Source organism: Sarcophilus harrisii, chromosome 6, assembly GCF_902635505.1.
Source record: "Sarcophilus harrisii chromosome 6, mSarHar1.11, whole genome shotgun sequence".
Taxonomy (NCBI): domain Eukaryota; kingdom Metazoa; phylum Chordata; class Mammalia; order Dasyuromorphia; family Dasyuridae; genus Sarcophilus; species Sarcophilus harrisii.
In genome coordinates this window covers 248148968-248221056 of record NC_045431.1, presented here as the reverse complement: position 1 = coordinate 248221056, position 72089 = coordinate 248148968, and the positions used below count along the sequence as shown (strand labels likewise).

Sequence of the window (72089 nt, the reverse complement as noted above, 5' to 3'; positions counted from 1 at the left end):
TAACTGGATCTGACTAAAGGTAGAAAAATGTTTTAGTCAAGGCTGACAAAGGAAAGGTTAATGGGCACCTAAATCCTTGGGAGATTGATAAGTAGAGATTGGGCTAGTACCTGGGGAGCAGTAGGAATAAATAGATCACTCTTGTTCTTCATAGATCAGGGACTTAGATCATGTACCAGTAAATCTTAGCAGTGGAGAAATGGTTAAAATGAGTTGAAAATAATTCCTAATTCATGAAAGTTCTGCACAGATTCCTGGACTGAGAATGAAAAAACCTGGGTTTGAGCCCCAGCTTTGCCACTAATGACATAATGATCCTTTGCTGTTTGGGAGAGATTGGGGACATATAGTGCAGTGGACATATAGTGTAGGCATCTTCTTTGGCCATTTTTTAGCATAACCAATATTTTATTAACACGAATAAGCAAAGATGAGGAAGTTCCAAATCCTGCCCTATATATCAGTTTATGTTTCAGTAATTTCAGAAGTTCAAGACTTTTAAAATGATGTGTGTAGTAATAATAAAGCCTAGGTTGTACTGGTCAATGCATAGAGATATCTGTGGTACACACATTTATAATATGTGTGTTACAAATGCACATATATAATGTGTATATATGTGTATATATATATATATATATATATACACTCACAGAAATGCAAATGTGTATTAACAACAGCTAATCTTTAAATGGTGATTTAGATTTTACAAATATTAATTCATTTGATCCTTACAATGGCTCTGGGAAGTAGGTGCTATTATTATTCCCATTTTCCAATGAACAACCTGCGGTAAAGGGAAGTTAAATTATTTGTCCAGCATCATATATTTAGTAAATATTTGAGGTCGGCTTTGACCTCAAGTTTTCAATATTCTGTCCATTTAGCTGCTTTGTCTGGACTTGGAATCCGGAAGACTTGGGTTTGAGTTTAAAATTCCCCCTCAGATCCTTACTAACTGTGTGATCCTTGACAAGTAACTTAACTTGTTTGCTTCAGGTTCCACTTCTTAAAATGCAAATATAATAGCACTGATCTTTATGCCAAGGGTTGTTGTGAGGAGAAAGTGGAATCATATTTGTAAAGCTTTTTGCAATCCTCAAAATGTGTTTAAATTATATAGACATTAGAGGAGAACTTCCTAGGCAGTCCATTCCATTTCTGGAGATCTCCAGTTAGTCATTTAGCTACATTACACCCAACTTAAATGTCTGTGGCTGCAGTCTTTACTCATTTCTTCTTAGTCTTTCTTTTGGGACCAATAGAAAAATTCTAATCCTCATTCTATGTAACTGCCCTTCAAGACCCTGAAGATGGCATTTCTGCCTTTTCTCTCTGTAAGATATGAGTTTCAAGTTCCTTCCACTGATATCGCTATGACATGATCTTTGGGCTCTTCCTATGCTTGTCCTCTTGCATAGTCTCCTCTGGGATGGCTCTAATTTTAAATCCCCTTCCTGACGTTGAACAGAATTCTCTAAATGTTTCCTCATCAGAGTAGAATGCAGAAGTACTTTTACCTCCTTCAATTTCAATATTCTTTCTCTCTTAAGGTAGTCTAGGAATGAGTTCAGTTTTTTGGCCACAACATTCATCATTCAGTTTTTGCTTCACTATTCTTTTTATCTAGATCATTGTCACAGAAAACATAACTCTATAATCAAAATTACTTTGTTATAAGTAATGATTTCTAGTTCTTTGGAAACAAATTTTTTCCTCCTCCACAAATCTGAGAGATAAACTATCCTATGTTCTTCTAATTTGTTTATAATAACATTCTTTATGTCTAGATCATGAAACCCATTTTGACCTTTTCTTGGTATATAGTATTAGGTGTGGGTTAATGCCTACTTTCTGCTATACTAGTTTCTAATTTTCCCAGAAGTTTTTGTCAAATAGTGAATTATTATCCCCAAAGCTGGGGTCTTTGGGTTTGTCAAACACTAGATTGCTATAGTCATTGACTATTTTGTTCTATTCCACTGATCAACTGGTACTGGTTTCTTAGCCAGTACCAAATGGTTTTGATGACCACTGCTTTATAATATAGTTTTATATCTGGTACAGCTAGGCCACCTTCATTTGCTTTTTTAAAAATTAATTCCCTTGAAATTCTTTGCCTTTTGTTCTTCCAGATGAATTTTGTTGTTATTATTTTTAAGCCAGTAAAATAGTTTCTTGGAAGTTTGATCGGTATAGTACTAAATAAATAGATTAAGTAGTATTGTCATCTTTATTATATTCACTTGATTTATCCAAGACTTGATATTTTTCCAGTTGTTTAGATCTGACTTTATTCGTATAGAAAGTGTTTTGTAGTTTTGTTTATATAATTGCTGACTTTCCCTTGGGAGATAGATTCCCAAATATTTCATACTATCAACAGTTATTTTAAATGGAATTTCTCTTTGTATCTCTTGCTGTTCAATTTTGTTAGTGATGTGTAAAAATACTGATGATTTATATGGATTTATTTTGTATTCTGCAACTTTGCTAAAGTTGTGGATTATTTCTAATACTTTTTTAGTAGATTCTCTAGGGTTCTCTAAATATACCATCATATCATCTGCAAAGAGTGATAATTTGGTTTCCTCATTACCTACTCCAATTCCTTTAATTTCTTCTTCATCTCTTCCCCAAAGCTAGCATTTATAATACAATATTGAACAGTAATGGAGATAGTGGACAACCTTGTTTCATCCCTGATCATATTGGGAATGGTTCCAGTTTATCCCCATTACATATCATGCTTGCTTATGGTTTTAAATAGATGATACTGAGAATTTTAAGAAAGTCTATTTATTCCTATACTTTCTAATGTTTTTAAATAAACTTCTATATTTCCCCCTTTTAAGTCTGTGTCTACTGAATGTGAAATCCTCTGAAATTAGGCTAATCCTACCTGTACACCACTGTACTCCTTCCTCATACTCTACCATCTTTGTTAGTCTTTTGGATTAGTTTCACAATAAACTAAGGTGATATCCATATGTTTCAGAGAAATGTTAAAAGAATGGGACACTATCTATTATAATTATGTTGTTAAAATGATTGCATTGTTTAACAGCCATAAGGCTTCTACCCCAAATTTTCAGAGACTTTAAGAAGTGACTTTGCCACTCATGGCTTTTTTTCCCAGAATATATTTGACATCCTTATTTTATAGAGTGTCAATAAGGTAGATTTAGAAATAGTGTCATAGAAGTACAGTCCAAGTCGACTTCCTTCTTCATTCTCTGATATACTAGACTGGGAATACATGTAGAATAGACAACCACATCAACTTTGCATTCATGAACAAGATGACAAACCATGTCTGTACGGGAATAATCATTATCAGAGTACCATTTGTAGATAAAACAGTGTGGTGCACAGGTGGTCCAATAGGCCAGATATGGGAGAGATGGAGCATCACAGAGGAAACCAATAATCTCCATGTGGTGTCCTAGAAAGACAGAGTGCAAATCAATTCTCTGAGCAAAAGAATAAAAAAGAGAGCTAGACTTAGGTACTATTTGAGCATCTGTTCTGTCATGATAAGGGTGGAGTAGAGAGGTAAATGGTACATAGCAATCATATGCTATTAGAGCCAAAAGAAAATAGTAAAACAGTATCACTTCATGTGGCAAAAAAGAACATTTAGACTCCTCTCAAGTCCAATGAGATGGCCCTATGAGAGCCAAAGATGTTGGAAAGCATTAAAGGTACTTACTTTTGTGGTATAACAGATCTCATATAAGAACAGATTGGATGGGAAGAAATTCATGAGTGTGTGGAGGGAGCTATCAGTGCACACAAGATTATAATAGTAGTATTATTAGTTAATAGATTAGGACTCTGCTGAATTCACCCTCTAATGCCTCACAATAGCATGGACGTGGTCTGGAGTTCTCAAAGACTATGCCCGATGGAGGGTAAACTGTGAAGGATTTTAACATAGTTGAAAGAATTTAAGGACAGATCATGTACTTGCTTCTTTTTGAGTAATTGTAGAGTGGTTCCTAACCAATTGATGGGCTTTTCAGTCACAGCAAATGAAAGGCATAAAATTGAAATTTATCTTAGTAGCATCCAACAAAAAAACTATCTGACCATTCTGGAGAGCAATCTGGAACTATACTCAAAAGGCTATACAATTATCCATAACCTTTGGCCCAGTGGTGCCATTACTGGGTCTGTATCCCAAGGAAATCATAAAGGATAAAAAAGAATGCACATGTGCAAAAATGTTTGTATTAGCCTTTTCTGTGGAACAAAGAATTAGATAAGGAGTGAATGCCCATCAGTTGGGGAATGGCAGAACAAGCTGTGGCATATTAAGGTAATGGAATATTATTGTTCTATAAAAATGATGAGCAAACTGATTTTAGAAAGGCCTGGAAAGATTTATATGAATTGATGCTGAGCAAAACAAGCAGAACCAGGAGTACACCGTACATAATAATAGCAAGAATATGTGATGCTTAGCTAAGAAAGACTTGGTTCTTGTCAGTGGTTCAGTGATCTAAACCAATCCCAAGACACTTTGGACAGAAAATGTCATCTGCATCCAGAAAAAGACCTAAAGACACAATGTAAATCAGCACATCCTATGTTCACTTTTTTAATTATTATTTTTTTAAATCTTTCCTATGGTTTTCCCCCTTTGCTTTGATTTTTGTGATACTTTGCAGAGGTGATAGTGGAAGGAAACACATAGGTTTACCATACCAAAATATTGGGTATCCCTCAAAAATCATTAAAATCAGCAAGATTAAGCCCTGATTTTCCATGAACAATCTACTCATGTCAAGTAGTCTCATGTTATGGGAGGACTCTCTGAAGACTCTCAAGGACATGACTCCTAGGGATGGAGGGACTTCCCCAATGGCAACCTCAAACTGGATCTGAGGAGAGATTTAGAGAAAAATAAATCTGAGATGATGATACCCAAAAGATGGGAAATGGGGAATTAGATTGCCATAGGTTTGTAAGGTGTAGTTCATAGGTAGAAATCTGTGACTAGTAGGAGGCAACTATGTCCTCAGGTCTTTCTCCTTTCCTTCATTTGGGATTTAAATATGTTCTATTATTAGAAAAAATAACACTGAGAAATGAGTTTCATAGCAATACAACACTCTTAGAAGGCTTGTGATATAGTGGGAAGGGTGCTAGGGCCAAGAAAGTTAGGATACCTGGGTTACTCTGAGATTTAACGAGGTGTGTGATTATGGATAAATTACTCATTGGTATAGGGACGATTTGTCTGAACTGGGATACTTTTACAGCATCTTTAACTGAATTATCAGTATATATCATAAATACCATATGACCCAAATTGAATTAATTTTCTTTTCCCCAAACTGTGTTCCTTTTCTAATTTCCTTATTATTGTTGAAATATTATACAGGGCAATAGTATCCCTCCAGTCCCTCAGTCTCACAATCTGGGTATTATCCTCCCTTCTTGGTTTCTCTCATCCTCTCCTTTAGGCAAATTGCTTTCCTACTGTCAATTTCATCTTTGCAACACATATCAAATATGCCCTCTTCTCTGACACAGTGAACACTAGAGTACATCTTTTAGTTGGATTACTAAAATATCCAGCTCCCTCTCTCAATTCTCTCCTTATTCCAATCCATCCGTTTTGCAGTCACCATGGCGGTTTTCCAAAGGCACAGATCCATTTCACCTCCTTGCACCTGTAACTTCAAGAAGCTCCAGTGAATCCTTGTTACCTGTAGCAGAGTTTCTTAAACTTTTTCCATTTGTGACCCTAGTTTGCTCAAAAGATTTTTATGTGACCCCAGATATGTAGGTACATAAATCAGGTATACAAATCAAACATTTATGCTACAAATCATAATTTTATGACTTCTGCATATAGTTATGTGAACATGGGTCACATCTCACAGTTTAAGAAGCTTTGACCTATAGGATCAGATACATATAATTCCCTGTTTAGCATTGAAACCCCTTTATAATCAAGCCCCCTTCTATCTTTTTCATCTTCTTACTCATTAATCTCCTTCAGATGTTCTTTGATCTTATGATTCTGGACTTGATCAAGACATTCCATCTTTGAAGTCTAGGAACTCTGGCTATCCCCCTTGCTTGGAATGATCTCCCTCCTCATTTCTGCCTCCTGGTGTCCCTGGCTTCCTTTAAGTCCCAACTAAAATCTCATGATCTACAACGGTGGTGTTAAACTCAAATAGAAAAGGGAGCCACTAAACCATGCATAAGGATCCCTGTGATGACCACATATTTTAAAATCAGCCAGAGTCAGGAATTCAGGTTAGGGGAAAATCATCAATCTTTATTCTTAGCAGAGATGAAGAAAGATCAGATGTAGAAGGGAATCGGCAATAGCAATGTCAGCAGCTGAGTCAAGAAGCTAGCTAGAGCAGAAGCCACAAAACCAGCAGCCACCAGAGCAGAATCCAGCCAGCAGTCTCTCTCAGCCTCTCTTCCTATCTCTCTGCCTCCACCCACCAAAATCGTCATTTCCTATAGAACACATCAGGACTTGCACAGAGAGTGGGTGGGGCTATTCTTTATCCAAGCATGTATATTAATAGAGTATAGTCCAATTATTATTTAGCAGCATGTGCTTGGGACTTCAGTGCATCAACTCAAGCCTCAGCCCATTACAGATCCCTAAACTACAAATTAGCAGTATCTATGCTTTATTGTATTTTTTATTTATTTTGTTCACATTTCTCAATTACATTTTAATCTGGTTTCAAGTCACTTGGAAGTGTTCCCTTGTACCTGTCACTTTGACAGGAAATTTTCCTAACTCCTCTTAATTCCAGTGCTTTTCTTGTTTTATTTGCTATTTGTCCTGTATATAGATGGCTTATTCATATGTATTTACTTATTGTCTTCCCTTTAGATTGTGAACTTTCTGTAGTCAGGGAAGGTCTTTAGTATCTTCAGAACTCTCAGCACACTGCTTGACATGGATGTAGTAGATGTTGAAAAGAAGTTTAGCTCAGTGTTTGGTGTGTGAAAATGGAAAAGTGGTAAATTCAAGATACTCAATAGAACTCATGTACTTGGAGGAGGGTGTAGTATATTAGGACCAGGTCATGCAGATATTTGAGAGTAGATTCTAGAATCTCAGAAGTTGGAGAAAACTCAAAAAACATTTAATAGCAGTCCATACCTGAGCAGATATTTCATTTACAAGACCTCCAACAAGTGATCATTTGATCCCTTTATGTTTACCGTAGTAAATGATAAGAGTCAGACACATTGGATTTCAGAATAGAAAGTGCAGTTGTAGAATATTGTAATGTGTGGGAAGGTGCACGTTGAAATTAGTTACTTTTGCTGTCTTAATAACTCTCTACTCCAAATCTTCATGGAGTTTCAGAGGCTGCTGTGCAGCTCATGGATTTTTTCAGTGCTTCTTTGACATCCTTATTCCGTAGGGTGTAAATGAGGGGGTTGAGCAGAGGTGTGACAAAAGTATAAACCAAGGCAAGGTGCCTGTCCTCGTCCTCTGAGGTGCTGGACTTAGGACGCATATAGACCAGGGTGCAACAGCCATACTGCAGTAGGACCACAGAGAGATGGGAAGAGCAGGTGGAAAATGCCCTCCTGCCCCTCTGCAGAGCGAATTCGTAGAATGGTATTGGCAATAAAGATATAGGAAATGGAGATGAGCACAAAGGGGACAGTCAGAACAAAGACACCCACAACAAAAAGAACAGCTTGTTGCATTCGAGTGTCACCACAGGCCAGACGTAAGACAGGTGGGACATCACACAAGAAGTGGTTGATCTCCAGGCGGTGACCACAGAAGGGGAGGGTGAAGATCAATACTGTGAGCTGCAGTTCAAGGTAAAAAGCCAAGCTGAGGGAAGCAACTACTAGCTGAATACATCGCTTCTGGGTCATGATGAGTGTGTAGTGAAGGGGATGGCAGATGGCCACATAGCGGTCATATGCCATGACTGCCAATAAGAAACAGTCGGTACCACCAAGGGTGCAAAACACGAACATCTGAGCTGCACAGCCAGCCAATGGGATGGGTCTTTGAGCCCCAAAGATGTTGGAGAGCATCAGTGGTACCACAGTAGTGGTGTAACAGATCTCTAAGAGGGACAGATTGGACAGAAAAAAATACATGGGTGTGTGGAGGGATGTGTGGGTATACACAGCCCAGATTATCGCAGTGTTACCACAGAGAATCATTATGTAAAGAAGGAGGAAGAAGCAGAAAAGGAGGGCTTGGATCTTGGGGGAGGTGGTGAATACTCGGAACACAAACTCAGTAGTGCCAGACTGGTTCAGATGGAAAGTATTGAGAGAAGACATTTCATCTGCCAAAGAGAAGTACAAAGTTAAACTGAATTACCAGTAACTGCCTAGGCAAAATAAGAAACTGTTTTATTCTTAGTATGATAGAATCATAGAAATATGGAGATTTGAGGACCTTTAAAAGGTGATTTTTGGCAAATCTCTTCATCTTTTATTTTTTCATATTCTTATCTGCACAACAATGGGATTGAAACTATTTAATGTCTAAGATCTCCTGTAGGACAAACATTCTATATTCCACGTTCTGCTCTCTTTTCCAATTCAATATATTTTGTTCTAAAATCTGTCACCTGGAGTTTTTTGGCACCTATTATATATCAAGTCCTGTGCTAAATGTTGGGGATACAGAGAAAAGCAAAAAACTAATTCTATTTTCAGTGAGCTGACAGTCTAATGTGGAAGCAACTACATACAAAGAAGATATATGCAGGATAAATTGGTGGTAGGTTCAGAATGAAAACACAAAATTAAGGAGGATTAGAAAAGTATTCATGTAGACCAGGGGTCCTCAAACTTTTTAAATAGGGGGCCAGTTCACTGTCCCTCAGACTGTTACAGGGCTGGACTATAGTAAAAACAAAAACTTTGTTTTGTGGGCCTTTAAATAAAGAAATTTCATAGCCCTGGGTAAGGGGGATAAATATATTCAGCTGCTGCATCTGGCGCGCAGGCTGTAGTTTGAGGACCCCTGATGTAGACAGTTGGACTGTAGTTGATGTTTGAAGAAAGCCATGGAAGCTAGAGACAGGGGTGAGGAAGGAGGAAATTCCAGGCATTTGGCATAGCCAGTGAAAATATTTATGGATAAGAGATAGAATACAATATGTAAGAAGCATAAATAGGCCAGTTTTATTAGAGAGGAGTAAGATTTAAGATAAGAAAAGTAAGAAGAAAATAGGTTATAAAGGGTTTTAAAATCCTAACAGACGATTTTATATTTCATCTTGAGTTTTATAAGGAGCCCCCGGTGTTAATTGAATGGGTATGGAAAGGTTAGGGTCAGACATAAATTTTAGCACAATTATTTTGACAGCTGAGTACAGGGTGAAAGGAAATGATGAAAGACTCAAGTTGGGAAGATCAAGCATCAATCTTTTGCAATAATCTAGATATGAGTTAGTGAGAACCTGACTCAAAATGTGATAGTTTGTGATGAGAAGTGAGAGAATGTCCTAGAGATGCTATAAATTGTAACTATGATACCCCTGAATAACTGATTGAATATAAAATTTCCCTTGCAACTTTGACCTTCAATTTTTAAAGTTATTTTTGGCCCTGTTGTTCTTCATCCCGTGTTTGAAGATCCTTTCTAGTTCTTAATTCTATGTTCAACATTTTAGAGTTTCCTTCTACTTTGAGAGTCTAAAATGACATTTTAAGGTCTTTTTCAGCTCTGTTATGTTTTAATTATAACACCTACTCATTATTTTATAATCATCAATGAAATACATAAATGTTTTAGGATCATAGATTTAAGATATTCAAGAACTCAGAAGCCATTCATTCTAACTATCACATTTAACAGATAAGGAAGCTAGGATTGGGAGAGGTTACCTAGATTTACTCATTTAGTTTACTGAATCAAGATTTGAACTCACCTCTTGACTCCAACTCCAGTATGGTATCTATTGCATCACTCATCTCTGGTGTGGTAGATGGATCCTATAGAATTTTTTTCAAATATATATGGTAATCTATATGAGCTCTATATAATGGCTAAGAGGCATTAATTATATCCAAGTCTTCTGGTGTATAATCCTAACAAGTTTGTTTTTCCCCTCAATAGTATTTTATTTTTCCAAAATACATGTAAAGATATTTTTAACATTCACTTCTATAACATTTTGTTAAACCCAACATGTTATCTACTTTTCCTTGCTGCTTCTCTATTTAATATTTTAAAAATATAAGTCATTTTCTCATACCCTGATTTTCTTTCCTGGAGTATATTAAGTCTGCCCTATAATAATGCTTATTGATATTTTTCCGTGAGCAATCTTCTTTACTTTATTTCGTTTTGATGGAAAAGGCAGGTGAATGATCTATGTTCCAATTCCACTTCATCCCAGGTGACCCAAGTCAAACCCAAATCAAACCCAAGGAAACCCAAGTTTCCACTCTCAGCCTTGACTTCCTTATTTGTAAGAGGAGGATAATCATACTTGTAACTTGCTGGCTATTTCAGATGCATTTATGTGTTCAGTAGCTAGAGTTTGGAATTTATGTAGAACTGTGTTCCAATCCTGTCTCAGATACTTAGTAGCTAAGTGATCTTGGGCCTGTTACTTGACTAACCTCACTATGTCTGTTTCCTCATCTGCAAAAGGAAGGATGATAATGTTATTTATTTCTTTTATAACAGTGTTGTAATAAGGATCTTATAACATCTGTGAGCTTTGTAAACTTTAAAGAACTATATAATTATGACTTATGATTTTGTGCATTCCCTAGAAACGGTAAGATCTTTGGGATATTCCTCTAAGAGGCTGATATCCTGATAATAGTTTCATGACTCACAATACTCTATGGATTTTTCTGTGTGCCTCATAATTATTAAAAAGGAATAGCTTGATAGTCATAGGTCCAAAATGAATTAAAGCGCACATCTTCCTGACAATTTTTAGAGATAAAATAAAAATTTAAATAAATAATTACCCTGCTAAGGGTTACCTAGATAATGTGTATTGGAACTCACATTTAACCTAAGTCTCCTATCTCTTTGGCCAGTAATACTTCCATTGCAGCAAAATTTACTCAAGGGATTAAGTGGAGAGAATTCAAGTGAACAAAAAATCTTCTAGATATTACTTAGAGGTTTTACCAAAAACCAAAATGCTACTTTTTCTTAAAATTTATATCCTCCTTTGGGAGTGCAACATTATTTTTAGGAGACTGAGTAAATTAGCTCTTTACTGACATAAGCTCTTCTGAAGGACAGCAACAATTTTAGGACTAATTGAAATTGTAAGAAGAGGAAGAGGAGAATAAAAGGAAAAAGAAAACAGAAATTAGTAAAAATAATTACCTGGGATTATCATTTTGCTTAATAAATATAATGTTTGTATTAAAATTTTGATGACCATCATTAAACTGAAAATATTATAGAAGCTCAAAGCTTTTATAGGAGCTCAAAAGCTCAAATCAGGAAGAGAAGGCCTGTCCCTCCCTACAGACATTTTGAAAGTAGAATTCCATCTGCAACATTCTCCAGAAGGGGTCCTCAACCCTTTGTTTAAAATTCTCCAATGTTAGGGAACTTACTACTTCCTGAATCAGCTCCTTCAAGTTTGGCTTAGCTTCAGTAATGAGAAGGGTTTTGATTACATGGAAAAGAACTCAGTCTTTCATCAATTTTCACTCATTACTCCTTTTTTAACCTGAAGACATCTAGTTTTTCAAAGAATAGTTCGTTAAATACTTGGAGAGTTATTAGGTCTCCTCTAAGTTCTTTAAAAATATGTTAAAGCCACTTATCTACCATTATAAACTTCGCTTTTGGTAGGCACTCTACTATACTTACCCTGTCTATGACACTGGACAAGTGAATTCTCCTGCCTGAGATCCAGTAATCTCCTCAGTAAAATGAGGTTTCCCTCCATAAAATCTGCAAATAATCGATGGGAAGGTAGTCCTCATTTTTGAGACTCCACTGGAATGCATGGATTTGAGTTTCACAACTGGGTTGTGAATCAAAACTGCTGATAAACTGAAATTGTGACTCTACACTGGTCTCTTAAGTATAAGGTTGCTGGATCGATACAAAGAACTTTCAAGTATTTTTAGTGCGGTCACATGGAATATAGATTTGATTTATTCTAGATAATCTTAGAAGCAGAATTTAGATGTATGGGTTGAAATTGAAGAGAAACCAATTTGAATTTGGTGAACTTGTGTAATTGTGTTTGACTCTTGTGACCCTGTGTGAACCATAGTACACCAATATTGTCCATGGGATTTTCTTGGCCAAAATATTGTACATAATTTGCATTTCCTTCTCCAAGGTCTTATGGCAAATAGAGATTAAGAAAGTTGCTTGGGATCACATAGTTAGTAAATGTCTGAGGGTAAGTTTTAATGCAGTTCTTCCTGATCCTAGGGCATAAGCCTAAATTCGCTTTATCCACTGAGCTACCTAGACACCTCTGATTGTGCCTATTGTTAGTCTTCTTTAGAATGAGGCAAGGAAATTAAAAAAAAAAAGAAATTTGCACCTAAACTTTGGTATTATTTGAAGGAATAGCAAGGTGCACATGGTAGATTTTAATTTCCTATTCTATGATACTTTGTAATGGTCATCCTTATTTTGTTCTGTGAATTGGAAATTAAATAAAATTTTAAAATTAAATATGTATATGCATGCACATATATACAAAGACATATATGCATTTATATGTATAGATCTAAGTATATATATAGCTATATATGGGTGTGTGTGTGTGTGTGTGTGTGTATTTTAAAAAAAGAAGGCATGGGTGGCTAATGATATGGAATGAAAGAAGGAAGAATAATAATAAAAAATCTTGGATCCATTGATGAATGGCAACATAAGCATTGCTCTCATGATCAGTTTATATCTGATGATTTATTGTTGCTAAATTTTTAGTTGTTTCAAAGATGTAGACTCTTGGCTCAGCTAAACTCCTTAGTTTAATGAATCAAATGAATGAATTTTGTGAAGAATAAATAAATTAATATTGGAACATGCAAATAAAAAGAAAGGAGATGTAAAAACTTCCTGGAAATGAATAATTCCAAAGTCAAATTTTATATCAAAGATTTGGTGACCATTTTTGAGAGCTTCTTTTTTTTCAAGCAGATTTCTGCTCACATATGTGTTAATTAAGAATATCTCTCTATCTCTTTCTATCCAGAAGTCTACATGATTATATGAAGTAAATGTGTTCAAAGAAAAAAAAGTAATAGTATGATTATTCTTAATTTGAAGCAGCCTGGCAAATTCATAATACCATGCAACAATGGAAATCTCTTTAGCATTGAGATAAACTATTGGTGATGGCTGATAGAGAGAAATGAGGTCCAGATGATGTATTGCTTGTGCTTCTGAGTATCCTCATCAGAGCAGATATACAGTTCTTTCAAACCTTAGGTCACCTACGAATTGCCATCATCTTCTTCCTTCCTCCCTCTCCCTCCTTCCTTCTTCTTCCTTTCCTTCATCCTTCCTTTCTTTCTCTCCCAATCTTCATGGTTTCATTGAGAATTAATGTACTTATGCTGATCACTTAGCATGGTAGTGTTATCTTGAAACTGGATTTGCTTGGTGCTTCTTCATCTCTGTTGCCATTTTCCCTATTTAATACGCATTTATCAATGATGTTTTGCGTTGATCATGTCGTAATGCCTACTTTTGGAACAAGAGTCATTAACAGGAAACCAGGGTTATAATTCCAATTCTCTTATTAACTAGTGGTATGAATTTAAACAAAGGGTTATTCTCAGTTTCATTGCCTATAAAATAAAGGATATGGACTACATAATTCCCTCAGACAATATGATAAAATAGACTTTCTCTCATAAAATCCATGAGAAATAAAATGCAGGCATTTATTTCAATTAATCTGACTACTATTGTCTTTGGGAAAGAGGAAGGTATTCTCTCCTTTGGGATACAACTATATCTTTGTGGAAAGAGTCAGGAAGCCAGAATTATAATCCCAATTCTGTTCCTAATTAGGTGTATGAATTTAGACAAAGTGATTCTTCGGGTCCCAGGTTTTGCTAAATATTTGAGGGTATATAGATTACCAGTCAATATGTAAAATTCTGTAGTTTCATATCCATATTCCTTCTGTTCTGCCTACTATAAATATAACAGATATGTTCTCTGCATATGTGGCTTGAGTGGATTTTGAATGACTGTGCATTGAGGCTTGCAGCTGTGGCTTATGTCCTATGCAATAGAAGTAGTGACTTCCTTACAATAAACCTTGTGTGGAGCATAGAATTGTATCACCTCTCTACTAGTGGCTATGTTTTTATCATTGCTTAAACCCCATAGTGATTAATAATAGATAGTAGTTCTCGAATTTTCATGGTAGTACACAATGTAGGAAGTCATTCGTTTATGCTTCTTTGTGACTCAACGAATATTGGCATGGTTTTCTGTGAAAGAAGATACTGGAATGCTTTGCCATTCTTTGTAATGGACCTAGGATAGTTAGCTTTAATACATCGGTGGCTATTGAAATCTTTGAAGCTTTTTGAGCTGTACAGCCCATAGTCCTCTGAGCCACTAATTGTCCTAATTGGAAGACAGAACTTTAGTAAAGTCAAAATGTGTTTCTTTGACTGTCTTTGACATAGTTGATTCAGTCAGATTAGGTGAGAACTTTGAATGGGAATTTTTCGAGAAATCAGTTTTCAATTTGATAAAAACTGATGTTGATTAAGAAACATTGAGTAGTTCTCATGAGCTCACAGTTACCAAATATATATTTTAAAAGGTTACAAACCAGATGAAGAAGCCATTACATAATTAAATGTTGTTGTTGGGATTTCCTCTTCAAAGAATTTATGGGAAGACATGGAAAAGAAGGATATAGGATCAAAGGGTGTTAATGGGTTGTCATTTATAGCTGTTCTAGTAATGTCACTCATTTGAAAGATCAAGGAGTCATTAGAAGAATCTTTTGGTAGAAGATTTAATAATCTCCTACAGCAGATGGATTTTCTGCAAGTTAAAGTTATGGAAGTGTTCTAAACTCTAGTCTTAAGGGAAGTATTTTTTGAGACTTTAGATGTCTCATGAAAGAAAAACTTCAAGGCGGAAAATCTTAAGTTATATTTAGTTGGTAACTTGAATATTTATAAGACTGGAGGAGATTAACTATAGAAGGCAATGAGAAGGGATGATATATATTTTGCCCATTAACTCTTGCATCTGATGAAATTGTAGCCTGATGAATGAAAGTAGTCCAAAGCTTTCTCAAAAAGGTTTGTCTGGGTCTACCCTAGAACTTAAAAAAAATAGATTAATAGGTATATATTCAATATTGTATATGATTTGCCTGGACTCATTATTCCATGGGAGATAAAGGGAACAGGAAGATCTGAACTTTGTTCTTTTGGATTCAGAGTCATATAATATCTATGTTAGCTTACTTGCCACATTTCAATCTGTGATCTCATGATCTGTGTATCTCTATCATCATCATTCCTTTGAGAGGCAAACTTGAATAGCATCATAGACTACTAAATTCTGGGGTCCCAATTCATATAATTCCTATAAGAAATAGTCTTACCATCTTCCAGTGCATCTGACTTCATCAGCCACATAGAGAAAAGTTCTGATCTGAAGGCTCCCCTTTTTTCTGAGATTCTCCCTGGATAGTCTTGTTAGAGAACTCACCTCCTGTGTTCTTTCCTCTAGTTCTTTGGGACATATTATTGAATATGGTGCTTTCAGAAAGGCAGAGATTCTGACACAGGAGACACAATTTTATCTTGTTTAGTTGCTCCCATAATGCAAGTTAATTTCCTTGATATCTCTAACTACTTTAAAATCTTGGAAAGGAAACATTTTGAGGGTGTACATGAGGTATTGAGTTTCTAGCTTCTATGCTAACTCATAGGAACTGACAGAAGACTAGTTTATGAATCTCATTCAGTCTAATCATGTCTGTTTCAGTCAGTTTATTAGAGAACTCTATGAGATTTCTCTCAGTGGAATGAATCTCTAGAGTAAAGAGTTTTCCCAGTAGCTCACTCTAATTAGACTTGACTAGAAAATTGGTAAAATTTTTTGATTGAAAAACCAAGCTATGTTCCAGGTCTTTCAGCACAGAATTATCTCAAATTGCTAGTGAAAGATCAAGATTTATGGATAATGGTAAGATGAATATTTTTCTTTTGATCCATGGATATTAAACTATATCCAGATAATCTCTGTATGAAAATGTTAGTAGAGAATATCATGTGCATATGGCAACATAGCAAACTCTGTGAATTAGGAGTCAGGAGACCTGAGTTCTAGTCTCAGTTCTTCCATCAACAATTTGTGAGGCTCTGGGAAAATCACTTAATTGTTATTACTGGAATTAGGCTGAGATAACTTGGTTAGAAAAGGCTCAACTAAATGCAGTATTAGCTCTGATAATAAAGATGAAATAAGATACTGATTTTGACCTCAGGAAGCATACCATCTCAAATTGGTTATGAAAGGAGACATTACAGTATTTTATATGTTTTTAAAATGACTTTTAAAAATGACTGAGTTTCTCTATCATTTATAATCCCTTTTAAATTTTCTGTTGTTTTCAGCTTCTTTATGGTTTACTTATCCAGTTCTTCAATTTTCGAAGCAATCAGGTGGTCCAGTGGATAGAGACCTATATCTGAAATCAGGAAGAACTGAGTTCAAATTAACTTTAGACCCTTATTGGATGAACGTCTTGGACAAGTCATTTTAGCTCAGTTCCTTTATCTATAAAATGATAACAGTAGCATTTGCTTAACATGGTGCCTAGCATATAGCAAGCACTATATAAATGTTAGCCATTGTTGTTGTATAAGAAATTACAAAGGTGAAAGCCCCTTTTTGGGTATCAGTTTGAATTCCTATAATATTAAGGGGACAAATTGGTTGATTTCCAAAATTTCTTTAAAAATCCAAATTTTAAAAACAATAATAGTTTTTTATTTTCCAAAATATATGCAAAGATAATTTTCAACATTAATCCTTGCAAAACTTGTGTTCCATGTTTTTCTCTCTCCCTCCCTACTTCCCTCTTGCCCTAGACTGCAAGTAATCCTATATATATAATTTTTACATTATATATACATACAATTCTTCCAAACATTTTCCCATATTTATCATCTTGCTACAAATTAGTCAAATGTGAGTAAAATCGATAAGAAATAGCAAACATCATAACAAAAAGGTGAAAATATGTTGTGGTCCACAATTAGTCCCCCTAGTTCTCCCTCTGGATACAGTCTATTGGAATTTGCCTGAATTGCCTCATTTGAAATTAGAGCAAATCTATCATATTGATCAATACGCATAATTTGTTCATTGGATGTCAATGACACTTGTCTTCATATTCACACTGAGCAATAGTCCATATAAGTCTTTCCTGGATTTTCTGAAATAATCTTGCTCATCATTTCTTATAGAACTATAACAATACATTTTGACCACAACAGTCATCATCCAGTTTGTGTTTCACTATTCTTTCTATCTAGATCATTGTCACAGAAAACATAATTCCTTCATCCTAACTGTCAGTTGAATTTTTCTATAAATACTTCAACCAGAAGTGAGTTTTCCATCCAAAGTGGAAGAAAGATCACCAAAATTTTTTCATCACTTGATCTCTCATCTGTGAAATGGTAGACTTGAAATGATAGATCTTAGAGTTTCTTCCAGTTGTTAGATTCCTATAGTCCCATGGTTTTATAATCTATTTCATGGAAAAATTTAGCTTTATATAAAGTGTCTACTATAACAGATTTTGCAATATTATCTCATTTGGATATTTACAATAGTGGAAGTGGATGTTATTTATTCGTTAGAATCACTTGCAAAGAATAAGTGTTCAAAGTCTTCTGATTATAAAACCAGATGCTCTGTCCACTGTCATTATGCTTTATTCTCTATGCTGAAAATACATCCATCACAGTCCTACCAAAGGTTATTGTGACTAACTTTTAAAGACGCAATATCAGTATATTACAGAGAACTCACTTTTTGGGAGATACCAGTCCATGATTACCTTTTGGGTTAGATGGCTTTTCATCACTGAAGAATTTGAATTGTGTATTGAATCATACTCATTGTCTGAAGAGTAGCTATTCATCGACCTGATCATCTATAATGTGTGTCATGTGACATGATCTCGAGTTCTGCTCATTCCTACTTAGTATCAGTTATGCTCCTTCAGGTCTCTGAAATTTTCTGCTGGTATTTGTTACAAACAATATTCCAGTTATTCATATGATTTCCTAGAATATTCAGCATCTCAATTGTATTCCAATTTCTTAGAATGGTTGAATTCATTCTTCCACAACAATGTCAGTGTCCCAGTTTTCATATCCTCTCAACATTAATCATTATCTTTTCCTCACATTTTGTGAATCTGGAGTGTAGTTGATATCTCTAGAGTTGTCTTAATCTTGCATTTCACGATCAGTAGTGATTTGGAGCACCTTTTCATGTACTCACATCATGCTTAATTTCTTCATCTAAAATATTGTTCATACTTTAACCATTTACATGGAGAATGGTATGAATTCTTTTTGATCATATATAATAATAACCTACTCAACCCCATACACACAACAACACACACATATATTAGAAAAGAGGCTTATCAGAATCTTTGAATGTGCAATATTTCCCAGTTTATTGCTTCCTTTCTAATCTTGTCTGCATTATTGTTTGCTGAATTGTTAACTTATTGTAACAAATATCACTTGTGATCAGACATATTTCAGTTCTGTTGTGAAACAAATTTCTTCTCCTCCAAAACTGAGAATAACTATCCTATGTTCTTCTAATTTATTTAAATATCATTCTCTATGTCTAGAATCATGAAACATTTTGCCCTTACTTTATATAGTATTAGGTGGGTTAATCCACTTTCTGTATCTTCTAGATTTCAAATTGTTCCAGCAGGTCAAACAGTGAATTCTTATTCCAATCTTTGTCAAACCTAGTTGCATAGTCTTGACTATTTTGTTCTATTCACCGATCAAACTGCTCTGTTTCATCGGAAAATGGTTTATGTACATGCTTTATAATATAGTTTTATATCTGGTAACAGTAGAACTATTTGCTTTTTAAAATTAATTCCATGAAATTCTTGCCTTTTTCTTCCAGATGAATTTTGTTGTTATTATTTTTAAGCAGTAAAATAGTTTGAAGTTTGATTGGTATAGTACTAATAATAATTGTAGAATTTTTCTTATATTCACTTGATTTTCCAAGACTTGATATTTTTCCTGTTGAGATCTGACTTTATTTGTATAAAGTGTTTTGTAGTTTCGTTATAAATTGGACTTTCCCTTGGGAGATAAATTCAAATGTTTTTACTTCAACAGTTATTTAAAATGAATTTCTTGTATCTCTTTCTGTTCAGTTTTGTTAGTGATTTATAAAATACGTGATTTATGTGGATTTATTTGTATCCTGCACTTGCTGAATTTGATTTCTAATACTTTTTAGTAGATTCTCTGAGTTCTCAAATATACCATCATTATCCACAGAGTATAATTTGGTTTTCTCATTACCACTTCAATTCTTTAATTTTCTTCATCTCTTCCAAAGGTAGCTTTATATCAATATTGAACTACAGTATAGTGGGCAAACTTGTTTCATCCCTGATCATATTGGGAATGGTTCCAGTTTATCCCCATTACATATCATGCTTGCTTATGGTTTTAAATAGATGATACTGAGAATTTTAAGAAGTCCATTTATTCTTGTACTTTCTAATGTTTTTAAATAAACTTCTATATTACCCCCTTTTAAGTCTGTGTCTACTGAATGTGAAATCCTCTGAAATTAGGCTAATCCTACCTGTACACCTCTGTACTCCTTCCTCATACTCTACCATCTTTGTTAGTCTGGATTTTTTTCACAATAAACTAAGGTGATATGCATATGTTTCAGAGAAATGTTAAAAGAATGGCACACTATCTATTATAATGATGTTATTCAAATGATTCCATTGTTTAACAGCCATAAGGCTTCTACCCCACATTTTCAGAGACTTTGAGAAGCGACTTTGCCACTCGTGGCTTTTTTTCCCCAGAATATCTTTGACATCCTTATTTCATAGAGTATCATTTCGGTAGATTTAGAAATAGTGTCATAGAAGTACAATCCAAGTCAAGACTTCCTTCTTCATTCTCTGATATACTAGACTGTGAGTACATGTAGAATAGATTAACACATCAACTTTGCAGTGATGAACAAGATGATAAACCATGTCTGTACGGGAACAATAATCACTTCATGTGGCAAAAAAGAACATTTGGACTTCTCTCAAGTCCAATGAGATGGCTCTATGAACCAAAAATTAAAACATTAAAGGTAGTTAATTTTTGTTTATAAAGATCCAGATAAGAACAGATTTTTGGGAAGAAACATGGTGGGAGGAGCATCATACACAAGATTATAATGGCATATTATTAGTTAATGGTTGGTCTGCTATTCATTAATGCCCACAATAGATGGAGGGGTCTGGGTTCTCAAAGACTATGGATGGAGGGTAAACTGTGAAGGATTTTAAATAGTTGAAAAATTTAAGGACAGATTCTTTTTTTGAGTAATTTGGAATGGTTCCTAACCAATTGTGGGCTTTTCAGTCACAAAATAAAGGTTTAAAAAATTTATCTTAAAACCAACAAAAAACATGACCATTCTGGAAGAATCTGGAACTATACTCAAAGGCTATACAATTATCCATAACCTTTGGCCCGTGGCCATTACTGGTCTTATAAGGAAATCATAAAGGATAAAAAAGAAATCCAATTGCAAAATGTTTTATTCCTTTTCTGTGGAACGAATTAGATAAGGAGTGAATGCCCATCAGTTAATAAAACAAGCTGTGGATATTAAGGAATGGAAATTATTTTCATAAAAAATGATGAGCAAACTGATTTTTGAAAGGCCTGGAAAGATTTAAATGAACTGATGCTGGGAAAAACAAACAGAACCAAGAATACATCAAACATAAAATAGAAGAATATGTTTATAAGAAAGACGGGCCTCAGTGGTTCGTGATCAAACCAACCCAAACGTTTTGGACAGAAAAATGTCATCTGCATCCAGAAAAAAGACCTAAAGACACAATGTAAATCCAAACCCATTATTTACTTTTTTTAATTTTTTTTAATCTTCGGCCCCCTTTCTTTGGTTTTGTGATTTTGAGAGGTGATGGGGAAGGAAACAATGGTTTACCATACCAAAATATTGGGTATCCTCAAAATATTAAAATCAAAGAAGATTAAGCCCTGTTTCCATGAACAATCTATATTCCAAGTAGTCCCATGTTATGGGAGGATCTCTGAAGACTCCGGGACATGACTCCTAGGGATGGAGGGACTTCCCCAATGGCAACCTCAAACTGGATCTGAGGAGATATTTAGAGAAAAATAATTTAGATGATAACCAAAAGTGGGAAATGGGGAATTTGATTATAGGTTTGTAAGGTGTAGTTCATAGGTGAAATCTGTGACTAAGAAACCTAATTCCCCAGGTCTTTCCCTTTCCCTTCATTTGGGATTTAAATACATTATTAAAAAATAAATGAGAAAGAGTTTCAAGCTAAACACTCTTAGAACTTTGAATAGTGGGAAGAGGTGGGAAGGGAGGGATACCTGGGTTAACCCTTATTTGAGACTTAATGGGGATCATACAATTATGCATCGGTTAGGGAGGATTTGCTGAACTGGGAACACGATCTTTAACGGTTATAGTAGATACATAAATACCATTAAAATTAATTAATTTTCTTTTCCCAAACTGTGCCTTTTCAATTTTTTTATTGTTGAAATATTATACGGGAATGTATCCCTCAGTCCCCCAGTCTTACAATCTGGGTATTACCTCCCTTTCTTGGTATTTTCTCCCCTTTAGGCAAATTCCCTACTGTCAATTTATCTTTTGCCAAACATATCAAAAATCCCTTCTCTGACACAGTGAACACAGTGAACACTAGAGTATGTCTTTTAGTTGGATTACTAAAATATCCAGTTCTCTCAATTTCCCTTTTCAATCCATCCGCAGCCCCATGGTGGGTTTTTCCAAAGGCACAATCCATTTCACCCTCCCTTGCATCCCAACTTTTAAAAACTCTAATGATCCTTGTTCCTGTAAAGGGGTTTTCTTAAACTTTTCCATTTGTGACCCTAGTTTGCTAAAAGATTTTTATGTGAAATAGTAGGAAAATAAATTGGTATACAAATCAAAATTTTTATAAATCATAATTTTATCTTGTATAGTTATGTGAACATGGGCCATCTCAATTTAAAACTTTTTACATATCAGATACAAATTTGTTTAAATTCAAACCCCTTTATAATCAAGCCCCCTTCTATTTTTCTTTTTTTTACTCATTAATCTCCTTCAGGTGTTCTTTGATCTCATGATTCTGGACTTGTAGTTTTGTGATCAAGACATTCCATCTCTGAAATCTAGGAACTTTCTCTGGTTATCCTTGGCCTAATGATTTTCCCTATTTTGCCTCCGGGGCCTGGCTTCCTTTTAAGTCCCAACTAAGGGGTGTTAAATCAAATAAAGGGGCCCAGTAAACCATGATAAGGATCCCTGTATATGCGATTTTAAAATCAGCCAGATAGAATTCAGGTTAGGGAAAATCTCAATCTTTTTCTTAGCAGAGATGAAGAAGATGGGTAGAAGGGAATTGGCAATAAATGTCAGTAGCTGAGCAGAAGTAGCCAGACCAGAAGAATAAGACCACAGCCAAGAGCAGAATCCAAAACCCAGTCTCTCTCAGCCTCTTTCCCTATTCTCTTCCACCCACCAAAATCATCATTTCCTCAGAAACATCAGGATTGACAGAGGGGGTGGGGGCCATTCTTTATCCAAATTTAATGAGTATGTCCAATTACTTTTAACCTCAACTTGGGGCCCTCATCAACTAAGCCTCAGCCCATTAAGATCCTTAAACACAAATTAGAGTATCTTCATTGTTTTTTTTTTATTTTTTCATATTTCTCTTACATTTTTCTGGTTTCAAGTCCTTGGAAGTGTTCCTTGTACCTGTCCTTTGACGGACCCTAACTCTCTTAATTCCCAGTGCTTTTCTTGTTTTTTTGCTATTTGTCCTGTATAAGTATTTATTCATATGTATTTACTTATTGTCTTCCTTTAGATTGTGAACTTTTTGTAGTCAGGGAAGCCTTTTGTATCTTCAGAACTCTCAGCACCCGTTGACTGGATGGTAGATGTTGAAAAGGTTTAGCCATTTTGGTTGTGAAAATGGAAAAGTGGTAATTAAGATACTCTAAAACTCATGTACTTGGAGGAGGGTGTAGTAATTAGGACCAGGTCATGCAAATTTAGAGTAATTTAGAATGAAGTTGGCTCAAAAAATTTTTACAGTCCATACCTGAGAGATATTTCATTTTAAAGACCTCCAACAAGTGACATTTTATCCTTATTTTTGTATAAATGTAAAGTCGACACATTGTTTGAAAGAAATCAATTGTAGAAAAAATTTAACGTGGGGAAGGCATGTTGGAATTATTACTTTTGTTGTTTTAATCTCTACCCAAATCTTCATGGGTTTCAGAGGCTGCTGTGCGCTTGGATTTTCAGTGCTTCTTTGACATCCTTATTCCTAGGGGTGAAATGAGGGGTTGAGCAGAGGGTGACAAAAGTATAGATAGCAGCTGCCTGTCCCGTCCTCTGAGGTGCTGGACTGGGACGCAAGGAAGGGTGCAACAACCAACGCAGTAGGACCAAAGGTGGGAAGAGCAGGTGGAAAAACCCTCCCGGCCCTCTCGAGCAATTCGTAGAATGGATTGCAAAAAGAATAAGGAAATGGGAGATGACAAAAGGGGACAGTGAACAAAGCACCCACAAAAAAAGAACATTTTGATTGGGTAAAGGCCGAGGGGACAGGGGGGCTCACACGAAATGGTTTGATTCCAGGTGACCAAAGAAGGAGGGTGAAGATCAATACTGTGAGCCATTCAAGGTAAAAGCCGCCCGGGGCAACCCTAGCTGGAACATCCTTCGGGTCTGATGAGGGTGTGGTGGGGGATGGCGATGGCCCCTGGTCATATCCATGACAAATAAAAACGTCGGCCCCAAGGGTCAAAAAGAACATCATGCACAGCCAGAATGGGATGGGTTAAAGGCCCAAAGATTTGAACATCAGTGGTACCCAGTTTGGGTTAAAGATCTCTAAAGGGACAGTTGGACGAAAAATCTGGGGGTTGTGGAGGGATGTGGGAACGAATTATCCAGTGTTACCGAGGATCATTTTAAAAAGGAAGAAAAGAAAGGAGGGCTGGATCTTGGGGAGGTGGTGTACTGGAACCAAACCAATAGTGCCGACTGGTTCAAGAGGAAAGTATTGAAGAATTTATCCCAAAGAAAACAAAGTTCTGTCCGAACTGCCTAGGAAAATAAAAACTGTTTTATTTTGGTATGATAGAATCATAGAAATATGGAGATTTGAGGACCTTTTGGTTTTTGGAAATCTCTTCATCTTATATTTTTCTATTCTTATTCCCAAACAATGGGTTGAAACTATTTAATTCAAGATCTCCTGTAGGACAAAATTCTATATTCCGTTCCTCTCTTTTTCCAATTCAAAATATTTTTTTTTAAAATCTGCACCGGTTTTTTCCACTATTATATATCGGGCCTTGCTAAATATTAGGGATACAGAGAAAAGCAAAAAACTAGTTCTATTTTCAGTGAGCTCACAGTCTAATATGGAAGCAATTATATACTAAATATATGCAGGATAAATTGGTGGTAGGTTCAGAAAGAAAACACAAAATTAAGGAGAATCAGAAAAGTATTCATGTAGGCATTCCGGTTGTAGTTGAGATTTGAAGAAAGCCATGGAAGCTAGAGACAGAGGTGAGGAAGGAGGAAATTCCAGGCATTTGGGACAGCCAGTGAAAATATTTATGGACAAGAGATAGAGTACAGTATGTAAGAAGCATAAGTAGGCCAGTTTTATTAGAGAGGAGTAAGATTTAAGATAAGAAAGGTAAGAAGAATATAGGTTATAAAGGGTTTTAAAATTCTAACAGAAGATTTTATATTTCATCTTGATGTTTATAAGGAGAGCCATGAGTTAGTTGAATGGTATTGGAAAGGTTAGGGTCAGACATGAATTTTAGCACAATCATTTTGACATCTGAGTATAGGATGAAATGAAATGATGAAAGACTGGAGTTGGGAAGATCAAGCATCAACCTTTTGCATTAATCCAGATAAGAGGTAGTGAGAACTGACTCAAAATGTGATAGTATGTGATAAGAAGCGAGAGTATGTCTTAGAGATGCTATAAATTGTAGCTATGATAGCCTTGAAAGCTGCTTGAATATAAAATTTCCCTTGCAACTTTGACTTTCAGTGTTTTAAAGTTATTTTTTGCCCTGATGTTCTTCTTCCCATGTTTGAAGATCCTTTCTGGTTCTTAATTCTATGTTCAACATTTTAGAGTTTCCTTCCACTTTGAGAGTCTAAAATAACATTTTAAGGTCTTTTTCAGCTCTGATATGTTTTAAGTTTAACACTAACTCATTATTTCATAGTCACCAATGAAATACATAAAATGTTTTAGGATTATAGATTTAAGATATTCAAGAACTCAGAAGCCATTGATTCTAACTATCACATTTAACAGATAAGGAAGCTAGGATTGAGAGAGGTTACCTAGGTTTACTCAGTTAGTTTACTGAAGCAAGATTTGAACTCACCTCTTGACTCCAACTCCAGTATGGTATCTATTGCATCACTCATCTCTGGTGTGGTAGATGGATCCTATAGAATTTTTTTCAAATATATATGGTAATCTATATGAGCTCTATATAATGGCTAAGTGACATTAATTATATCCAAGTCTTCTGGTGTATAATCCTAACAAGTTTGTTTTTCCCCTTAATAGTATTTTATTTTTCCAAAATACATGTAAAGATATTTCATTTCTATAACATTTTGTTAAACTCAACATGTTATCTACTTTTCCTTGGTGCTTCTCTATTTAATATTTTAAAAATATCAGTCATTTTGTCATACCCTGATTTTCTTTCCTGGAGTTTATTTTGTCTGCCCTATAATAATGCTTATTAATATTTTTCTGTGAGCAATCTTCTTTACTTTATTTAGTTTTGATGGAAAAGGCAGGTGAATGATCTGTGTTCCAATTCCACTTCATCTCAGGTGACCCAAGTCAACCTGTTTCCACTCTCAGCCTTGACTTCCTTATTTGTAAGAGGAGGATGATGATCCTTGTAGCTTGCTGGCTATTTTAGATGCATTTATGTGTTCAGTAGCTAGAGTTTGGAATTTATGTAGAACTGTGTTCCAATCCGTCTCGATACTTGTGCTAATGATCTTGGGCCTGTTCGCTAACTCTTTTGTTTCTCATCTGCAAAAAGAAGGATAATAATGTTACCTACTTCTTTTATAACAGTGTTGTAATAAGGATCTTATAAAATAACATCTGTGAGCCCTGTAAACTTTAAAGAACTATATAATTGTGACTTATGATTTTGTGCATTCCCTAGAAATGGTAAATCTTTGGGATATTCCTCTAAGAGGCTGATATCCTGATAATAGTTTCATGACTCACAATACTCTATGGATTTTTCTGTGTGCCTCATAATTATTAAAAAGGAATAGCTATAGTCATGGTTAAAATGAATTAAAGCGCACATCTTCCTGACAATTTTTAGAGATAAAATAAAAATTTAAATAAATAATTACCCTGCTAAGGGTTACCTAGTTAATATGTATTGGAATTCACATTTAACCTAAGTCTTTTATCTCTTTGGCCAGTAATACTTCCATTGCAGCAAATATTTTCTCAAAGGATTGATTGGAGAGAATTTAAGTGAACAAGAAATCTTTTCTAGGTATTACTTAGAGGTTTTACCAAAAACCCAAATTCTACTTTTCTTTAAAATTTACATCCTCCTTTAGGAGTGAAACATTATTTTCAGGAGACTGAGTAAATTAGCTCTTAACTGGCATAAGGTCTTCTGAAGGACAGCAACAATTTTAGGAGTAATTGAAACTGAAGAATAAATAATTAGAGTAGAATTTTGGGCCTTTGCAGGTGCTGTGCACCCCCCCACATCTGAACTGTAAGAAAAGGAAGAGGAGAATAAAAGAGAAAAGAGAAGTTAGTAACAATAATTATCTGGGGTTATCATTTTGTTTAATCACTATGTTTGCATTAAAATTTTGATGACCATCATTAAGCTGAAAATATTATAGAAGCTCAAAGCTTTTATAGGAGCTCAAAAGCTCAAATCAGGAAGAGAAGGCCTTCCTCCCCTCCCCCATTTTGGAAATAGTCCGGAAATTTTCAAAACCCTTTGTTTAAATTCTTTTGGTTCCCTTTGAAGGTCTGGGCATTTTAAAATAGGGGTTTTTGTTAATGGAAAAGAACTCCCAAAATCTTTTTTTCCCAAATCTTTTTTTTTTTAAAACTTGGAAAGTTAGATGTTCTTTTATTTTTAAAAATATATTAAAACTTATTCCATTATAAATTGACTTTTTGGTAGGATTTATTACCCACCCTTTGGGACATTGGACAAAAATTTCATGTAAGATCAGTAAACCTCAAAAAATGAGGTTCCTTTTGGTCAAAATGAAATTTCTCCTTATGATCCTGTTTTGGTGCCCTTCCTCATAAAATTGCAAAAATTGAGGGAAAGTTTCTCCTCATTTTTGAGACTTCATCCACTGGAATACATGAACTTAAATTTCAGAATTCGGTTGTGAATCAAAACCTCTGGTGATTGACTCTACTGATTTTTTATAAGGTTTGGATATAAAAGAACAAAGAAAAACTTAAAAGGCTAAGATATACTTTCAATATTTTTGTGATTAATGGAATAAAGGGATTTATTCTGAATAATTTAAAAGAATTTAGATGTATGGGTTGAAATTGGAGAGAAACCGATTTGAATTTGTGAATTTTGGAGTTTTTTGACGTGATGTGTGTGAAATAGTAAAATATTTCCATGGGGTTTTTGGCCAAAAATATTTAATAATTCCATTTTTTCCAAGGTCTTTAAATGGATTGAAAGTTGCGGGAATCAATGTAAATTCGAGGGTAAATTTAATGGTTCTTCTGATTTGGTAATTTTTTCACTGAGCTACCTAGTCACCTCTGATTGATTGTGTTTTATTGTTTCTTTTAGAATGAGGGGAGGAAATTAAAAAAAATTTGCCTAAATTTGGTTTATTTTAAGGAAATAGAAGGTGCAATGGTTATTTTAATTTTTATTTTAATACTGTATTATGGTAATTTTTTTTCTGTGTTGGAAATTAAATGAAATTTTTAAAATTAAATATGTATATGCATAATATATAAAGACATATATGGTTATATGTTTTAGATTTGTATATATATATATATATATATATAATAATATATATGGGGTGTGTTTTAAAAAAAGAAGGATTTAATGATAGGAATGAAAGAAAAGAATAATATTAAAAAATTTATAATGGGGAAATAAGATTGTTATAATGTTTATATTGATGATTTTTGTTGCTAAATTTTCAGTTGTTTTTGATGTAGATTATGGTAAATAAATTTATTTAATGAATCAAATGAATGAATTTTTGGGAATAATAAATTTATTGGAAATAAATAAAAGAAAGAGTTAAAAATTCCTGGAAAGGAATAACAAAATAAATTTTTTCAAAGATTTGGTGAATTTTTGAGACCTTTTTTTTTCAAATTTTGCTTAATATGTTTATTAAGAAGATTTTATTTTTTTCAGAAGTTAAGATTATAATAAGTAAATGCAAAGAAAAAAAAATAATAGTATGATTTTTTAATTTGAAGAAGGTAAATTCTAATAAATAAAAATGGAAATTTTTGATTAAGATACTATTTTGATGTATAGATGAAGAAAATGAGGTCCAGATAAGTGTAATCATTGTCCCTGAGGCCAAGAAAGGTTTTTAAATTTTACAAAATGGGATTTTTTTCCTTCCTTCCTTCCTTCCCTTCCTTCTTCCCTTCCTTTTCCTTTTCCTTTTCCTTCCTTCCTTCCTTCCTTCCTTCCTTCCTTCCTTCCTTCCTTCCCTCCCTCCCTCCCTCCCTCCCTTCTTCCTCCCTTCCTTCCTTCCTTTTCCTTCTTCCCTTCCTTCCCCTTCTTTTTCTTTTTCCCTTCCTCCTTCCCTTCCCCTCCCTTTTCCTCCTTTTTTTTTTTTTTTTTTTCCTTCCTTTCCTTCTCTTTACACACACCAGGCTGTTTGGGTTAAATGACTTGCCTAGAGTCACATAGCTAGTAAGTGAGAAGTGTCTGAAACTGGATTTGTTGGTGCTCTATCTACCATGTATCCCCATCTTTAACCCATTTTAATTATGTTTGCATTGATCAAAGGTAAACTGTCTCTTTGAAAAAAACATTGAACAAAAAACAAGCTATAATCCCAACCTTTATTAACTAGTGGTATGAACTTAAATAAAGGGTTATTCTCAGTTTCATTGTCTATAAAATAAAGGATATAGACTACATAATTCCTTCAGGCAATATGGTAAAGTAGACTTCCTCTGGTAAAATACATGAGAAATAAAAGGTAGGCATTTATTTCCATTAATCTGACATCGTTATTTTCTTTGGGAAAGTGGAAGATATTCTCTCCTTTGGGATACAACTATATCTTTGTGGAAAGAGTCAAGAAACCAAAGTTATAATCCCAATCCTGTTCCTAATTAGGTGTATGAATTTAGACAAAGCATTTTTCTTTTCTGGTCTCCCGGGTTTTTGCATAATAGAGAGGGGATATACTAGATTACCACCAGTATTTCTTGCATAATTCTGTAGTTTCTTTACTCATATTGCTTCTGTTCTGCATACTTATAAGCAATATAAACAGAACATATGATCTCTGGCATATTGATGGGGCTTGTTGAGATTTTGAACTGAGCTGTATAGAGGCTTAGCTGTGGCTTCTATGTCCTCTCAATATTCCTTGCAATAAACTTTGTGCAGAGCATAGAATTCTATCCCCTCTCTACTAGTGGATGTGTTTTTATCATTGCTTAAACCCCATAGTGATTAATAATAGATAGCAAGTAAATTTCCGGGGTTCCCAATTGAAAGCTATTCGTTTTGAATTCTTTGACCCCAACCATTCGGTCCTGGGTTTTTGGCAAAGATCCTGGAATGGTTTGCCATTTCTTTCTCTAGTTGACTAAGGTCACACAGGTAGTAAATATCGGTGGCCAGATTTGAACTTGAGCTTTCTTGACTCTAGCACTCTATCCGCTAAGCCACCTAGTTGTCCCTTAATGTGAGAAGACACAACTATAAAGTCAAAGATGTGTTCTTTGATGTCTTGGACATATTGATCAGTCAATCTAGTGAATTTAATGAATTCTTTTTCAGAATATCATTTTCAAATGGATAAAAAACATGTATTAAATCATAAAAACAATTATGCTCTCATACAGTTACCAAAATATATTTTAAAAGTTTACAAACCAGGTTAAGAAGCCATGACATAATTAAATGTTGTTGTTGGGATTTCTTCTTCAAAGAATTTATGGGAAGACATGGAAAAGAATGATATGGGATCAAAGAGTGTTGATAGGTTGTTATTTATAGCTGTTCTGGTAATGTCACTCATTCAAAAGATCAAGGATTCATTAGAAGAATCTTTTGGGAGAAGATTAAATGACCTCCTACAGCAGATGGATTTTCTGCAAATTAAAATTTTGGAAGTGTTCTAAACTCTAGTCTTAAGGGAAGTATTTTTTGTGAACTTTTGACTTACATGAAAAGCAGAAAAACTCTCAAGGCAGAAAAAACTTAATGATATTTGCTGGTACTGTGTACTGTAAGGCTGCAGTTGATTAACTATAGCAGGGAATGAGAAGGGTTGATATATATTTTGCCCACTGACTCTTGCATCTGATGAAATTATAGCCTGATGAATGAAAGTAGTCCAAAGTTTTCTCAAAAATGTTTGTCTGGGTCTACCCTAGAACTTAAAAAAAATAGATTAATAGGTATATATTGCACATTGCTATATGATCTTCGGCACTATGCATTATTCCATGGGAGATAAAGGGAACAGGAAGATCTGAACTTTGTTCTTTTGGATTCAGAGTCATATAATATCTATGTTAGCTTACTTGCCACATTTCAATCTGTGATCTCATGATCTATGATCTTAAGATCATCATTCATTTCCTTGAGAGGCAATAACAGAATTTTATTATTATTTCAAATTTTAAAAAATTTATAAGAATGTTTAATTTCCATACCACTTACAGCCACATAGAGAAAAGTTCTGATCTGAAGGCTCCCCTTTTTTCTGAGATTCTCCCTGGATAGTCTTGTTAGAGAACTCACCTCCTGTGTTCTTCCTGTATACTTCGGGGTAATTATAAAGTATGGTGCTTCTCAGAAAGGAGAGACTCTGACCAGTAGACACACTCTTTATCTCTGCTTTCAAGTTGGCCCTTATGGAGATGCAAGTTGGAATTTCCTTTGATATCTCTAACTACTTTAAAATCTTGGAAAGGAAACATTTTGAGGGTGTGGTACATGGGGGTACCATTGGAGTTTCCTAAGTCTGGGTCATGGATATCTGCTAAGCAATGGGAAACCTAGCAAAGACAGTCTATGACATCTCCATTAACAGTCTAATCATGTCTGTTTCAGTCAGTTTTTGAAACTCATGATTTCTCTAGTGGAAAGCCTGGGTAAAGGGTTTTCCCCATGCCCCTCAATTAGACTTGACTAGAAAATTGGTAAAAATTTTTAGAGTTAAGAAAAACAGAGACAAACTAAATGGTTCAGCAGAGCTTTGAAAAGTGCCGAAATTATCTCAAGTGTGCTAGTAAAGATCAAGGTTTATGTCTGGGGTAAGTGGAAGGGAATATTTTTCTTTTGTCCCCATGGGAATTAAACTATATTCCAGAAAATCTCAGTAGTGGAAAATGTTGGAGACATAAATACATGGCAATATGGCATAGTAGGCAAACCTCTGAATTAGGAGTCAGGAGACCTGAGTTCTAATCTCAGTTCTTCCATCAACAATTTGTGATACTCTGGGGAAACCACTTAATTGTTTTACTGGAATTGGGCTGCAGAGATAACTTGGTTCAGAAAAGGCCCAAATGCAACAAATGCAGCAGATGCTAATGAAGCACTAGGTAATCAAAGATGAAATAAGATACTGATCTTGACCTCAGGAAGCATACCATCTCAAATTGGTTAGTGTAAAGGGAGAATTACATATTTCTATATGTTTTTAAAATGACTGTTTCTCTGTAAAAGGGTATAACTTTATTTCTCTTCATATTAGACACTATTTTTAATGGGGGTAAGAGCACCGACAAACAGAATTCATATTGTGTGTGTTGTGCATGTTTATAGTATAAATGAGATTGTTGTTGTTCAGTCAGGTCCAACTCTTTGTGAGACTGTTTAGGATTTTCTTGACAAAGACACTGGAGTCATTTGACATTTCCTTCTCCAGCTTATTTTATAGAATTAAGGGAAACAAAGTTAATTGAAGAATTCAAGGTTACACAGCCAGTTAGGGCCACCCACAGATGTCTGAGGCCATATTTGAACTCAAGTCTTCTTGACTGCAGACCCATAAATGCTACTTTTTGTCCCTGAATGATTAGAACTGGAATGGATGAAGATGAAGATGATTGGCCCCTAGAATATAGACTCTACTATGAAGTGAAAAACACAGATATCAAAAAGTTTCTTTGACTTCATTGGATCCTTAAGATAGTAATGAAGTTAGTCAAAATGACTAGGAGGACAAACAAGGACATTGAAGAGAATCCAAAAGAAAAGTCCCACATCACTGATGTGGATGTCAGAAGAGAACCAAAATCAGAACATGAGAATCTCATGGGATCACATGGGATCTCCAAAAGAAAAGGACATACCTTGTACTTGTCTGTGGGGAAAGATGGGATGGGATATCAGAGCCTAAGGAGACAGCATAGTCTAGGTGGTCATCATAGTTTGCTCTGCTTCTGTTATGATTTTTTTGGGTAGTATCAACAAGTGATGGAAGTGTGTTGATTCAGAGATTAGAGGAATCAGTCTCTTATGATCATGCTTCAGAGAAGCAGAAAACAGGAAAAAAATTGAAAGAGAAGAGATTGGGAGTGAGAAAAATGGTGAGAGAAAAGTTGTTTGTTCTTTGTTCTCAAAGAGGATGATACCCAATAGAACTCATGTACTTGGAAGTGGGTACATTATTTTAACAAAATCTTAGATATTTAGAGGTCTACAACGGAGTTTAAAAACTCAAAGAAATTATAGGTCCATACCTGAGCAGATATTCTTTCACAATATCTCTAGCAAGTGATCATTTAAATTCCCTTTGTGTTCACCATAATAAATGATATGGTCAGACATAGTATGTTTCAGAATAGTAAGTGCAATTGTAGAAAATTATAATATGTGGGAATTTATACATTGGAATTAGTTATTTTTCCTGTCTTAATAACTCTCTACTTCAAATCTTCATGGATATATGCTTGCACTATGATTTTCGTCATCTTTGACATCCCTTATTCCGTGGGGGTAAAGGGGTTTACAAAGGTGTGAAGAGGTTGCCAATTGATCATCATCCTCTGAGGTGCTGGACTTAAAACGCATATAGACCAGGGTGCAACAGCCATACTGCAGTAGGACCACAGAGAGATGGGAGGAGAAGGTGGAAAATGCCCTCCTACAGCCTTCTGCAGAGCAAATTCGTAGAATAGTGTTGGCGATAAAGATATAGGAAATGGAGATGAGCACAAAGGGCACAGTCAGAACAAAGACACCCATAACAAATAGAACAGCTTGTGGCACTCGAATGTCACCACAGGTGAGACGTAAGACAGGTGGGGCATCACAGAAGAAGTGATTGATCTCCAGGCAATGACCATAGAAGGGAACAGTGAAGATCAATATTGTGAGTTGCGGATTAAGGTATACAGCCAAGCCCAGGGAGGCAACCATGAGCTGGATACATCGCTTCTGGGTCATAATAAGGGTGTAGTGCAGGGGATGACAGATGGCCCCATAGCGGTCATATGCCATGATGGCCAATAAGAAAGTCAGTACCACCAAGGGTGCAAAACAGGAACATCTGAGCTGCACAGCCAGCCAATGGGATGGGCTTTTGGGACTTAAAGATATTGGAGAGCATCAGTGGTACCACAGCCGTGGTGTTACAGATCTCTACGAGGGATAGATTGGACAGAAAAAAGTACATGGGGGTACAGAGGGATGTGTGGGTATACACAGCCCAGATTATAGTGGTGTTACCACAGAGGGTCATTATATAAAGAAGGAGAAAGAAGCAGAAGAGCAGGGCCTGGATCCTGGGGGAGGTGGTGAACACTTGGAAAACAAACTCTGTAGTAGCAGACTGGTTAAGATAGAAAGTATTGGGAGAAGACATTTCATCTGCCAAAGAGAAGCACAAAGTTAAAATGAATTACCAGTAACTGCTTAGATAAAATAAGAAACCATTTTATTCTTAGAATAGTAGAATGATAGAAATGTGGTGATTTGAGGACCTTTAAAAGATGACTTTTGGCAAATCTCTTCATCTCTATATCTTTTAGTCTTCTTATCTACATAACATTGGAATTGAAATTTTAATGTTTAAGATCTCTAGGATGAATGTTCTATATTCTATATTCTAGTTTCTTTTCCAATACCAATATACTATATATTTTGTTCTAAAGCCAGTCATCTGGAGTGTCTTTTGCAACTATTACATATCAAGTCCTGTGCTAATGCTGGGGACACAGAGAAAAGCAAAAAACTAGTTGTATTTTCAGTGAGCCCACAGTCTAATGTGAAAGCAACTATATACAAAGAAGATATATGCAGGATAAATTGGTTGTAGGTTTAGAAGAAAAACACAAAATTAAGGAGGATCAGAAAAGCATTCATGTAGAAGTTTGGGCTGTAGCTGATATGTGAAGAAAGCCATGGAAGCCAGAGACAGAGGTGAGGAAGGAGGATATTCCAGGCATTTGGGACAGCCAGTGAAAATTTTTAGAGACAGGAGATAGAGTGCAGTGTGTAAGAAGCATAAGGAGGCCAGTTGTAAACAGAGTTCATCAAGAGAGTGTGTGCAAAAGACCTTGTTAGGTCAAGCTCAGGACACAGTTTGCTCTCTGGGCCTTAGCTTTGAAAAGCAAGCTATTTCTTAATAGTAAGAGAAAAAGAGGAGTGAAAAGAGAAAAGTGGTCTTTATGTGGGGATCCTCATTGCCTTTAAATAGAGCTTGGACACTTTGAAATAAGAGTTTCTGCACAGAAGGTAATCTCATCTCTGAGATACATTTGAAGATGCAAGAAAGATAGTGTACACGTGAAGTGAGGACAATTCTGAATAAATTCTCTTTTAGTGTGTTGATTGAAAAGGTATAATAGGTGGGGATTCTGGGCATCTCTCCATTATAAAGCACTTACCAAAATGTATGACGCATAGTAAGTTTTATATATAGGTTTAACTATTATTATTTTAAAAGCAAACAAAGATGGCTCCTGGTGTCTCCATTCATAGTTTAGTAGTTTTATTTCAGCTAGATTACTGAGTTATTTTTGGAAGTGTGTCAGTACAATGGAGAAATATTTTCAGTATCTCTCTATAAGTGAATATTATTAGAGACTTGGAGAAAATTTTCACAGTTGAAGATAATATTAATGTGCAATTATATCAGTATCTAACAAATCATCTCTTAAATCTATCTTTCTGCCCCACTCTCCCTGGTGACCCTCAATCTTACATCTTTAACTACCTTTCGTATATCTCAAACTGAATGTCAAGTAAACATTTTAAATTCAATATTTCCATAATAGAACTCGTTATCTTTCTCTTAAACCCTTACCTTCTTATGTTCCCTATTACTTTTTAGGGTAACATCATCCCCCCAGTTCCTTAGGCTCACAATTTAGAAGTCATTCTGGACTTAAAATTCTCTTTCAACCAGCCCCATTTAAGCTGTTATCAACACCTTTCACTTTCACCTTTACAACATGTCCCCAAAATATGCCCTCCCTCTCTTCTGACAATATCACAGCTCTAGTGTAAGCCCTCATCACCTTAGGTCTTGATTATTTCATTAGCTACTTCTGGCTCCATCATATTATTCCCCTACTCACTTCCTATTGCCTCTAAAAAGAAATATAAAATGCTTTGTTTGACAGCCAAATGTCTTCATTACCTGCCCTCTTATAGTTTTCTTAAATCATATTTATTTTTCAACCCAGTGACATTGATTTCCTGGTTAGACAAAAAAGGAAGACACTCTACCTTTCAGTTTGGGGCATCCTCCTTCCTTCCCTCCCTCCCTCCATCTCCCTCTCCTTTTTCTTCTCCCTCTCTCACTCTTTCTCCCTCTCCCTCTCTTTCCTCCCCACATTTTGAAAGTTTTCTTTTATCCTCTTTGACTCCTGGCTTTGTCTCTTTCTTTAAGTCCCAAGTAAAATCCTACCTTCCACAAGAAGTTGCCCTCAACACTTCTTTCTTTCAACACTTCCATTCTGTATATAGCTTATTCTGTATAAATTTGCTTGTATGTTGTCATTTCCACCTCCCCATTAGATTGTAAATTTCTTCAGGGTAGGAACGGTCTTTTGTTTCTTTTTGCATCCTTAGTTCTTAGGACAGTATTGGGCACTCAATGAATGTTTTTAACAAATTAATATTTGCTTCAGATTTGCTTGATGGAAATCACAACTCCAGTCCAGGGACCAATAGAAGGAAACAAGGGATGGATAAAAAGGGCACTTGGAATTTGCTAAATAATGGCTATACAGATACAAAAAAAATCCATTTCACTTTCAACTCTTCAATCATCTCCTCCATAATTGTTTTCTCACCAAAGAAAAACTTTATCTCTGTGATCGGTTCTCCTGACTGGGGACTTCTTTTCTTTAAACACTTAACCACTATTTTATTATCATTTCCTATACCCCCTCTCTTCTAAGGCCTCACTAGATATTCCTGTACTCTTCCAACCAAAATTTTCCCTCTGGCCAATATTCTCTTTTATTTATTTTCTCCCTCACTACCCCAGAATGTTCAATGCCTAATACCTAATTAGGTATTATGAGAATTCTGAGTGCTATCATAAACACTTAATAAATGAATTTCTATTAATTATTAATTAATTCACAAAAGCAAAGATAGTTCATGACCCTAAGGAATTTATATTCTTTTAAATTCTATTTTTTTCCAATTATTAACCATTTATTTTTCTTTCCAGTATCAATCCTTCTCCCATGGAAAAAAAAAGAAAAACAAAACTCTTTAAAAAATAAATAAGCATAGTCAAACATGACAAATTGTGACATTTACCATTTCTTAAAATGTATGCCTCATTTTATATATTGTAATCACTTCTCTGTCAGGGGGTAGATAGGAATATTCATTATTAGTTCTTTGAAACAATGATCAAAGTTCTTTAGTGTTCCAAAATCATACGTTTTTAAAACAAGGTTGATATTATAATATACATTTCTCTCCTGATTCTGTTCATTTCACTCTATCTCAGTCTATATGTATTTTCCTAGATCTCTCTGAAATTTTTTTCATTTTTAGCACAATACTGTTCCATTATATTCATATAGTATAATTTAACTATTCTCTTATCAATTGGTACTTCTTTAGTTAACTGTCTTTTATCACAACCGAAAGAGCAGTTATGTTTTCATAATATAGAAACTTTCCCTCTTTTTCTGAAGTCCTTAGTCTTGGTAGGTCAAAAAATATGCAGAAATTAGTAACTTTGGGGATATAATTCCAAATTGCTTTCCAGAATGGCTGTACCAAGTTACACTGGAGATTATATTCTGATGGGAGAATACAATGTGTAAAGAGTTTATAGTGGTTCCAGAAATGGTGGTTGTAAAGGAGATGATTAACACATTCCATATAGAAGCAATAGTAGAATTTATTTGATTAAGCATGGTTCCAAAGGGCAACTAGGTGGCACAGTGGATAGAATAGTGGTACATAGGTAAGAAAGACTCATCTTGCTGAGATTGAATCTGACCTCAGACATTTACTACTTGTAGTCAACACAGTCTGTTCTCCATTTTCTCATCTATAAAATGAGCTCAAGAAAGAAATGTCAAACCATTCCAGTTTTTCTGCCAAAGAAACTCCAAAACGAGTCATGAAAAGTTGGACAAAATTGAAAATCAATGCACTACAACATTATCTTTTATAGGGAAGCTTTCTGTTGTAGTAGAGGTTAATGCACTGGAAGAGATATCTTAATAGAACCTCTAGAAAACAGGGAAAATACCTGTATAATCCCTCAGAGTGTCAAATGGATTTATTCAAATGGTCTTAATTTTGCTTCAGAGAAATATAAAACTATCATTGGAAACTGTGAACAGAGAAAGCATAAATCACTTAAATAGTATAGTTCTGTTAGATGGGATCTGTCCTTAAGTCAATATTTGGTGACATTATAGTACCATTCTTTCCATTGGTACCAAAAACAAAGTCTCTTTCAGATCCTTAGTACATTTTGTGGACTAGAATCATCTTGATGGCCGAACAAGCAATTTCCTTCCTATACTATTTACCTTTTTTGAGTTACTATTTGCTTTGTCAGTAGCACGTTGTAAAGGCCACAAAGACAATATTTTTATTGCTAAATGGAGAAATGCTCTTTATGGAGAACACTGGAGAAAGTACATAGGTAGCCCCAAGTAGCAAACTACATCACAAAATACCCTTTTCTTTCTAAGAGGTTTGTCTCCTTACTATTAGAATTTGTCTCTCTCCAAACTGGGCTGAAAACATGACTATATTTCTGCTTCTTTTTTACCAGTCTATAGAATATTTTCCAATGCCTCAGATGCTATCAACTTTGAAGCCACACTAGAGGATCATTAGTCACCCATCTATGACTTCTGCTATTCAAAGGAAACACAAAACCAGAAAGCCACTGAGAATTTGAAATGTGGGAAGTTCCCTTGGTGGGGCTTGAGCACATAGTCATGTGATTTTATAGCAAATTACTATTAACTACTATTTGTGGTAATAATAGTGACCGATTTCCCTCCACATGGTTTGAATGCAGGTCTTGATCAGATGCTACTGTCTTTTGGAGGTAGAAAGGAAGTATAAGTGGGATATGTGAAGCAAGGATAAAAAGAGACAGAAAGAGACAGAACTAGGTAAAGTTAGAGAATCAAAGAAAGAAACAAAGAAATAGAAAGAGACATAGAGAGACAAAGATATAGGATGGAGAAACAGAAAGAAACACACAGAGAGAGACAGGAATAGAGAGACAGAGACCAAGGAACAAAAACAGAAAGACAGAGGAAAAAAGAGAGAAACAGAGCCAGATGTGATAGAGAGAAAAAGACAGGAAACAGATGGGGGGGGGAGGGAGAAAGACACACACACACACACACACACACACACACACACAAATACAGACAGAGAAGGAGGGAGAGAGAGACAGATTAGCTCTATTTTATGAATTTGTTAGGGGAGGGAACAGTAGCTCTAAGGATCGCAGCCCATCTTTTTGAGGCTTAGGTAGCCATGCAACTAGAAGCTATCTCTATTTTAAAAGCTGCCCTGACTAATTGTATGGATAATTGGTCTCAGAGTCAAGATATAGATTCAGTTTTCCCTTCAGTTGCATAAAAACTACCTGATTCTAGGCAAGTCATCCATCTTCTCAGTAGCCACAATAATTCCCCAATACTGAACACTGCAGAGCAGTTACCTTTCTGCATTGTTAGGGATTTGCTCACCAAGAATTCCCTATACCATTGAAGTTTAATATCTGGGTCAAAAATCAAAGTGACAGGCAGAAGTGGGTGTGATCGGACCAACTCGTCACAGCTTCAAGACCATAGCTCATCTAATGTTGCGTTCCTACACGGCCATTGCCAACCTTATTATTATACCCTCTACTGAAACAAACTGGACCACCTGTCTCAGATCTCACAAATTAATGCTACGGACTTTTTGAGGATCACAAAGTTTGGAAATATCACAGTCTACATTCAAATTTTAGGCTTTTTGTCCCTAATGGCACAATTTACTCCAATGTATAATACTGGAACAAACAGAACTGAAATGCAGAATATAAGAAAACATACTACTTTGGAGCCTAGACCCCTCAGAAGGCAGACTTAGATTGCATTTTCTCCCTAGGAATAAGCTTAATGAAATCTTCTCCACCAAGTTACTTTTCTGAAAGCACTCTTAACCTCTTTGTTCCTAAGGCTGTAGACAAGAGGATTCAACATGGGAATCACTGTGGCATAGAAAACAGATGCCATTTTGTCTGTGTCCATGGAATGGCTAGAACTGGGTTGTAAGTACATGAAGATGATTGTTCCAAAGAATATGGACACTGCTGTAAGGTGAGAAGCACAGGTGGAGAAGGCTTTTCGCCGGCTTTCAGCTGAGCGCATTCTCAGGATGGTAATGGAAATAAACAGGTAGGAAGTTGAGATGACCAGGAGGATAAAAAAGATAGTGAGTCCCCCTAAAATAAAGACCACCAACTCATTAAAATGGATGTCAGAGCAGGAGAGAGCCAGGAGTGGGGGGATGTCACAGAAAAAGTGATGGATCACATTGGAACTACAGAAGGACAGGCTGAAGGTGCAGCTTGTGTGGATGCAAGACTGCAGGAAGCCACAGACATAAGAGCCAATGGCCAGGGCAGCACATACACTTGATGTCATAGTGGTGGTGTAATGGAGGGGCTTACACACAGCTTCATAGCGATCATAGGCCATTACAGCTAGGAGGTAGCTTTCTGCTGAAGCAAAAGCCATAAAGAAAAACATCTGTGCAGCACACCCATTGTAGGAGATGACCTTGTCTCCTGTGAGGAGCCCGGCCATCACCTTAGGAGTCACAGCTGAGGAGTAGCCAAAATCTGCTAGAGAGAGGTTACTTAAAAAAAAGTACATGGGAGTATAGAGATGAGAATCCCAGGAGATAAGAGCTACCATCCCCAGGTTCCCCACTAGAGTGATGAGATAGATGATAGTGAACATTATGAAAAGGGGAACTTGAAATTCTGGAGTATCTGTTAATCCTCCAAGAATAAAGTCATTCACCTCTGAGATATTCTCCATTCATGCCTCTTAGTGTTTTCGTCAGTCATCAGCAGCAAAAGAGAAATTCACAGAAGAATGAACTCCATACAGTGAAGATGCATAAACATGCATAAATCATGGTGAGAGGCAAGTCCAGTGTAAGAGTCTGAAGTGTGATCATTGTGGAAATTGCTCTAGAGCCCACAGATTCTATGATCCCTGATTCTTCTTGGATGGTTGGCCCTCATGTACCAATGAAATAATTGATGATGCTAAGAAATTTGAGTTCTATAGAGGAAACAAAATGTATAAAGATTAGCAAAGTAAACACAAATCACATAGAACACATTTTTAAAAAAAAACAATAGCTTTTTATTTTTCAAAATACATGTAAATATAGTTTTCAACATTCACCCTTGAAAAACCTTGTGTTCCAAATTTTTGCCCCCCTCCTCATGTCTTCCCTCTCCTAGACAGTGAATAATCCAATATAGGTTAAACATGTGCAATTCTTTTAAACATATTTCCACATTTATCATGCAACATAAAAAAAATCAGATTAAAAAGGGGGAAAAATAGAAAGAAAAAAGCAAGCAAAGGAAAACAATTAAAAAATGTGAAAATACTACAATATGATTCACATTCAGTCCCTATAATCCTATCTCTCTCCACAAGTCTATTGGAATTGGCCTGAATGATCTCATTGTTGAAAAGAGCCAAGTCCATCACAGATGATCAACACATAATATTGTTGTTACTGTATGCAGTATTCTCTTGATCCTACTCACTTCATGTAAGTCTCTCCAGACTTTTCTGAAATAATCTTGCTATCATCATTTCTTATAAAACAATAAATCCCATTACATTCATATACCATAACTTATACAGCCATTGCCCAACTGATGGGCATTCATTCAGTTTCCAGTTCCTTGTCACTACAAAATAGCCTGCTATAAACATTTTTGCACAGGTGGATTTTCCCCCCTTTTTATGATCTCTTTGGGATGTAGATTCAGTAGAGACATTGCTGGATCAAAGGATATGCACCATTTTATATTCCTTGGGGCAAAATTCTAAGTAATTTTTAACACTATGTGGACTTTAGGAACTAGAAGAGGTATGTACATCCTTCATTAGTAGATGCTAATTGATTGTGCGTGGAAGGAAGGTATAGATTCCAAAAGCTAATGAGATCATATGCTGGGAATTGGGTGAATAATTGGACACAGGGCTGTGTCATTGATAGAAAACCACTTTCAGGTTAGTTTGATTCAATGAAGACTGTAAGAAGGAAATAAATATGAAATAAAACTAGGAAAGAAGATGAGAGCTAGACTTTGGGTAGACTTAAAATTCAGTCTGAGAAGTTTATATTTATCCTAGAGACAAAGTCAATAAAATGTTTGAAGTGGTCAGATATTTTAGTAATTGTGGAAACTATTTTAGAAGTTATGGAAACCAAATTGATGACACAAGGTTCACTTAAAAATAAATGTATTATTTCTAATTTGGTTAATATTATCATTGTCTGCCTCATTTTATAAACACTACATCAATATTACTGTGAAATGAAAATGTAATGAGACAGCTGAGACTAAGTTTTCTTCCTTTGGCTTATTTTGCAGGATATTTTAGCAAAACAAAATGAAAAAAAAAATAAAAAAATAAAAAACAACAACAACCTTTAGTGGCCAGCCTGCTATGAGGAACATCTAGCACTAAGGTAGGTTGATCTTTGGCCAAAAGATACACTGTCCCTTATGAGACTATATTTGAAACAGGTAATTTTTCCCGAGTTTCTGTTCTCTTCACATATTTTGGACTAGTTCCATACCCCCTAATGAAGGATCAGAATTGGACTTGAGTGGAACATACAAGTAGGAACATACAGATACAGATATTTGATCTATGAAGACGAGTTCTATGATACAAAATATTACTAAACACATTCACAGATTGCCAAAGTAGGAAGGACTATCTGGTCTAATCTATGTCTAACCAAAAACCAACTATAAACCATTCCCATTGTCAGCCTTTAAAAAAGGCTTAACTTGAGCTATACTCCTTAACTTGAACTATAAGTCTCCAATACAATAGATATTTACTTCAGACATAAGGTCAATTGTCAATCTCTCTCTACTCAAAATTGGAGTTTATGAGCTCCTAACCATGTGTCCAATTTTTAAAGTAAGCTAATGTTACCCATGCATATAACGTGTAAATAAAAAGCTATAATAAAAAAATTAAGCTAATGAACACAATTTAATTTCTGACAGTTATTTAATAAAATAGCAAAGTAAGAAATAATAAAGTTATTTCTTTTATAAATAGTTAACATTATCTTCGGCAAATACATGCCATCAATGAGAATGATGAACAGTTATAGGTAACGTACATGAAGAGGCTGCTACACATTGCCCCTAAGAAAAAGAAAAACATTAAGATCAAATCTTAGATTTGATAATCCTGTGGACTTTTTTCCCCACTAACTTCCTATGTGACTTATACTTACCAGAATCACTAAAATGTTAGAAATTTCCCCAAAGCTCCAGGGGAATCTCACAGATGATCTGTAGCCTTTATCTTTTTTTAGATGGGGTCTACCAAAAGACTTAGTACAGTTTTAAGTTAATAAAGTTTGTGTGTTCTTTGCAGCCTATAGTCCACTTTTTTTTTTCTGGAAGCAAAACAAAAACTACACGATAGCCGAATGAGGGACTTATAACCTGTATTTAGAGAAACAGATGTGTGCTGTATTTATTCTTTTGGAGGCCTTTCTTCAATAAATTTAATTTTACTTTGACTTGAAGCCAAAAGCTTTACTTTAAACCTTAACCCTACTAACCTCTTAACTAATTCTCATCAAGAAGATGGGGGCTTTAAGAAACAGAAAAAGAAGATGATGCCTTAGACTCAAAGTTTTAGAACTGAACCTGGTCTATATAAATCCAAAGTCCCGGGCCATTGGATACACAAAGATTTTTCTATCTACTAATCTGCATATGTTTTGATTGCCCTAAATAGAATGGAAGCCCTGTGAGAGCAGGAATTATTTGATCCTTATCTCTGTATCATTACTGCTTGGCATAGTCCCACAAACTGGGGAGGAGTTTAATAAATGCTTATTCTATTAGATGGAACATCCTTATCAAGAAGATTAATGTTATATTATTTCTATATTGGAAATGAGTATATCTAGACTAGGGGCAGCTATGTGGTCCAGCGAACAGAGTATTGTGCCTGGAATCAGGAAGATGAGTCTTCCTGAGTTCAAGTCTGGCTTCAGACACTAATTGTGTGATTCTGGGCAAATCACGTCATCCTGTTTGCTTCAGTTTTTTCACCAGTAAAATGAATTGGAGAAGGAAATGGAAAATGGAAAACCACTCTATAGTATCATTGCCAAGAAAATCCTAAATAGTATCACAAAAAATTGGACACAATTGGAAAATGAATGAATAACAACAACATATCTAGACTATGAGTAGAAGTGACTTACCTATAAATGACTACACAGCTATTAAGCGTAGGAAGATTTGAATATGGTATGTCTCAGTTCTAAGCCCAGCCTCTATGCACCATACCATGCTGTCCTGTTGATGAATTTTGAAGTCTTGGAATGGATTTTCTAGAATTTCCCTTGCTCCTAAGAAAGGCTGATGAACTCCAGAGAAGACTGATAACCAAGAAATTTTATATATGGGCTTTGGGTTTGAAACCTTAATCTTAACTAATTAACTTAGCACCCCCTAGTCTGGTTCTGAGAATTCAAAATTTCCTAGAACAAGAGAAATGTGGCCACTATTGCTGCAGGGATTTCAACAGAGCAAGAGATCTTTCCTTCTGATGAATCTCAAGATGAATATTTGAACCCAAGTGAAAAAGTCTTGGTAACTCTAAGGATTTCTGCTCTGGGTTATTCCCACAGTAATGAGTTCTTATAGAGCCTCACTTGGATTTCAGTGATTGAAAATGGGAAAAAGGAATGAACTTTATACATATCAGAGACAGAAGCTCTTAGGAAATCAAGCTTTCTTCAATAACCTGGCAACTCCATAGCTGACACATGAACAAAATAGCTCATTAAATTCTACTCTGACCATGGGGACCAAAATTCTGATTTCTCAGGGAGATGATTATTCTGTGATTGCCATTGTTAATCTGAACTCATTATTAGAAAGATAGAACACAAAAAAGCTGGGGCATGGGAATAAGAGGACCTGGTTTCTAGTTCTTTCTTTAGTAACTCTAGAGCTGTAACTCTGGGAAAATCATCAAACTGATCCAAGTGTCAGTTAGTTCATTTATAAATTAGAGATAATAAATTGATCTTTGCTTGCTTTGAAGGACTGTGGTGATGGTCAAATAAATACTGGATATGATAGACAAAGTAAAGTGGACTATGAAGAACATTGAGCCTGGAGTCAAACTAAGACATCATCAAAGTTTTAATTCTTACCTTTTGCTATTTGTATTGTATTAGACAGCTCATTTCAACTCTATGTTTGAAACTGCTCATTTATAAAAGAAGAATAATAATAATTATCCCCAGCACTGAATAAGATCATTATAAGAAAACTGCTTGGTGAACTATTGACACCTATGTAGAGATAAGCTAATATTCTCATTATTATTATTACTTTTACTAATCTTTAATTTCTTCAGTACTTCTGCTCTAAATCTCCACCTTATCCCATCCTAGCCTAGTAAGTGGGTATAGTCTTAAGGACACATAAACATGTAGACCTAATGACTGATAGACAACAAGAGAATGCCTTAGATCGAATTTATTGAGTTTTTTGGAAGACTGTCTTCCATACTGTATTTAGGACAAGAGAAAGACATATAAATTAGACAATAGTTTAAGTGAACCTAGAACTAATTAAATAGCCAAAACAAACAAACACAAAAAAACCTTTATTTGATGTCAACTTGGAAAATAGTTTCCAGTAGATTGCCTGGTAATTGTATATTTTTGTAATATTTAACAATTTTTATCTTAGAGAGCATGTATGTTTTTATTCCTTAATTTATATCAACAATGCCTACCTATAACATATCTTTAAGTAATACTTCTGAAATCAAATTGAATGGAATAGAATTGGATTTTAATAATATTTCCTTAGATAGTGTCAGAGATGGCACACATCAAATGTAGAGATATCATAAAGTTAGAAGAGATATTTAAAGGAAAAGTGATAGAAAAAAAGGATTTAAAACATTTTCAGTAGACTGGAAAGATAGGATATGTCCACTAAGATATGATTCTCAAAAGATAAATGTATTATTTTCACTTGGGTAAAAAAATCTATTCTCCATATATAATATCAGTAAAGGATCTCCAAATAGCTGTTTGAAAAGATCAGAGTTTTTTTTAAAAAAATGAAATATAAGAATGAATATGGAACTCAATAAATAATCATAACAATAATTATAATAATGTTCTCTCATGCCTGGAAAAAAAATCACTCATCATCTCTGTCTCTCAAAACCTTAGAGTCCTTCAAGGATAAGCTCAAGTCCACCTTCTATAATCTCCATGAAACTTTTTCTGATCTTGTACATATTAGTGTCTCCCTCCCACACAAATTGTTCTATATCTATTTTGTATGTATCTTCATAAGTGCATGTTGTTTCCTTTATGTAGCTGCTCCTGAAGGACAGGACTGTCTCATTTGTCTTTCTGTTCCCAGTGACAAGAATAGAGTCTGATATACAGTAAGTACTTCAGAAATATTTTTGATTTACTGATTGGTTGGACTAATTCCCACAGGACTACAATTTTTGCTTATTTTCCTAGAGCCCCATTGACATGGATTATGTCCATCTTTTTTTTTTCTCTTTCTACATGTGAGATAAGATTTCAGAATTATTTCTATTAAAATTTCTCTTATCAGTGATTTGGAATTATCTCTCATTTGATGATTCAGGTTTTTAATTCCTCTAAGATCAATTGCTCACACATTTTGCCAACTTGCTCGTGAATGATTCTTGCTATTATGCACTTATTTTAATTCTCTATTTATTTTGAATATAAAAACATATCAGAAATTCTTGATATGAAGATTTTTCTTAGTTACTTGTTTTGCATTTTATCTTGCCTACATTGATTTTAGTTGTTTAATTTCTTGTATTTGAAATGATCTTTTGGTTTTTGTATTGCCTTTTCTTGTTTGATTAATAATTCTTCCACAAGATGGTTTAGAGAAACCTAAGAAGACTTTCATTAACTGATATAGAATGAAGTGAGTAGCACCTAGAGAACAATTTTTATGTTGAAAAGTCAACAAACATTTATGAAATATCTATACTGTTACAGGTCTGTGTTAAGCAACACATTTTCTTTTATGATAGCTTTTTATTGACAGAACATATGCATGAATAATTTTTTCATCATTGTCCCTTGCGCTCACTTCTGTTCCAACTTTTCCCTTCCCTCCCTTCACCCCCTCCCCTAGATGGAAGGCAGTCTCATACATATTAAACATGTTAAAGTATATTTTAAATACAATATATGTGTACAGATCTGTACAATTATCTTGAAGCAACATTTTTTTTAAACAAAAAGCTTTGAAAGAGTTTAAAACTATGATCAATGCAAAGAGGAAACATAATTCTAGAGAACTACCAGTATCCTGAGAGAGAAGTGTGTGTGTGTGTGTGTGTGTGTGTGTGTGTGTGTGTGTTTACTGCATGGAAGAATAAAAAAGTACCTGATTGGAGAGGCAATGTTATATAGAGTTTTGAATGGCAAACAGTTATTTTTGTATTTGATCTGGAGGTGAGAGGTAGTCATTGGAGATTAATATGAATAGGTGTGACATGGTAAGATCTGTACTTTAGGGAAATGATTGATGTGTGAATGGAGAATGGATTGGAGTGGGGAGACGGACATATCTGCCAACAGGCAACAGCAACAATTCAGGTGTGAGATGATAAGCATTTACAACAGAGTAGTACCCGTGTCAAAATAGAAAGGAGCTTATTTGAAAGATGTTTTGAAGGAAAACTTGATGGGTCTTAACAAAGACTGGACATTGGGAGTGAGAGAATGTGATGACTCCTAGGTTGCAGATTTGAAGGACTGGGAGGATGGTGTTGTGCTCTATAGTGATAGAAAGTAAGAACTGAGAGGTACTTTAAGAAAAGGAAAATGAGTTGTTTTTGACAGGTAAGATGGCCAGTAGAAATACAGTTTAAGAGGTCTGAAAGGTAGTTGCAGGTGGCAAATTGGAAGTCAGCACTGAAGTTAGGCAAGATAGATAGATTTGAGAATCTTCACAATAGGCATTGTAACTAAATCCATGGGATCTGAAGAAATCAACTTAAGTGACATAGTATAGAGGAAGAAGAAAAGAGGACTCAAGAGAGAAGCTGAGAATCACTTATGGTTAGAAGGCAAAAAGGACTGAGAACAAGCAGTACTATAGATATGAACAGAACTAGGAGAAGAGAGGCATCCTGAAAACCTAGAAAAAGATAGTTTCAAGAAGAACAGTTTCAGAGGTTACAGAGAGGTCAAAGAAAATGCAGATTGGGAAAATGCCATTGGATTCTACAGCTAAGAAATCATTAGAAAATTTCAAGAGAGCAAGTAAGGTGGAATGATAAAGTTGGAAGCTTGAATACAAGAGGTTACAGAGAAAGGAAGAGAGGACAGGGAGCTATGGGAGATTTGTTGACTTGATTTTTATTTGCTTCTGACTTTTGGGAATCTATCCACTAACCTTAATGGGCTAGTACAATATGTAAGTTAAAGAGATAATTAACTGAACTTTAGGCCTAAGTATAGGAAATATATATTTTTTAAAAACTGGAGTTATCTCAAAAAGGAATGAATGAGCTGTTTAGAGGAGAAATGAGGATCTGAATTCTAGGATAGATGATCATATGTCAAGTGTATTATAGTGTTGATTATATTTTTATTGTAGGTTTAACTAGGTGAACTCTGAAGTCCCTATATCCAACTCTCAGTCTTTGACTCTATTACTCTGAGCATCCAGAGGAGGGCAACCAAATTCCATTGTCTTATTTGATAACTATTTCCTCAAGCGTTAGATTATCTCACCAAATACCTGTGCCACAATGCAGAAATTATAAAGATTAAAAATCTAGGTATATTATACACAAGATTAGGTTCAGGCTTGAGAAAACCTAAATCAAGATTGGCATTCTAAAGATGCTTTTATAGACAAAATCATGACAAAGTAACAGAGAAATGAGTTATTTTACCTTTTTTTCAATCTTGTACATTTTAAAAAGCTTTTTGTAGTTGTTGCCGTTCAGTCATTTTCAGCCAACTCCTATTCTTTGTTATTCCATTTTGGGTTTTTTTGTTTTTGTTTTTTTTTTTTTTGGCAACTGAAGTGGTTTGCTATTTCTTTCTCCAGATTATTTTACAGATGAAGAATTGAGGCAGAACTAGGTTAATTCATTCATCTAGGATCACATAACTAGTAAGTATCTGAGGCTACATGAGTTCAAGAAAATAAACTTTTCTTATTTCAGGCCCACAATTCTAACTACTGCACTACCCAATTGCCCTCTTAAATTTAAATTACATACATAAATTACATACATAAATACTTAAATACATAAATTTTAAAAGACTCATAATCTCATGTTTTCTCCGCTATCATAAAAACTAAGAAACATTATAATCTCATTTATCGTCTAACAAACAAAAATCTAGTTAAACAGATGCAAAAGGTAAGCTAAATCAAATTACAGATTAAATACTGAATTTCCAAATCCTATACTTACAAGACTATATGACTATATTTTATAAGACATTATAGGCTAATTGAGAAGAGAAGATTTATATGTCATGAAAACTTGGCATCAGAGAAATTCTTAAACAAATAAAACATTTTGGGAGGCTTTTTCAATTAATTGTATTTTATTTTTTCAAATTTCCAATTTTCTAATTACATCTAAAGATAGTTTTTTTCAATTTTTGTAAGATTTTTGAATTCCACATTTTTCTTCCTCCCTTTCCCCCAAGATAGCAATCAATCTGATACAAGTTACATATATACAATCACATTTAACACTTTTCCACATTAGTCATGCTGTGAAAGAAGAATCAGAACAAGAAGGAAAAACCATGAGAAAGAAGAAACATCAAAAAAAGGTGAAAATTATGTGCTTTGATCTCTATTCTATTCAGACTCCATACTTCTTTTTCTGGATGTGGATAGCTTTTCCACCATGAGGCTTTTTCCCATGCATCACTTCTCACAGAACAATAGTATCCCATTACATTCATAAACCATGACTTATTCAGTTGTTCCCACTTGATGGCCATCCTCACAATTTCCAATTCTTTGGAATTCTATAACAACAAAAAGAATTGCTATAAATATTTTTGTAAATATGATTCCTTTGTAGAGGACTGAAACTCTGAATAGGTGTACTTGAATCTGAGAATGGAGAACACTTAAGGCTAATTATGTATTTGATGTGAAACAATGGCCTATAATTGTAAGGCAAGGATTGTGGAGTGGAATGAGAGAAGAGAGAGTGATTTGACCGCAGGAACAGGAGGAGAGAGGCAGGTGACTCTGGACTCCAGAATCCAGGATACATATTTGGCAAGCCTCAGGGCAGCTTGCCTGCCTCCTTCACTTCTCCCCCTAAAGACTAAGGACTTTAATTTATCTTGACTCCGGCTAACCCTGAAGCCCTCCAGGGACTTAGTCTGTACTCGACACATTTTCCCCTTTTTTATAATCTCTGTGGAATAAAGACCTAGCAATGGAATTACCGGATCAAAAAAAAAAAAAAATGAAGTTTTATAGCCCTTTGGTAGTTCAAAATTGCTCTCCAGAAAACTGGATCAGTTCCCAACTCCATCCAATGCATTAGTGTTCCAAATTTCCCACAACTTCTCCAACATTTTATCATTTTACTTTCTTGTCATATTAGCCAACCTGATATATGTGAGGTGGTACCTCAAGGTTGTATTTATTTATATTTCTCTAATCAATAGTGATTTAAAATATTTTTTGATATAGCTGTAGATAGTTTTAATTTCTTCATCTGGAAATTGCTTCTTCATGTCCTTTGACCATTTATCAATTGGGTAATGATGTATATACTTACAAATTTGATTCAGTATGTTTGAGAAATGAAGCTTTTTATCAGAAATACTGTCTATTAAAATTGTTTTCCAGTTTCCTGCTTTCTTTCTAATCTTAGTTGCATTAGTTTCATTTCTGCAAAACCTTTCTAATTTAATGTTATCAAAATTATACATTTTTCATTTCATAATGTTCTAGATCTTGTTTGGTCATGAATTCTTTCCTTCTTTATAGATCTGACAGTATTCTGTTTCTTGCTCTCTTGATTTGTTTATGTTATTACCCCATGTCTAATCATGTACCCATTTTGACCTTATCTTGGTAATGGGAGTGAAATGTTGGTGTACTCATAGTTTTTGCTATACTATTTTCCCGTTTTTTGTCAAATAATGAGTTCTCATTTCAGAAATTGTAGTATTTTGGTTTAATCACATAGTACATATTACAGTCATTTACTGTTATGTCTTGTGTAACTTACCTATTCCAGTTATTTCTTGATCAATACCAAATAGCTTTAATGATTGATACTTTATAATATAGTTTTTTTAATTATAGCCTTTTATTTACAAGATATATGCACGGGTAATTTTTCAGCATTGACCCTTGCAAAACCTTCTGTTCCAACTTTTCCATTCCTTCCCCTCACTCCCTCCCCAGATATCAAGTAGACCAAATATGTATAGTTTTATATCTGGTATGCTAAGCCACCTACCTTTGCATTTTTAGAAATTAATTACCTTGATAATCATGAATTTTTGTTTGTCCAAATGAATTTTTATTATTATTTTTGGCTCTATAAAAATATTGTTGGTTGTTTGATTGCTATTGCATTAAATAAGTAAATTAATCTAGGTGGAATTATAAAATTATTATTTTAGATTGGCTAACCCTGAGTAATTGGTATTTTCCCCATTTATTTAGATCTATATTTGTATAAATGTGTTTTGTTATTGTGTTCTGAAGGTCTCCAAGTTTTTCTTGGCAGGTAGACTCCCAAATATTTTATATTGTCTACAATTTTTTAAAATGGAATTTCTCCTTATCTCTTGCTGTTGGACTTTATTGAGAATATATAGAAATGTTGATGATTTAGGGGGGTTTCTTTTACATCCTGCAACATTGATAAAGTTGTAATTATTTCAAGTAGTTTTTAGTTGATTTTATGAGTATATATATATATATATACATATATATATATATATATATACTTCAGTATATATAATCTTCAAAGTATAATAGTTCTCTTTCCTTACTGCCTATTCTAATTCCTTTCATTTCTTTTTCTTCTCTTATTGTTAAAGCTAACATTTCTACTCAATATTGAAAACATAGATGATGATAGCTATCCTTATTTCATTCCTGATCTTATTAGGAATGCATTTGGCTCATCCCTGTTACATATAGTACTTCCTGATATTTTAAATAGATATTGTTGTTCTGAGGAAAACTCCTTTTATTCCTATGCTCTCTCATGTTTTAATAGGCAACGGTGCTGTATTTTGTCAAAAGCTTTTCTTCATCTATTGAGAAATATAAGCTTTCTGTTAGTTTTGTTATTGATATGGTCAATTATGTTGATAGTTTTTAAAATATTGAACCAGTCCTGAATTGCTGGCACAAATTCCATCTGGTCATAGTGTATTATAGATAAATTGTTATTTTTTTTGCAAATATTTTTAAAAATTTGTATCTATATTCATTAGAAAAATTACCCTATTTTGGCTCTTCCTCATTTAGGTTTCAGCATTATATTTATGTAGATTATTGTAGATTATTTTCAAATCATTTTTCTAGTCTATCTTTTCATGGTCCTTTATTGCATGTAATTTTTATTGCATCATGATCTGAAAGGGATGCATTCAATATTTTTTGTCTTTTTGCATGATTTTAAGGTTTTATGCCTTAATACATGATTAGTTTTTTGTGTAGGTGACATGTATAGCTGAGAAAAAGGTATATTATTTTTTATCTTCATTCAATTTTTTCCAGAGGTCTTTCATATCTAACTTTTCTAAAATTCTATTCATCTTCTTAACTTCTTTCTTATTTATTTTGTGCTTAGATTTATATATCTCTGAGAGGGGATGATTGAAGTCTCTTACTAGCATAGTTTTGCTGTTTATTTCTTTTGTATCTCATTTAACTTCTCTAAGTGCTATGTGACTCAGTGTATATAGGTTTAATAGATATTACTTGCTTCTTTATGGGACTTTTTGGAAAAATATAATTTCCTTTTGTTATATCTCTTTATTAGATCTATTTTTGCTTTTGTTTTGTCAGAGATCAGAATTGCCACACCCACTTTTTTTTTTTACTTCAATGAAGCATAATAGATTTAGCAGCAGTTTTTTTTTTTTAAATTTCACTCTCTTTGTATTTCTGTTTCAAATGTACTTCTTGTAAACAACATATTGTAGGATTCTGTTTTTTAATTCACTATGTCATCTGCTTCCAATTAATGGGATAGTTCATCCCATTTATATTCGCAGTTATGATTACTAATTATGTATTTCCCTATCCTTGTTCGGGATTTTGACTACAATATTCCTTAGTTGCTGATCTGTGTGGTGGGTAAGAGACTCCTCTGGCTTGCCCAGACACTGTCTGTGTTGTAATGTGCTCCCCTGTTGCCCAAGTGAGATAGACTTTTCCGAAAGCCCTTTTAAAGTATTTTCAGAGGGAAAATTTTTTTTTTTCCTCACACTTTTGTGTATTCTGCCACTCCAGAATCCAATTAGGGACTTGGTTTAATGTTATTTATGAGAGAAACTGAGGAGAGCTCAGGTAACTTCTTAGCCACTCTTTAGCATCTTGGCTTTGCCTCTCTTTGGAATATTTTAAAGATATTATATTCAGTGAAACCAAGAAAACACAAAACTGGGATTTTTATAGCAAATATTTCTGATAAATATCTAATTTATTAAATATATTGAGAACTTGCTCAAATTTTTAAAAAACCAAGTCATTCCCCAATTGATTAAATGGTCAATGAGTATGAACAGGTAGTTTTTTGACAAAGAAATCAATCCCTCCCTCCTTCCCTTCCTTCCTTCATACCTTTTACAAAATGACTAATATAGAAATACGTTACATGATTACACATGCATAAACTACATCAAACTTCTTGCTATATCAAGGAGTGGAGAGAAGAAGAGAGGAGGGAGAAAATTTGGAACTTAAAAAATATTTTCATATATGTAATTGGGGAAATAAAATATTATTAAGACAAAATGATGTTCTATTCCTTTCTTCATTTCATTTAGTAGATGGAAGTCTGAGAAATGTTAAAAATTCTCTTGTAACACTATTATTCTATGAATTAGTCAGATGAGGTTAATATTAATGAAAGATGGGATTTCACTTAAATATGAGTAACAGATGGAACAATCCTGAGACTCAAATAATAAGAAACAATAAAGGAAAATTTAGAAACCTTCATAAGAGTTTATAGAATTTTCATAACAATATGAAAAGGAAGATCAATTGAAGGAACAGGATGTTTAGCCAGAAGAATAAGACTGGAGGTGGAAGAGTGATTTGGGTGAATCGATAGGAAGACATAATAAAGTCTTTGAGTACTTGTGTAAAAGCTATATTAGATTTATTTTGTTTCTTAGTTGTGAAAACATCTCTCAGTCTTTCTTATCCCCTTCACACCTCTGTTGTTTATCATCTGTAACCATCCACCTGCAACCTTAGTAAGTACTACCGAGTCTGCTATTTCTTGGTTAAGGAAACAGTATGATAAAGCAGAATTTTAAACAATGGATGGAAGATACAAAGACACAGTTGAAGCTTAATATGTTGCTATAGTGGATAGAGCACTTTGTTTGAAGTCAAGACTACCCGAGTTCAAATCCAGTTTTTGGAGCAGTCTAATCCTGGACATTTCTCTCAATTTCAGTTTCCTTATCTATAAAATGGAAGAGTTAGCCCTTATGGTCTTCAAGGTCTCTTTCAGCTACAGCTCTATTATCCTAAAATATAAATGGAAAATATTCTATGTTGAATTGTTATCACTACAAAATTCTTTAAGGTCATTCTTAATCTAATCTTTCTATTTCTATAAGTTTCTAATGAAGAGTAGTTCTAAAAAGTGTTTTTTTGAATTACATGGAATTAGGTGCAGGTTGAGTTCTGACAGGGGTACTCTGTGTGTAGAAAAATAGTGACTTCAGCACAATTTACTCAGTATAGGACTCAGGGATTCTCTCTCTTTTACTAATAGTTATAATTTCTTTTTCTATGGTAGGCAAACCTTTTCAGAATCTGTAAATTGGTAAGCAAGTGCTACTTTAATGTCTACATAAATATAAATTGAGGAAATATCCCCAGATTATTGTGTACCTCAACTCTGAAGGATATATAGAAATACTTGAGCATGAATGGCACTGTGAGAGAAGTTGCGGTTTGTGGTCACTGGGACCTGTAGGGATGAGAATCCTTCACATATGGGATCACAGTTCTGTTTTATTTTTAAAATCATAGTAATTATTTAGGAGAAGCTCTGCAGAACTTGGTTTTAATAATCTCATAAGGGAAATAACTTTTCAATGAATTAAGGGGGAAAATTCCCTGAACTGTCTGCCCTGAGGGAAATAGCTTTTTTAATCACAATTGATGATTATAGACTTGATTTTTTTCCTCAACCAAAAAAGGAGAATCACTGAGTCTGATGTCTGCTGGGCCTTGGACTCTAAAGCTCCAGACGCTTAATTATAGAGTGAGAAAGGAAGAAAGATAATGGGGAATATATTCCTTCTCCTCCCTGGGTATATGATGAAAGTGACAGATAGAGATGGGAGTTTTAGATTGTTTCCAAGCAGCCTTCAACCTAAGATCTCTGTTTTAATGAAGAAGTATTTGATGTATACCTACTGTGTATTTATCAGTCACTAGGATTCTAAGAAAAATATAGAGGGATGGAAGCTGTGGGCACAGGAGTCGAATCATAATTACAGAAGGCTAAAGTTAGATGGAACCATGGAGATTTGATCTTTGGAGTTACCCCATGAGATCAATTTCTCTTTCTTTGTCTCATTATTGTCCTGAAAAGAGAACTTGCCAGATATAATTCATATGTAACTTGGGTCTTAGTTTTTACAAAGATATTGCTAGGGTCTGCTACAAGGACTCAAAGGGATAATAGTAAACAGATGTTACAAGATTTTTATTTCCCCCAAACTATTAAAATACAGAAGATGCAAAGATTTATTGAACCTCATTAGCAAATGAAGAAATTTCATGAAGGGACCCACAATAGCCCAAAGACTTTCAATGTAATACTGTCCATTTCTCTGGTGTTGTTTTTCTTGTTGTGGTTGTTGTTCAGTTGTTTTAATTGTGTTCAACTCTGCAGCCCCATGTGGGGCCACATTGATATACTATATTTCTCTTTGATCTTCTCTGGGCTATAAATTCCTTCTCTTTAAAATGCAAGAATTGAACTCTTAAGATACAAGTATATGGAAATTCAATGAGATAGGTAATGAAAAAGTGAAATGATTGCAGATTTTAAAATTACTTTTAAGCATGTCTGATTTCATCAGCCATTTAGGGAAGAACTCTGATCTGAAGCCTATATTGGAGTACCTCTGGGGCTGCTAGGTAGTACAGTGGATAGGATATCAGACCCGAGGTCAAGAGGAATCAATTGCCTGAGTTCAAATCTAGCTTTAGATACTTAATCGCTATGTAACCCTGGACAAGTCACTTAATTATATTTGCCTCAGTTCTTCTCTGTAAAATGAACTGGAAAGGGTCAACTTTTGCTTTACTTAGAAAACTGCAAATGAGATCAAGAAAAATTGGACCTAACTGAAAATGAATGAACAGTAACAAACTACTGCATCAGTCTTCCTGGAAAGTCTTCCAGTCTTCTCCCTCCTCTTCACTTTGTATTACATGCAAGTAGGGTTCACAATTTTCAAAGTCTATGTGATCTAGTAAGGAAAGACCTTGGATGTATAGGCTCTTTGAATGAACTGTATATAGTTGATGGGGAAACACTTGGGTATAAGAATTCTTTGGAGAAGAGAAATCTTTTGAAATTGCAAGAGGATGGGAGAGGCTTATTAGAGTGGTGTTTTAGGTATTTTCTAGCAATAAAAAAGCCAGAAAGAAGAGCCTCTGGTTTCTCTCTCACACACACTTTATAGTAGTAATTAATATCATAATTCACTTATAGAAATGTCTTTTCCAGGGACATTATATGACAAAGAACAGATTTAATGGGGAATGAATATTTGTGATGTACGGAACATAGTAATTATTTACTAAATGCTTGGTAAATCATCGTTGATGACCAAAATCCAAGTCTATTTAATCTGAACATAAAAAGAAAATCAGTGGAGGATGATATTGGATCTTCTGTACTGTATTGGATACCACATTGCTACTTTCTGAGGTGCAAATAAAAGTAACTCTGGGTCTGGGTCAGAACATTGTAAAGCTCTAAGGCTTACTAAATGTGTCAGCAAGAGGAAGTAGCTTAATGTCTCCGACTTTCAGTTTTCTTATTTAAAGGTCCACAACTCCTAATTCAATATTCTGAAACAAGTAGACTGTGCAGAGAACAAGTAGATTACCAAGCCTAGAGGTAAGAAGATGTGAGGTAAAATTTAGCCTTAGACACATGCTAGTTTGGTGCATTGGACAAGTCACTTAGCATCTGCCTCTGTTTGCTCAATAGTAAAATCAGAATAATAAGAGCACCTGTTTTCTAGGACTATTGTGAGGACAAATGAGAAAAAATAATCTCTAAAGAATTTTGTTGCATGCAGAGTCAAGGTAGTAGAGAGAAGCCAGGAACTTGTTTGAGCTCTCCCCACTTTTTCTTGGAAACATTAAATCAGGAAAGAAAGAATCTACAAAAAGATGGAGTGAAACAATTTTCCAATTTAAGAAATCTTTGGAGAACTTCAGTAAATGGGAGCATAGTTTAGTGCAGATGGTATCTGGGCAAGCCAGAAAGAAGGTATTGGGTGCTAGTGGTTGCTTAACTGCACTGGGATGGACTGGCCTAATTGTGCCTTTTGTTCTTAGACTTCCCTGTTGGTTTCGTTTGTGCACAACCTTTTTAATTTAATGTAATCAAAGTTGTCTATGGTGCCTTTCATAATGTTCTCTAGTTCTTCTTTGGTCATAAATTCTTTCCTTCTCCAAAGATCTGATAGGTAAATTATGTCTTGCTCTCTTGGTTTGTTTATTGTATCATCCTTTATGCCCAAATCATGTATCTATTTTGACATTTTTTTTGGTATGGGGTGGTTAAATAAGACTTGATTTGAACTCAGACTAAATGCTCTATTCATTGTACCACCTAATTGCCCTTCTCCTTAAATAGAATAAGGCTAATAATTCTTTCTTCTAATAGCTTTTATGAAAGCATTTTTGACATCTTTGTTTCTCAGACTATACACCAATGGATTCAGCATGGGAATGATCATGGTGTAGAATACAGAGATCATTTTATCTGATTCCATGGAATGATTTGATGAGGGTTGTAGGTACATGAAGATGGTTGCTCCATAGAATAAGGACACTGCAAAGATGTGAGAAGCACAGGTGAAGAAGGCTTTCTGGCGGCCCTCAGTAGAGCGGATTCTCAGGATGGCAATGAAAATTGAGAGGTAGGAAACCATAATGATCAGAATGGCAAAAGCCATATTAAATGCCCCTATAACACAAACCAACAACTCAGTGAAGCGAATATCTGAGCAGGAGAGAGTCAAGATTGGAGGAATGTCACAGAAAAAATGATTTACAATGTTGGAACTACAGAAAGAGAGGCTGAATGTGAAGCCAATGTGGATTGAAGAGTTCACTGAGCCACAGATATAACAACTAATGGTTAGACCAAGACACATCTTTGATGACATGATGGTAGAGTAGTGTAGGGGCTTAGACACAGCCACATGGCGATCATAGGCCATGGAAGCCAACAGATAATTTTCAGTAGTGACAAAGATTACAAAAAAGAACATTTGTGTGGCACAACTATTGTAGGAAATAGTCTTGTCCCCTGTGAGGATTCCAGCAAGCATTTTGGGAATAATAGCTGAAGAAGAACCTAAATCCACCAGAGAGAGGCTGCTGAGGAAGAAGTACATGGGAGTGTGGAGAGTAGATTCCATCCAAATCAGGGTTACCAATCCCAGATTTCCTACTAAGGTGATGATGTAGATAAGGGTGAATATTATGAAGAGCAGAACCCGATACTCTGGGGTATCTGTAAATCCTACAAGAATGAACCCATTTACTTCTGTTCTGTTTTCCATAAATGCCATTTTAGAGCAGGTTCATTTATCTACAATTAGAGAGGGAGGGAAACTAATTTATTTTTGCATAATTATAAAACCAAAACTATGTTTGTATAACTCTTTTGCAAATAGTGGAAAAATTGGCCTGAGGGATGATGGAAATGTTGATGGTCATCATAGCAGCTTCTCATTGAACTTATTCCTAATAATTCTTTTAAAATAATTTTATGGATGACTTGTTATATCATAAAATAACTAAATGATACACTGCATACAGTTCTAGGCCTAGAGTCAGGAAGTCTCTTGCCTTCAAATGTGGTCTCAGAGACTGACTGACTCAGTGTCACTCATCTAGTAAATAAAGTGGAAAGGAAATGGCAAACCACTGCATTATCTTTACCAAGAAAACAACAAACAGAGTCACGAAGGAACAGAAATGACTGAAAAATAACTGAACAATAACTTTTATATAACATTTACTTCTTATATATTTCTTCTTATCTAACTCACCCTGCCATCATAGACCTTTCCTTAGAACAATTTTAAAAGAAAAACCAAACCAGTTAAGTAAAGCCTACCAATATGTGTATGATATCTAACAGTAAAAAGCATTATCCAAATTCCCTCATTACAATGTTGAAGGTAGTGAATTTTTTCTTAGATCTTCTTTAAAGTTAAACTTTGTCATATTAATTACAAATGATTTACTTTTCTTTTATTTTTCCTACACTTTGATTGTAAATATTGATTTCCTCATTCTCATTTCTCTGCACCCATTAGTGTTTTCCCCATGTTTTTCCAAATTCTTGAAATTCATAATTTCTTATAGAACATTTCTATTTCATTTTATTCACATATCAAAATTCATTCAATGAATTCCTAATCAGTGGGCGTAGATTTTAATTTTTTTAGATTCTTTGTTACTAGAAATAGTACTACTATAGAAATTTTTACCGTCCCTCTTTTTTCTTCCTTCCCTTCTTCTCTCTCCCTCTCTCCTTTCCTTCTTTCCTTCCTTTCTTCTGTCATCCTATCCTTCTTCCTCTTTGTCTTCTATATCTTACATATATACAAAATAGGGAGGTTAAGTAATAGAAAGACAAGTTAAAAAGTAGAAGTAAAATAGAAGAATTAGGGATAGAATTAAGAGGTATGCAAGAACATAAAAAAGAATGATCAAGAGTAGAATTTATGAGGAAAAAAGGAGGGGCTAGTAATCATTGATCTTAGTCAAACTTTAAAAAGATTCAATAAAGAGAGAAATGTACAATATATTTCAACCATATTAATATTGTTTTAGATATGTGTATGTATATGAATGCTTGTAGGAGTGTGTGTGTGTATATATATATATATATATATATATATATATATATATATATACACACACATACACATAAATATATCCATGCTTAAATGTAACCTATTTGGGGGAGGTGAAGGGGAGTAAAGGAGAAAAAAAGAATAAAGTAAAAAGTGCATACCAGGAAACAAAAAAAAACCTACAAGGAAATAAAAAAAAACCATGGACAGTTATGGAGATATCATTCTATATTCTTTTTTGATACATATGATACATGAAGGAATCACAACATGTATCAAGGGAATGCTGTGTAAATCAGTAAAAATAACGCAACCAGAGACTGCTTTCAGTGAAACAAAGACTCTAGGAATTAGGAGAAGTTGGTTTTCCTTTACTTGCTTTCTAGGGTTTGTTTAGGTTTGAGTTAAGAGGTGAATAAACTTTAGAAAGATGTTCTAAAATTTTTTTTTGTCTGTGTCATAGAACACTTAAAACAGTCTAATGAACCCTTCTCAAAATAAGAATTTTAAATGCATAAATCTATTAGAATAATTGCAAAGAAAATGAAAAACCCATTAAAATAAAGATGCATTTTTTATTACTCCAAGTTTATAGGCTCCCCAAAATCTATCCATGGATTTGATCATAGATTCCAGGTTAAGGATTACTTAATCTATATTAAGAAAAAAGCAACCAGCATGGAGAAAGTCTTAAAAATCATGAGATGTTGTTATTGGCAATAATAGCTAACATTTGTATACTACTTCAAGATTTACAAAGGTCAATAAAATATATTCTTATTTTATTCTTATGATAGTCCTGAGAGGTGATAGGTACTCTTATTATCTCCATAGAGGAACTGAAACTGAGAGTGATTGTGTGATTTGTCCAGGGTCCCTTAGAGTTAGAGTGTCTAGGTCATAGTGATTTCAAGTCCACCATCAATCTATCTTATATAGTATGCTGACTCCCACTCTAAGATAAGCACTGTATTCTTGAACTCTATATTTCAGGACCTACCTGAGTCATTAAAAAATGTTGAAGAGACTTCAAGTGAGTATCAGTTTCTTTCATAGGGTTGAGGTTAAAGTCCCAAGCCTTAGAAATAAGTGATACTGTTAAAGAAACTGTTCCCTTGAAGCTGGTAATAAGTATTTATTATTAGAAAGAAGAGGAAAGATCATTTCTGCCTGCTGATGCTATAGCAAAGGCAATTTTAGGGATCTTTTGCTCACTTACAAAGTGAAGGTAAAAGCCAATGAATAAGTGAAAGACTCAGATGACTGCTGATCCAGGTTGGTTCCACTTCCATGAATCATCATAGAGCCTGATTTGCTTTTCAGTGACTAGAGTTCGATGCCAGAAAGGGACTTAATATAGATCTGAGAACACAGTGACTGTTAGGAGACTATGCACCCTTGGAGATATCTGAGAAGTCTATTATTATCTGTAAACAAAATAGGCCATTAAAATTTGTATGACTCAAGAGACCAAATTCTGATTGCTGAGGGAGATCATTTTCTTGAAAATGTCTTGGTCCTGGTTAGCTCATTGTTAGTGAAGTGAAATGGAAACATCTCTGGACTTGGGAATGACAAGATCTGTATTCTAATTCTGGTTCTATTGCCTCTTGGTAATGTGACCATAGGCAAGTCACTGATTTGCTTCAAACTTTGATTAACTCATAAGGAGTAGTCATTTCTTTCATACTAAATTTGAAGGATGGTTTTGAAGATCAGATATGACATTGGATGCAAAAGAAAAAATGTGGAATAAGGGAAAGAACATCAGAGGCACATCTCAATAAATGTCTTAACTTTCCCAAATTACAGTTTCTTTTATAAAGTGGGAATTTCATGACCTAATTCATAATACTATTGTGAGGAAAGAGTTTTATAAAATATGAAATCCCATTATCATGTTAAAAATATTGTAATTATACTCTCTTGCATCCCCAGCATAATTTTGACTGGCTGAATCCCACACTTCAATATTATTCTTAAATTGTTCTGAATACTGCTTCTTCTTGAAGGTTATATACATCTAAATATAGACTAGATTGTTAGATTATACGAGTGATATCACTGTGGTTTGCTTTGATAATGAATTGCCTGGTGCCTCTCCTTTGGACAAGGTGGAGAATTATAGCATAGACAAAAGTAAAGTAAAGTATTCTCAAAACCAGTTGAATTATCAAAATAAAAAAGTGGTCCTTCAGGGTTCAAGGTAAACTGATATAAAGTTCAGAGGCCTGAAATCTATCATTAGTCCTTATGTCTTTACATATTTTAACACAAGTTGTGTTTCTAATTCTATACATCTCAATGAGTGGTAAATATACAATAGTCTTATTCATAATAAATGCTTAATACATATTTATTATATTTAATAGAATTGATGAAAACTTATAAAACTAGATAACATGCTCATTAAATTTATCTTAAAATTTAAACATTTTATTATGAACTTAATTATTAACAGAAATATTCAAACATACAAAAAACCAACTACAACAAAGGGGTATATATAAAATTGAAAACTCCTGTTATATAGTTTGCTTTCTCTTAAAGTGATGGTAAATTTAACAATATAGTAACATGCTTCTTTGCTTTCTCTTCTGTACTCTTAGACTCATTTTTTCCCAATAATTCACCTCACTCTTTAGCCCAATAGACACTCCTTATAACAGGTAATAAGTATAATCAAGCAAAAGAAATTAATCATGTTTAAAAATATATCCTATTTATCTGTTATGTAAAGACATGAGTTGTATTTCACCATCAGTTTTTTGAATAAATAGTTGCTTTGCTTCATTCATTGGAGTTATTCCACTTTTTATCTCTTTCTACCTGTAGCTCTTGTTTTTTTTTTTTTTTTCCTTCCTCCTTATTTCTTCTATTGCTTTTGAAATAATTTTTGCTCCTTCTTTAATTCTTCTGGAAATATTTTTTGATCTTGTGTCCAATTAGACTCTTTCTCTGATGCTTTGAATGATTCTTTGTAGATAATTTAAAAATTATTGGCACTTTAAGACCTGAGCTTCCCTGTAATCATAATAGCTCTTAGTTGTTGTTTTTTTCTTTGTTGTTGTTGTTGCTGTTTACTATGAACTAATCTTCTCATTTCCACGATTTTGGGCTTTGTTAGTATTGGGCTTGTTTTTTTTTATTTTTATTTTGAGGATGGGGGAATAGAGGTCTGGTTTGAGCATCTGTCCTTATATGTCTTTCTGATACTTTTGTAGCTTACTGTGAGGCCCTGGAAGTTTTAAATCCTTCCAAAATTCTGTGTGGTAGGGAGACATTTATTCACTGCCCTTCTGGTCTGAGTTCTGTAAGTTGAATTTGTTGACTTCTGTATATGACTAGGGCTCAAAGAAGTTTCAGTTTGTGCTTTATAGCTAATGAAAAGGAGAACCTTAATGAAGATTTTCCTTTAGAAACTTTCCTGAAAGCAGTTTTGATTTCTTTCTTCCTCAGGGGGTTTAACATGGAAACAACATGGTGTAGGAAACAGATGAGATTTTGTCCATGTTCATGGTATGATCAGAACTGGGTTGGAAGTACATGAAAATTATTGTTCCATAGAATATCGACACTTCAAAAGGTGGTAGCACATGTAAAAAAGGTTTTCTGACAGATTTCACATTGTGTGAATCCTCAGAAATGACGATGAATAGGTAGGAAATAAAAATGAATATAAATGGCATTTAATTCTTCCATAAAAAAGTAGCACACATATACTTGTGTGTATATGTATGTATAGACATCACACACACACACACACACACACACACACCTGTGTATATGTGTGTGTGTGCATACACACATGACAGAATGTCAGGTTTAAGAGAATATCATAGAAAACATGATGGACCACATTGGAACTAGAAGAAGAGAAACAGAAGGTTCAGCTTGTGTCAATAAAAGAATTCAGAAGACCATAAACAAATGATCCAGTGACCATGGCATCATACACATAGCCATGTGACAATCATAGGCTGTAGAAGCTAAAAGGAAAATTTTTAAGTGGTAAAGATTATAAAGAAAAATAATTTCATAGGACCTTCATTGTAGTAGATGAGTTTGCCCCCATTATGAACCCAACTATCATATTCTGGCTAACAGAAGAGGAGAAACAAAAATCTGCAAAGACAGGGTACTGAGGAAAAAAGCACATTGAGGGTTGGAAATGAGAGTCTCAAAAGAGCAAGACTACCATTCCCAGATTCCCTACCATGGTTTTGAGAGAGACATGGGTCAACAATATGAAGAGGAAGATCTGAGTCTCTGGGACATCTGTGAATCCTATAAAAATGAATACATTCACCTCTGTGTTGATCTCCAGGAAAGTCATATATGAGTTTAGTTATCTGCTATAAGAGATAAAACAGCAGAGTTACTATTTCACAGAAAATGACTGTGGTCAAAGATAAACCATGGCCAGAGACCAGTCTTCTGTGAGTAACAGAAATATGAGACACAGGGAACAAGAGAATCAAGTTGATTACTGTTGTTTCTTTATTATAAATTATTATAAATTTATGCCATGTTTATTTATTTTTTAATTGAATTTCATTTTTGTCTTGCTTTATATAATTTCCCCTTTAATAGTCAGATTCACATAGCATTAAATTTGCAAGTTAATTTAAAATATTCTGATTTTTTTATTATGTTAACCCAATCTAGCCTTCATCATTAAATATCTCTCTAGATATTTCAGTGTTTTTTTAAATTATTTAAACAGTTTTATGTAATTATAACTATATAAATAATGAATGTGTTTTGGTAGATTAGCACCTGAATATTCGATGCTCCTTAAAGTCCTTCTGCATGGGTCTTCTCTATTATTTCCACATGGGTTTTACAATTGCTCTAAAATGTGGTTTATTTGATATTTTTCAAAGTCATATTTTTTAAATATGCAAGATATTCCAAAAGACTTTGAAGTTTCATAATTAATAGTATGAAGCTATACTAACTTTTTTGTTAATTAACATTTTATTTTTCCCAATTACATGTAAAAACAATTTCCACGTTCATTTTTTTTCAGATTTTGAGTTTTAAATTCTCTTTCTCCCTGCCATCTCTCCTCATCGAGTAATTTGACATAGTTTATACATGTGTATTCATGCAGAACACATTTCATTCCATGAAAGAAAATATAGACCAAAAAAACCCAATCCTAAACCTAAGAAAATAAAATAATGGAAAACTACCTTGATCTGCATGCAGGCTTTGCTAGTTTTTTGTTTGGAGATGGATAGTATTTTTCACTATAACTCCTTCAGAATTGTCTTGGGTCATTGTAATGCTGAGAACAGCTAGGTTATACATAGCAGATCAATGCATAATAATGCTGACCTAATTTGACTTTAGCTGAAAAATTGTTTCACATTGTATTTTTGAGGATTATTCTGCTCTAGAGTTTGTTTAAGAATCAAATTTAAAAGTACTTTTGAAGAAATATTTCTTGGGGAAGTTAGGTGAGTCCATGCCTTTACTCTTCCATGTTGTCTTTGTCTTAGTTGTCCCACTTTTAAAGAATGAGAACAGATAATTAGGGGGGAAAAATTTAACCTGCCAAATCCCAAGAAACCTTTGTCTTTCGACAGTATCATTTGGGACCTTAATAAAATAGCTAGACTTGGGGACTAGAGTTCAGACAAAGTATTTCTGGATTGCCCCTTTTCCCTGATTGTTGTTCAGTTATCCACTAATGTCTGACTTTCCATGATCTCATGGACTAGTCCAGAGAGTCTTCTTGGCAAAGATACTAAAATAGCTGGCCATTTCTTTCTCCATTGTTTCCTCATTTTATAGATGAGGAACTGAGGCAAAAGGGGTTTAATGACTATCCAGGGTCATATAGCTAGTACGTTTCTGAGGCTTGATTTGAATCTTCTCAATTCCAGGCTTCATGCTCTATCCATTGTACCACCTACTTGCCCTTCTCCTAAGATTAATAATTCTTTCTTCTAGTAGCTTTTCTGAAAGCATTCTTGACATCTTTGTTTCTCAGACTATATACCAATGGATTCAGCATGGGAATGATCATGGTGTAGAATACAGAGATCATTTTATCTGATTCCATGGAATGATTTGATGAGGGTTGTAGGTACATGAAGATGGTTGCTCCATAGAATAAGGACACTGCAAAGATGTGAGAAGCACAGGTGAAGAAGGCTTTCTGGCGGCCCTCAGTAGAGCGGATTCTCAGGATGGCAATGAAAATTGAGAGGTAGGAAACCACAATGACCAGAATGGCAAAAGCCATGTTAAATGCCCCTAGAATACAAACCAACAATTCAGTGAAGCGAATGTTTGAGCAGGAGAGAGTCAAGATTGGAGGAATGTCACAGAAGAAATGATTTACAATGTTGGAACTACAGAAAGAGAGGCTGAATGTGAAGCCAATGTGGATTGAAGAGTTCACTGAACCACAGATATAACAACAAATGGTTAGACCAAGACACATCTTTGATGACATGATGGTAGAGTAGTGTAGGGGCTTAGACACAGCCACATGGCGATCATAGGCCATGGCAGCCAACAGATAATTTTCAGTAGTGGCAAAGGTTACAAAGAAGAACATTTGGGTAGCGCAATCATTGTAGGAGATAGTCTTGTCCCCTGTGAGGATTCCAGCAAGCACTTTGGGAATAATAGCTGAAGAAGAACCTAAATCCACCAGAGAGAGGCTGCTGAGGAAGAAGTACATGGGCATGTGGAGAGTGGATTCCACCCAAATCAGAGTTACCAATCCCAGATTTCCTACTAAGGTGAAGATGTAGATAAGGGTGAATATCACAAAGAGTAGAACCTGATACTCTGGGGTATCTGTAAATCCTACAAGAATGAACTCATTTACTTCTGTGTTGTTTTCCATAACTGCCATTTGGGAGCAGGATCATTGATCTACAATTAGAAAGGGAGAGGGGGGAAACTAAATTATTTCTGCACAATGAAAAGCAAAGTCAAAACCATGTTTATAGACCTATCTTTTGAAAATGGTAGAAATAATGGGCTGAAGGACCATGAAAACATAGATGATCATCATGGTAGGTACTCCATAGCCTCTCCTTGAACTTATTAAAGATTATTGCTTTGAAAATAATTTTATGGATGACTTGTTATGTCATAGGATAACTAAGTAGTGAAGTTCATGGAGTGCTAGCCCTGGAGCCAGGAAGACTCATCTTCCTGCATTCAAATGTAGTCTGAGATTGAGTAACTTATGGCTTCTATATAAAATGGGCTGGAAAAGGAAATTATGTTTGCCAAGAAAACCCCAAATAGGGTCATGAAGAATTGGGCCTGATTGAAGAATGACTGAACAACAATTTTTAAATCACATTCAATTCCAAGTATATCATTTCTTGTTTAAATTATCCTATCTCTGTGAACTTTCCCTTGGAGCAACAATTTTAAAAGAAAAACAAAATAAATAAAAAATCAGTGAAATAAAATCTACCAATATATGTATGATATCTAACAATATATTGCCATACCCAGGTTCCTTATCTTGTTTTGAAGAAAGGAAAACAATATACACAATCAAAGTGTAGGGGGAAATAAAAAAATAATAAATCATATGTAGTTAAAATAAAAAAGTTGCGCTCTAGAGAATATCTAAGAATAAAATTCACTACCTTCAACATAGTGATGAGGATCATTGCATATGTAGATAAAAGGAAGGGAGCATATAAAGGAAAAGATAGGAAGAAAGGAAGGAAGGAAGGAAAAAGGAAAAGAAGGAAGGAAAAGGAGGTAGGAAGAGAGGAAAAAAAGAAGCAAAGTAAGAAAGACTCTACTTTATGGATTTACTCTAAATTTTAATATGCCTTTACACTTTTTTGATTTATTTCCCATAACACTTTTGACCCTTTCTCCCCATACAAAGAAGCATGTGTTTTGCATTACATTAGTTTAAGTAATATTATTTTATGATCTTTTCTTGTAAACTTTCTTTGACTTTTTCTTTCTCATTTCTTTTCCTACCCCTTTAGCATTTTCCCTGAATCCCACTTAATTCCTAGGCCATTTATAATTTTACTTGGTTTTCTTTATTCTGTGTTCTTCATGAAGGTAGAGATTTCAAAATAGCAAATTTAAACTCCCTCTTCTATTATATTTTTATGATATTTAATTCATAGGTATTATCAACTCCTGCATTTTTCCTGCTGTGCATCACTCTTAGACTTTTCATTTCATAAAGGAAGGACTCTCAAGTGGAAGAGGTATCATGAGGTCAAAATTTTTCTGATTCTGAGTTATGAAATCTGAATCATTAGCATTCCAAAGGCCTGTTTATCATTCAATCTCTTCTTCTCTATCTTTCCATTGCCACTCTTGAGTGCTGGCTGCTGGGGATTCACATCCTATCACATGGGGTATATAGAAGGATAAACATTTCTTTTCATATAATGGAAGCTAATCATTTGCCAGTGATGTCCCAAATAAAGCAAAATAAAAGGTCTTGTCTCATCTCAAACAGTTGCATCTTCCCACAGGGAGAAATAGGCTCTTATGACTCTCCTTCCCTTCCTCTTTAAATAGAAGATTTCCCCTTTAACCCTACCTGATGCATGTTAATATTTATACTCTACTACTTATAAACTATTCTACCATTCTACTATTCTGAGACTTCCTGAGTCTAGACCTAGCACTCCATGCAATACATCACCTAGTTGTCCTATGGTATAAGAAGTCATCCATAAAATTATTTTAAGAATAATCTGAAATACCATTCTACCATATTCTACTAAACTATTCTCTCACTCTTTTTGAAATTCTGAGGAAATTAAGTCTTTGCTCATGGGTTAGCTATATCAAATCATCCTTGTTCCTAAGTTATTTTTTTAAGGTTGGCGCCTATTTTTGTTTTATGTTCTTTGTTTTATAGTACTTGCAACCTAAATAGTCTGTTTCCATTGTTGATTTATTGATTTCTCTGTTGAAGATCCAGTTTTTCTAAGAGAACATTAGTCTCAGCTTTGATAGTTATGTTATTTGGGGGATGCCATTTGAACTTTTAAAAAAATATTTTACTCTTTCCACTCTTTTCTTTGATTTTTTGTGATGATCAATTAATTCCAAATTATAATTGGCATTCTTTCATAGATGAATGTCTCTCTCATGAGTTCTTGCAAAATTCATTTTTTAAAATTCAAGTTCTAAAGTTTAATCAATTCAAGAATTGGATTTTAAAGCTCATATCTGTTAGTGATCTTTGACAGATCATGGAAAACAGGAAAGAAAGAAGTGATCAGAGATTTTAGAAAGCAAATGCCTCCATTTTTAAAAGGGGGGGGGGAGTGAATCCAATCTACAGAATAAAAACATGAACTTTTATAGAAGCACATTTTAGATCAGATTATTAAAGAGATCATCAGCAAATACCTCAAAAAGGAAGTAGTCACCACCATGCTGTAAAATGGCCTCAAGAAAAAACAAGGTTGCTTCAGGCTTAATTAGTTAATTTTATTTTTTGACAGGGCTAGGAAACAGAAAGATTGGAGGAATGCTGTATTTAGTATTTACTTAGAATTGAAAAATTTTTATTTTGCCAATCTTATGGAATGTGTGCAGAGATGTGGATGAGGTTAATTGTGGAATGAGGAGAAGTTAGAAGTGTTTGAATGCAGGATTCCCAAAGTAGACATTGATAATGTGATAGAAGCATAGGAGCTTCCCAATGGAGTTAGCCAAGGATCCATATTTTCCTTGTGCTTTAAGAATACACTGATGACTTGGATAGAGGTATTAGTGCTTAGTAGATTTGCAAATGGCACACAGAATATGACCATAATTTATTCAGTGAATTATAGTACAGGAATTAAAATAACCTGACAGGCTAGAACATTAGAAAATCTTATACCTGAATTATAAAAATGAGCTTTGAAGTTCAAAATTAGGGAGAGAGAGTTAGCCCGAAGTTCTTCTGGAATGGGATTGCAATCACAATATGTATCAAGGGAATGCTGTATAAATCAGTAAAGGTAATGCAATCCAAGAATGTTTTCAGTGGAACAGAGAAGCTAGGAATTAAGAGAAGCTAGTTTCCCTTTCCTTGCTGTCTAGAGCATTTCATTCAGTCTGAGTTTCACATTTAAGGAGGGAGATGGATACGCTTTAGCAAGGTATTTTAAAACTTTTTTTGTGTGTGTCATAGAACACTGAAGGCAGTCTGGTGAACCCTTCTCAAAATAAGGATTTTAAATCCATTAAATACAATTTAAAAAGCTACAAAGGAAATTTTAAAAAATCATCAAAATGAAGACATATTTTTCATTATTTCAAATGAATACCTAAAAATCTATCCATGGTTTACTTGTAGAATCTAGGTGAAAGATTACTGATTCATATTGAAAGGCATTCAACATGGAGAAGATCATTAAAATCATGTGATGTGGGTATTGGTAATAATAGCTAACATTTATATACCACTTCAAGATTTACAAAGCACTTTAAAGATTTTTTTATCTTCTGTTTATAATAATTTGGTGTGATTTATCTCCATAAAGGAAAGTGAAACTGAGAAGTGTTCAAGGATTTATCCAGAGTCCCTTACAGTCAGGGATTTTAATCTAGGTCATTGTGATTCCAAGTCCCCTATCAATCTATGTAGTACAGTATGCTGATTTCCATTCTGAGATAAGCACTGCGTTCTTGACCTGAATTTCCCAGAACTTACCTGAATCATCAAGAAATGTTGATAAGGCTCCACAGGGCTGTTAAACTCTTTCATAGGCTTGGGGTTAAAGTCCCAAGCCTAGGAAGCAAATGATACTATTAAAGAAACTGTTCTCTTGAACCTGGTTTTGAATGTTCAAAGTTGCCTACATCAGGAAAGATCATCTCTGTCTGCTGATGCTACAGTGATGGCAGTAGATTCTGCCTTCTGCTCAACACAAAATGAATGGTAGAAGCCAAATGAATGAAAGACTCAGATAACTGCTGATCCAGATTGTTTTCATTTTAATGAACCATCATAGAGCCTCATTTGCTTTTGAGTGACTAGAGGTGGATGTCAGGGAGTGATTTAACTCTGAGAACACAATGACTCTTAGGAGACCATGCCCCCTTGGAGACAACTGAAAACTCTACTATCAGCTATAAACAAAACAGGCCATTAAATTTTGTTATGACTGCAGAGACCAAATCTTGATTGCTGAGGGAAATCATATTTTTGAGTACATCTTGGTCCTTGTTAGCTCATTTGTAGTGAAGTGAAATAGAAACATTCCTGGATTTGGGAAGAAGTCAATGATCTGCTCCGACCCTTAATTAACTCATATTTAAAATGGGCATAATTATTTCTGTCACACAATTCAAATGTTGCTTGAAAGATCAGA

General features: G+C 34.6%; 5 protein-coding genes across 5 annotated transcripts; all 5 read right to left on the bottom strand.

Moving 5' to 3' along the window:
* Window positions 1–7346: 7346 nt before the first annotated feature.
* On the bottom strand, window positions 7347–15597 carry LOC100930914 (olfactory receptor 10Q1-like). The gene is given in 3 exon segments (XM_003774475.3): window positions 7347–7590; window positions 7592–8312; window positions 15573–15597. Coding segments are annotated over 3 exon segments (990 nt in total).
* A 7990-nt stretch (window positions 15598–23587) lies between these two features.
* On the bottom strand, window positions 23588–39764 carry LOC100914413 (olfactory receptor 10Q1-like). Its single transcript, XM_031943680.1, is given in 4 exon segments — window positions 23588–23695; window positions 33610–34096; window positions 34098–34449; window positions 39755–39764. Coding segments are annotated over 4 exon segments (957 nt in total).
* Window positions 39765–40196: 432 nt separating this feature from the next.
* On the bottom strand, window positions 40197–41332 carry LOC100914673 (olfactory receptor 5B2-like). Its single transcript, XM_003774495.2, has one exon. The coding sequence runs from the start codon at window positions 41124–41126 to the stop codon at window positions 40197–40199; it is 930 nt and encodes a 309-aa protein (XP_003774543.1). The 5' UTR covers window positions 41127–41332.
* Window positions 41333–58521: 17189 nt separating this feature from the next.
* On the bottom strand, window positions 58522–59457 carry LOC100914936 (olfactory receptor 5B12-like). Its single transcript, XM_031943679.1, has one exon. The coding sequence runs from the start codon at window positions 59455–59457 to the stop codon at window positions 58522–58524; it is 936 nt and encodes a 311-aa protein (XP_031799539.1).
* Window positions 59458–66694: 7237 nt separating this feature from the next.
* On the bottom strand, window positions 66695–67646 carry LOC100915193 (olfactory receptor 5B12-like). Its single transcript, XM_031943678.1, has one exon. It carries the CDS (start codon window positions 67628–67630, stop codon window positions 66695–66697), a length of 936 nt encoding a protein of 311 aa, XP_031799538.1. The 5' UTR covers window positions 67631–67646.
* Between the last annotated feature and the right edge of the window lie 4443 nt (window positions 67647–72089).

Bases quoted from the DNA above. Each gene is read 5' to 3' on its own strand.
- LOC100914936 (XM_031943679.1), bottom strand. From the start codon at position 59,457: ATGGCATTTATGGAAAACAGAACAGAAGTAAATGGGTTCATTCTTGTA.
- LOC100915193 (XM_031943678.1), bottom strand. From the start codon at position 67,630: ATGGCAGTTATGGAAAACAACACAGAAGTAAATGAGTTCATTCTTGTA.
- LOC100914673 (XM_003774495.2), bottom strand. From the start codon at position 41,126: ATGGAGAATATCTCAGAGGTGAATGACTTTATTCTTGGAGGATTAACA.